At 37.4% G+C, this 71053-nt stretch overlaps 5 protein-coding genes, 2 long non-coding RNA genes and 3 pseudogenes across 15 annotated transcripts; 4 read left to right on the forward strand and 6 right to left on the reverse strand.

Annotated features, from left to right (window-relative positions):
- Positions 1-5974: 5974 nt before the first annotated feature.
- LOC148699124 (secreted RxLR effector protein 161 pseudogene) lies at positions 5975-6604 on the reverse strand (annotated as a pseudogene).
- Positions 6605-8871: 2267 nt separating this feature from the next.
- LOC148699125 (uncharacterized) lies at positions 8872-9804 on the reverse strand (annotated as a pseudogene).
- Positions 9805-12570: 2766 nt separating this feature from the next.
- Positions 12571-18035, forward strand: LOC137720103 (protein SUPPRESSOR OF PHYA-105 1). Its single transcript, XM_068459115.2, has 9 exons — positions 12571-12720; positions 12965-13012; positions 13452-14822; positions 14942-15099; positions 15288-16092; positions 16248-16394; positions 16498-16815; positions 16914-16973; positions 17249-18035. Exons 3-9 carry the CDS (start codon positions 13497-13499, stop codon positions 17438-17440), a joined length of 3006 nt encoding a protein of 1001 aa, XP_068315216.2. The 5' UTR covers positions 12571-12720; positions 12965-13012; positions 13452-13496; the 3' UTR covers positions 17441-18035.
- On the reverse strand, positions 17912-21439 carry LOC137719666 (uncharacterized). Its single transcript, XM_068458706.2, has 3 exons — positions 21022-21439; positions 19014-20942; positions 17912-18815 (listed from the first exon to the last, which is right to left on the reverse strand). The coding sequence occupies exons 2-3, from the start codon at positions 20917-20919 to the stop codon at positions 18664-18666; spliced, it is 2058 nt and encodes a 685-aa protein (XP_068314807.1). The 5' UTR covers positions 20920-20942; positions 21022-21439; the 3' UTR covers positions 17912-18663.
- Positions 21440-28752: 7313 nt separating this feature from the next.
- Positions 28753-33231, forward strand: LOC137720234 (tubulin gamma-1 chain). The gene is made up of 12 exons (XM_068459274.2): positions 28753-29100; positions 29687-29887; positions 29996-30107; positions 30487-30887; positions 31112-31165; positions 31247-31351; positions 31659-31733; positions 31832-31876; positions 32022-32150; positions 32411-32515; positions 32598-32675; positions 32863-33231. The coding sequence occupies exons 1-11, from the start codon at positions 28972-28974 to the stop codon at positions 32664-32666; spliced, it is 1425 nt and encodes a 474-aa protein (XP_068315375.1). The 5' UTR covers positions 28753-28971; the 3' UTR covers positions 32667-32675; positions 32863-33231.
- An 8750-nt stretch (positions 33232-41981) lies between these two features.
- LOC137719401 (arabinogalactan protein 41-like) lies at positions 41982-43032 on the forward strand. Its single transcript, XM_068458441.2, has 2 exons — positions 41982-42393; positions 42774-43032. Exons 1-2 carry the CDS (start codon positions 42210-42212, stop codon positions 42878-42880), a joined length of 291 nt encoding a protein of 96 aa, XP_068314542.2. The 5' UTR covers positions 41982-42209; the 3' UTR covers positions 42881-43032.
- Positions 43033-45278: 2246 nt separating this feature from the next.
- On the forward strand, positions 45279-47676 carry LOC137721055 (putative transcription elongation factor SPT5 homolog 1 pseudogene; annotated as a pseudogene). The gene has a single exon (XR_015964190.1). The product of XR_015964190.1 is annotated as a putative transcription elongation factor SPT5 homolog 1 pseudogene (transcript).
- Positions 47677-48203: 527 nt separating this feature from the next.
- LOC137721237 (mitochondrial carrier protein MTM1-like) lies at positions 48204-52090 on the reverse strand. 4 transcript variants are annotated; one of them, XM_068460337.2, is made up of 10 exons: positions 51440-52090; positions 51033-51107; positions 50736-50861; positions 50231-50290; positions 49938-50108; positions 49539-49638; positions 49290-49381; positions 49026-49175; positions 48792-48850; positions 48204-48675 (listed from the first exon to the last, which is right to left on the reverse strand). In XM_068460337.2, exons 1-10 carry the CDS (start codon positions 51668-51670, stop codon positions 48540-48542), a joined length of 1200 nt encoding a protein of 399 aa, XP_068316438.1. In that variant the 5' UTR covers positions 51671-52090; the 3' UTR covers positions 48204-48539. The 4 variants fall into 4 exon arrangements, with proteins under 4 accessions (XP_068316438.1, XP_088552958.1, XP_088552951.1 ...); XM_088696832.1 differs by having other exon boundaries at positions 50231-50306; positions 51440-52045; XM_088696825.1 differs by having other exon boundaries at positions 48792-48847; positions 51440-51877.
- Positions 52091-54315: 2225 nt separating this feature from the next.
- LOC148699126 (uncharacterized) lies at positions 54316-55801 on the reverse strand. Its single transcript, XR_015964195.1, has 3 exons — positions 55629-55801; positions 55372-55471; positions 54316-55256 (listed from the first exon to the last, which is right to left on the reverse strand). It is a non-coding gene; the product is annotated as an uncharacterized LOC148699126 (long non-coding RNA).
- An 11428-nt stretch (positions 55802-67229) lies between these two features.
- LOC148699127 (uncharacterized) lies at positions 67230-70978 on the reverse strand. Of its 5 annotated transcripts, XR_015964200.1 has the most exons (9): positions 70784-70978; positions 70582-70645; positions 70246-70434; positions 69992-70124; positions 69580-69653; positions 69341-69471; positions 68580-68643; positions 67727-67872; positions 67230-67584 (listed from the first exon to the last, which is right to left on the reverse strand). It is a non-coding gene; the product is annotated as an uncharacterized LOC148699127 (long non-coding RNA). The 5 variants fall into 5 exon arrangements; XR_015964199.1 differs by lacking the exon at positions 67727-67872 and having other exon boundaries at positions 67242-67584; positions 69381-69471; positions 70784-70974; XR_015964197.1 differs by lacking the exon at positions 67727-67872 and having other exon boundaries at positions 67243-67584; positions 70784-70973.
- Positions 70979-71053: the final 75 nt, after the last annotated feature.

Here is a 71053-nt window from a genome sequence, read left to right on the forward strand (position 1 = left end):
CAATTCTGAAGTTTATAAATCCGATCGAATTTTGACTAGATAATACTTTTCTTGTCCTTCCATGTTTCTAACTAGCTCCTAAAGCAGTAGTGTAGAAAATGGAAGTTTACCAAATTCTCGAATTTGATTCCTACCATAAACGTGAGAGAAAGGTATGGCTTTATACCCAGTTCGGCTGGAGCCTACCAAATCCAATTCGGGGTATGTCTTTTTCACAATCCAATTTCAAGTTTGTTTTTTACAACATATGGAAGAATCAAGGCATGCCAAGGTGTGGCATCATGCCCGAAGCATGATCTTTGGTACTTAAGACCTAAAACTTCAAGAATAAGGGATAATATTCCCAAACCTTAACCCTGCAGAATCTACTTCTGTCTCGATGGAATTGGTCATTGGTTATGCATATGTTCGTGCCCCTACCAATGTTGTTGAGGAGTACCATTCTAGTAGTCAATATATGAGACTAATTTTGCTCCACCAAACATCATTGGTAGAGCATAATTTTGACATGGATGGCCTTGTTGGCCGAATCCCCTTAGTAAATCATTTACTTTGTGAACATTTTTCCATGTTCCTGGATTCAAGTTTGGTGTATGTTTTACTTATGGATAATCTTATTGATATTGTCCTCAAATATGAGTTAATGGAATCATGTTTCTTAATACATGTGACCGATTCAATTAAACACATGATTAAGTAGGAATGTGGGAAAGTTAGTTGTCTAGATGAATGAATGCGTACTAGGCATACTAACTTTACACCTAAATCACATCTCTGACAACGACTTCAGGTTTATCCAACCTGGTTAAGAGCATTGGCACGCTCCTCGTTGTATGAATGGTATTGAATCACCATTTAAGGGACCTTAAAATTCTCTCTGTCGTTGAGTTTTTAAGGATATTCGAGATGACAATGATTATAAATGAAACCACTGAAGAAAATAGAGAGAAATATGTTTGCACCACCTCCAAAAATGAGCATGAAACTTTGATTTGGGGCTAATGGGTTGTCTCCTAATTGGAAACACACCACATGTGGCTGGCCTGGAGCTGGGTGATTCGAGTAGTTTACTTGTTTTGGCATGACCTTTTGGGACACTTAGGTCAAACAATGATGCTACGATGCATCTCCTTACCCGAAGTAAAGATCTTGTACCTACAAGTACACTTTGCCAAAACCTGCTCCTTTTGGGAAAATTTGATTTCTAAATCATCAGTAGCAAAGATACGAAACAACTCTTTTTTCATAGTGGATTCAAGGGAATATATGTGGACTAGTCTAACCAAAATGCAGACTATATAAATACTTATGGTTTTGGTTAATGAATCGACAAATTGGTCACATGTTTGTCCACACGCATTACTGCTAAACCTCTTGGCCGATTAAGGGTTCACCACTCTACTTATCCCATAAAGTTCGGAATATTGGATAATGCCAAAGAGTTTATATCGACGGTTTTCGATAAAGTATTGCATGTATTTTGGGTTTATAATTGAACATCGAATTCCCATATTCATCCCAAATAGCCTCGCCTAGTGATCATCAAGCACAATTTAAATGATCGCCTGAATTTTGGTAAACATACCAAGTTTTCGGTTTCTGCCTAGGGCTATGTAATCCTTGACACAGTTAAGTTGGTCCGCCTTGAGGTTCATTGCCATCCAACCTATATGATGTTACAGTTGGTTACTGGGTACGAACCTGACGATTTTCCTATTGTTACACATTTGGGTGTGCATTCCATGTGCCAAGTTACGCCACTGCAACATACAAATATGGGTCCTCACAAAAGGATTTGAATCTTTGTCGATTATGATTTTCCTTCACACTCACTCTCTTAAAGCCCTTGCACGCGATCTTTTTACCACTCATTTGCAGGTTGCCACTTTAATCAGATAGTCTTCTTGCCATTAGGGGGAGATAAGATCGTCAACGTTCCTGGAGAATGGCGTGAATTTGTGTGGACGTTGCCCACTATGTCTCATCTTGATCCCTGTACCGCACGAGTGTGATAAGTAAGTGCGATGAATTCTAGCTTTTAGAATGTTGCTCCAGATGCATTCCTCTGATCTAGCTAAAATGATGAGATCATATACCAGTTGCAAACATGCCTACAAGGATAGACGTACTTAACAAACGTCAAGTCAACATCCCTAGAGGGTGTGCCGCCCTTGTTGGACAATTTGGATGCTCCTCGTTGGATGGTCCAGTAGACCGGCGGATAGCCAATCAATCTGTCTTAGCCTAAGGCACAACATATCACTTGGTTCGTAGGATTCACTTCCTTGGAAGAGGAAGACATGACATAACAATGAATCTAAACTCGATCTCTGTCTCAAATCATTTCCATCTCATGAGATTAATCTGAATTTCTCCTGAGACTTAAAGTTCTTGGTCCAGTATGCTAGTTTGGATGAGCTAAATGGAATTGAAATGAGATTATCATCAATGATGTTTTCACTTATATGGTAGCTACTGACATAAATGAAAAGCGACGATATTGAACTGTGTTCCGTTGAATAAGTGACAACATATACCTGATTGGACAACCGAAATTACAATCCAGGTCAAATTCCTTAGCAAAGTGTGTTTTGGACCTGTCATTCCTACACTGCCCAAGGTAACCTTGTTGTGTTACAAGTGGGAAAGGAAGCGTTATGAGATGAATGAAATAGTGCAATATGATGCACGGTTTACGACATAAGGTTTCTCTCAAACGTCCTGTGATTAACAGCAGCATTATCAAATATGGTTAGTGTTTTCTCCATGGGGATATAGATACGAAGATTTACATGTAAGTTCTCGAAGAATTACATGGACTGCTTCAAATAGTTCCAAAACCATAGAACACCCTCTTAACTCGTTTTGAGGCGTTCACTTATGGATTGAAAAATCCGACGGATGTGGTATACCCATCTACGTGATTATTTGATTAGTTAGGGATATGAATTATGCCTTTGGGTGTTAAACTATGAAGTGTTATTCTGAATTGCTAGAGTTATAGTTTATGTTGTTGACACAAATCTTACTAAGACTCCGGAAGAGCTTAAGAATATTGCCTCGCACCTGAAGATGGAATTTGAGATGAAAGATCTTGGGAAAACTTGTTTATGCCTTGACCTGAAGTTCAAGTGTTGTTTCGATGGTATTTTGGTCTACCAGTCGAACTATACCTCGAATGTGTTACTTTTGAGTATACCTTTGATCGTCCATACGTTATATGCAAATAAGACCCTTGAAGAGGTTATGGAATCAGAAATTTCATATCTAAAGTTCAAATTTGTGCTTCATTGTATTTAGATAGGACATCTCATTCGTTGTTGATCTTGGTAAAGATGCAGCACCGCGCCTATACGCATCCATTGAATTGGTATTAAAGACATACCCTGAAGGTAGTACGAGGGAAAATCCCAACGCATCTTGAGTGGATCCAACCCCCTGATCCTTGAAATGATGCTTGCCTTGTTGTTATGCTGACGTATGTTACTTATCAAACCGACACAAGGCAAAATCCCCAAATCGTTATGTCTTTACCATTAGGGATATCGTAATATCTTGGAGGTCCACGATATGACCTTAGTTGTGAAATCTTCAAATCGTTCCAAGACTCAGCTCACTTCACTATGCCACAAGTGAGACATGGTTAGGAGTTCTTGTTGAGCATATTCGAAGTACTTTCTATTTTCATCTATCGTTGAGTCTCGACGACGATCCATGAAGATTATGCTGCATATATCCACCCGACCAAGCTATGATACATCAACGAAGTCAACACCAAGACATATTACGTCCACATTTACATCAACAAAGCATCAGGAGATTGAAGTCATGCAAACCGATCCTAGACAACCTTGCCGACCTCTACACGACGTCATTGCCGAAGTCAACCTTCTAGAAGCTTGTTCGAGGAATTGGTGTGCCTAACTATCGTATGCAATGTTTGTAGTTCTCATTTGGAAGTTATGTCAAACTCAGGGGAAGTATCCATAAGTATATTCACTTGATCTTAATGTACTTTTTTTCCTTACGATTAGGAGCATTTTTCCCACTGCGTTTTTGCTACCTAACTAGGTTTTAACGAGGCACCCATCCTGGGCTGATCATACCTTTGTGAGCTCTTCTATTTGCATTCAAAAGACGTATAGTTTTGACTTAATGCAACTTCTCACTTTTCTCTTCGGTCTATGGGTTTTTCTCCCACCTTGGGTTTTACCATAGCGAGGTTTTGTGAGTTTTACTTTTTATGCATTCTTCCGTTGCTTTGAGACTCGTATTCGCTCATTGTGTCGATGACTTCATCAAATGTACTTACTTCATCATTGAAGACTTGATGCGTCATTTACTTGAGTTTTTACACACTCAAGGGCGAGTGTTGCAGTCCTATTAGATTAGGAATGTGATTGTGTAAATCCTAGTAGATATAGGGATATCTCGTATATTCCTATTAGGAATTGATTACCTATTAAGAGTTGTAATCCTAAAGGGTAAGGAATTAACTTTCCTTACTACTATAAATAAAGGCACAATAGGGTGGAATAAAACACACCCACAATTACACAACTCTCTCTTTCTCTCTACTATTGCCACACCTTCCTTCTCTCTCTAGCCTCCATAATCATTCAGTAAATTATGCCTACAACAAGACTTAATATATTCATGTAATATTAAAACACCATTGTACTAACCTTGTGAAGACATCTTTCAATGCACAGCTAAGACTGAAGCTGCAGCTAGCTCACCAAAGCACCTAGAACTAGAGATGGATCTTCTGCACACTCACCACGACTGTATTACGTGAATCTATAAGGAGTTCTCTAAGTATGTGTTTCAATGGTGTATTCAGGGACCTTCCCTTGGTATTTATACTATTATAACCCTAGTGCACATTCCCATAATCAGGCACTAGAATTTCTTATTGTACAAGGATACAATCTACCAAATCTTAGTCCTAATAGGATAGCATCAAGAGCCCTTATTTTCCAATTATAACCGGATTATATATCTTACTTGGAGTCCAAGCTATAGCTTATAACTAAACCCTAATCGTATTTACATTCCACATCAATCCTTATTAACTATATTGATCCATTAGCCGTTGGATTAGAGTTTAACATCCAATATTCTCTCATCAAATAGTTAATTCAAGAAAGAATTTTAATGAATCTGTAAGCATGATTCTTTATTGGGCAATGGATTTAGTTAAGCTATAAAGCTTCTTGTATGCTTCTATCAAGCAAGGGCTACTTACTCAGAACTATCAAAGACTATGAACAAGAAAAGTGTCCATGACCTTTTATAATTACTGAGTAAGCTCTTTACTTACACTTTACTTACATGGAGCAATTAATCACAGACTTGATATAGAAGTGCATAACAAACCACGAGTCAAAAGCATTGACTCCATCACTTCCAGGTCCATTTAATCAGTTTTATACCTGACTGTCTAATGCTTCCTATGAAGCTTTCAAGCAGAACAACTTATATATACTTTTGTGAAAACTGAGTTCATATGTCAAGCAACCTTATGACATATCCAATTGCAGCTAATAACCCTTTGCTGATACATTAATGTATAAAAAAAATAAAAAAATAAAAAAACGGTTGCTTATAACATTTTTACAACCTTTTCCTTTCAATGTGAAAATAAAATTAAAACGATATAAAAAACAATGTAATTGATCATTGAAACAACATCTTTTTATTCAACCTTCAATTCAAACAACTGCAGTAACTAATGAAATATAAAATCAATCTCAATATCAACTACTATTGATAACTAAAACACATATTATTATTATTATTATTACTCCCACTAGTTTAACAAATCTAGGGTTGCAGTCACTCCCATATTAATTGCATGCTTATGAAAAACTGCATTAGGCAATACCTTAGTAAGTGGATCAGCAAGCATCACATAAGTGTCAATGTAATCAACCTTGACTTTTCCAGACTACACCTTCTTCCTTGTCAATGCCTATTTAGTGTTCAAGTGCTTAGTTCTAAGAGACCTTTTATTATTTTTAGAATAAAAGACAACAACTTTATTATCACACCAAATTTGAATAGGCTTTGCTATGGAATCCATAATCTCGAGACTGCTGATAAAATTTCTCAACCATATAGCTTGTGATGTAGCTTCATAACAAGCTACAAACTCAGCTTGCAAGGTAGAAGTGGCAACAATATCTTGTTTCACACTCTTCCATGACACTGCCCCATTTGCCAACATGGATATATAACCTGAAGTTGACTTAAGTGAATCAAGAGAGCCTGCAAAATCTGAGTCACTATAACCTCCTAATTCAAGTCTTGAATCCCTTTTGTATACTAGTTGGTACTCTTTAGTTCTTTGCAGGCATCTTAAAACTTTCGTAGCAGTTATCCAATGTACATTACCATGATTAGACTGAAACCTTCCCAGTATGTTAATGGCATATGCAATATCAGATATGGTACATACATATGCATACATGAGACTCTCAACTAGAGAAGCATAAAGCTTGCTAGCCATTTCTTTTCTCTTAAACTCAGTTTTGGGGCACTGATCTTTACTAAGCTTCTCTTCCTTTTTCATTAGAACATCACAACCATTTAAGTCTTCCATATTGAACCTTTTAATACTTTTTCAATAAATGCTATCTGTGATAAACCAAGTAGCCCTTTACTTCGATCCCATGTGATCTAAATCCCAAGAACAAAAGTTGTTTCTCCCATATCTTTCATCTTAAAGTGTTTTGACAGAAATCTCTTGGTGTCATTCAACAATGATGCATTATTGCATGCTAATAATATGTCATCTACGTAAAGAATGAGAAAGATAAAATAGTTTCCATTCCTTTTCATGTAAACACATTAATCACTAGGGCTCTCTTCGAAGCCATGTGATGAAGCAACCTCATCAAACTTCAAATACCACTATCTCGAGGCCTGTTTCAATCCATAAATGGACTTGTTAATTTTACAGACCAAACACACTCTCCCTCTTGAATGAAACCCTCTGGTTGCTTCATCTAGATCTCTTCTTCAAGATTTCCATTCAAGAATGTAGTCTTCACAAACCATTTGATGCAGAAATAAATCGAAGTGAGCTACTAGTGCCATGATCACTTTAAAAAGACTTTTGTAGGGACTGGAGAGAATGTTCGTTATAATCAACTCATTTTTGTTGAGTATAACCCTTTGTTACAAGTCTAGCTTTGTATCTTTCAATATCACCCTTTGAGTCTCTCTTGGTCTTGTAAACCCACTTGCAACCTATTGGTTTACATCATTGTGGAAGCTCAACTAACTGCCAGACTTTATTTTTATCTGTTGAATCCAATTCTGATTGCATAACTTCTTGTCAATGTGCATTATTTGGACTCTCAATTGCTGTCTTAAGTTTAATGGATCTTCTTCTTTACTATTAAACTCAGCTTCTTGTAGATACACAAGGAAGTCATATGAGATTGCAAGCTTTCTTGCATAAGTGGATCTTCTGGTTTCCATTTGCACATGTTCAATGTGCATTTCTTGGATATCTAGTGCATTGTTCAACTGTACAGGTTATTCTACAACCATTTCTTCTTCTTAAGCAACCTATATTGGTTCTTCAATATGTTCATTGGCACAACAACTTCATCTTTCACAACATCACCTAGGTTTTCATCTTGCAGTGCTGTGGTATCTTCATTTCAGTCAAGATTCTCTTCCCATTGATCATCTTTAACTTCTTCAATGAACTTGGCTCTTCCAGTTTCAATGAACCTTAAGGTATGATTGGGGCAATAAAACTGTAACCTTTATTTCTTTCTGGATACCCTACAAAGAAGCATGTAATTGTTCTAGGGTCTAGCTTCTTCTCAATTGGATTGTATGCACTTGCTTCTGCTATGCATCCCCAAATTCTCAAGTGATTTAGCACTGGTTTTCTGTTAGTCCACAATTCGAATGGTGTCTTAGGAACAGACTTGCTAGAGACCTTATTCAGCAAGTAATTTGAATTTTTGATTGCTTCTCCCTAAAGAAAAGTAGGTAGCTTCGAATTACTCATCATGCTTCTTACCATTTCAATCAATGTCTTATTTCTTTTTTCACTAACTCTATTTTGTTCAGGGGTCCCAGGATTGGCGTATTGAGCAACGATTCCATGCTCTTGCAGAAACACTGCAAAGACACCAGGCTGCCTCCCAGACTCACTAAATCTTCCTTAGTACTCTCCACCTCTATCAGACCTTCTACCTTGATTTTGCAGTCTAATTCATTCTCTACTTTTGTTTTATAAATTTTGAAAGCAACAAAGGCACTAGATTTCTCAGTTAACAAGTATACATACCCAAACCTAGAAAAATCATATGTAAATGTGATGAAATACTTTTAGCCATCATGTGTTTGTGTTGGGAAAGGACCGCAAATGTTTGTGTAGATTAGTTCCAACAGCTTTTTACTTCTAGTTGAACATTTCATTTTCTTGTTTATCAATTTTCCCTTAATGTAGTTGGTACAAATTTCGAAATCACTATAATTTAGTGATGGCAGGATTTGTTCTCTAGCCAATCTTTGCATTCTCTCTCTAGAAATATGCCCTAATCTCTTGTGCCACAACTTGGATGAGGTGTCGTTTGTCAATGTTCGTTTGTGCCCTATTGTGTTAACTACACTTATTGGTATATTGTAGTTAAACTTGAACATATCACCAATCAACACTCTGTCACCAATTAGCTTAAAACTTCGAAATATTGAAAAACCAATCTCATTAATATCAAATTTAAACTTTGATTTAACAAGCCTACTAACTGAAACTAAATTCCTTCTCATGGAAGGTACACAAGCAACATCAACCAAATCCAGCAAAAAACCATAAAATAATTCAAGTTTAACTACTCTAATGAACTATACTGCAACTTTAGCTCCATTGCCCACGAACACTGACACCTCATCCTTGTTTGACACCCTCTTACTAATGTACCCCTGCAATGAATTTGTTACATGAATTGTCGCACTAGTATCAAGCCACCAGGTATCATAAGATACCTCAACTAAATTTGATTCAAAACAAATTGAAATTTTCTGTACCATACCTTTGTTTTTCTTGCTTTCTTTATTTTCCTTCCAACGTTTATACCTAATGCATTCCTTATTCTGATGTCCAACCTTTTTATAAAAGAAACACTTTATACCAACAACCCTATTAACTCTTAAATGGTTATGACCCCTATTAACCATTCCAGCACCTCTATTGTTGTTTCTTTGTGGAGGGTTATTTCTCTCACTTGAAGGATGTGCAAGATCAACATGTTGCACTGCATTGACTTGTTTCTTGTTCTTATATTGGCGAATGTTCTGCTCTTCATGCACACAGATGGCAATTAGCTTGTTCAAGTCCCATTTTTCTTTCTAAGCTACGTAAGTACTCTTCAATTGAGAGTACTCAGGGGGTAAGGAATTTAGGGCGAGATGAACTAGAAAGGGATCATCAATCTTAATGTTAAATGCATTATACTTTGCAGCTACATCAACCATTGAGAGAATGTGCTCTCTCATATCACCATCAAGTTACTTAGTGGTTATAAGGGTGTTCATAAGGGTTCCAGTTTTAGCGTTCTTGGATTCCTTGAACTTGGCTTCTATGGAGTCAAGATATGCCTTAACATTATCTGACTCATTGATTACTCCTCAAACTAGGTCAGACATCGATCTTTTGATTACCAGCAGCACCATTCTGTTAGCCTTAACCCATTTTTCATATTCATTCTTCTTGTCTACAGTTGCATCATTAGCAGGCTTAGCTGGTTCACTCTTTCTTAGAGCTAAATTGAAATCCATGAGCCCTAGAGCTATTCAAATATCTTGCCTCCACTTCTTATAGTTGGTTTCATTGAGTATTTCAATTGAATTCAGGGAGCTAATTACTGAAAGATTTTCAAACAAAAATAAGCATTCAAGACTCTATATTCGGTATAACTGAAACAACTCAACCTTTGTTTGGCATTCAAGTTTAATCAATATCAATGCAAAGTATATAAGTTTCATAAGTAATGGTATAACATGAAAGCCATCCACCTTTGTTGGGTAATTAACCTTCACAGCTCATGCATCTTACATTCTTCCACTGAGCTATTAGTAATCAAACCAATATAGATTAGTCACACCTTTATTTAGGAATATAACCTTATTGTTATGGCTACTGACACAAGCTGATCAATCAGACCTTGAAATTTTAGCAAGTCTTGAATGATTGAAATGAATTTGTTGTATTCCATTCATCCAATTACATCTCAAAAAATATTGATCATGTTATAACTTTCAGCATGTTATGAACCTTAAAACTTTCGATCATTAACATGATCAACAATCAAGATTCTGAAGCAAACAATTCTTTAAGTTTTATATAGGCCAAAATTAATCCTTATACCAGTTATGCTAAAATTGATAGTTCTAGGGTTTATGTGAATGCGTGTCTAGTACAAGAAGTCATCATGGTACTTGTTTGCAGTATATGAAGTTAAGCATATATAACTCAGTTCTTAAACCCAGTCGTGATTTTTACAAAGATGCATGAATATGTAATCAGACATCATATGCAATTATTAAATATAGCTGCGGAAAACCAGGATCAAATCTTGAGCAAATTATCAGTTCATTCATATGCCTTTGAACTTGCATGCATGATGTAGGTTTATTCTTTATGGATTTTAATTGCACAAACGTTGGCTCTCATACCAACTATTAGACTTAATACATTTATGTAATATTAAAACACCATTGTACTAATCTTGTGAAGACATCCTTCAATGCACAGCTAGAACTGAAGCTGTAGCTAGCACACCAAAGCACACTAGAACTAGAGAAGGATCTTTTGCACACTCACCACGACTGTATTACGTGAACCTACGGGGAGTTCTCTAAGTATGTGTTTCAGTGGTGTATGCATGGACCTTCCCTTGGTATTTATACTATTACAACTCTAGTGCACATTCCCATAATCATGCACTAGAATTCCTTATTGTACAAGGATACAATCTACCAAATCTTATTCCGAATAGGATAGTATCAAGAGCCCTTATTCTCCAATTATAACCGGATTATATATCTTACTTGGAGTCCAAGTTATAGCTTATAACTAAACCCTAATCATACTTACATTCCACATCAATCCTTATTAACTATATTGACCTATTAACCCTTGGATTAGAGTCTAACATCCAACAAAAACGTGTAACTTTAATACGAAACTCAGATGCTTCGATTAGTTGAATAACTTCAGTTTAATCTAATTAGAAACCGCATAAATGAAACCAAATTAAAATATTAAAGAAAACAACTGAACGAAATTGGTCACTTCTTATTTGGTTTGATCAAGTTACAAGTTTAAAGTCTAAACAACATTGATATGATGTTACAATGGTTTAGTGTGCAATTTGATATCTAAGACGTGGAATCGAATTGGAATTGTGTCTATCCCTTACGCTATATAAACTAACCAGTTGTTATTTTAAAAATAATTTGGCTCACTTTATTAGAGAAGATTGATACTCTAAAGTGTTGTGCTATTAACACTAAACTAATGAAGACAAACTATTTTGACGACTTTCAGTCTACCACGTTTGTAGTTTTGAAAGGTTTCAATTTTGAATCTCATCCCACATTGGTATTACTTAATTTACTTTGCTCTCCTTTCCTATATATTGTTGAATTCTTATCTCATTCTCATTACTTGTGCTACACCTATAGCTCTAAGTGTTGGCATGTCTAAACTAAATGAAGACATACTACTTTGATGACTTACACTTTACCTTGTTCTTAGTGTTGAAAGGTTCCGATTTGAATATCTCATACCACACTGGTGTACTACATTGCCCTCATTTCCTATATGTTGAATTCTTATCTCGTTCATCCCTACTTGTGCTACACCTATATCTTTAAGTATTGTGTTGTCAACACTAAACTAGATAAAGACGGACTATTTTGACGACTTATCTCCTTGTTCTTAGTGTTGAAAGGTTCCAATTCTGAATACCTCATACCACACTGGTGTACTACATTGCTCTTCTTTCCTATATATTGTTGAATTCTTATCTCATTCATCTCTATTGTGCTATATCTATATCTTTAAGTGTTGTGCTATCAACACTAAACTAAATATAGACTACTTTGACGACTTACACTCAATCTCATTCTTTATGTTGAAAGGTTCCATTTTTGAATACCTCATCCTACATTGGTGTACAACATTGCTCTCCTTTCCTATATACTGTTGAATTCTTACCTCGTTCATTCTTACTTGTGCTACGTCTATATCTCCAAGTGTTGTGCTCTCAGCACTAAACTAATAAAGACATATTGCATTGACAACTCACACTTTACATCGTTCTTAGTTTTGAAAGGTTCCAATTCCGAATACATCATCCCACATTGATAAAAACAAATTGTCACATGCTTAAGACGGTTAGACCTAATTTGGGAAAGAAAAAGGAGGTAAAAAACGTTACTTGCATCACTAGCTAATTGCCGCAGTTGCTCATGTAAGCACAAAAACTCTCAACACGTTGCAATCGGTAATAAAACCCAAGTCTATGCCCACTTCCGTGTACACATCTCCGCAGAAAACAACCGACTTAACGAATCGGTCTCGTTCACAAATTTTGCAGAGAGGAAAAAGTATCGTGGTTGTAGCTTTCTTGGCCACAGACTGCAATTTGCAAAAAGCCCCTCTGAAATTCGAAACAAGCAACACAAAAGGTACCAAAAAGCTCCAAATTCAAGTGTAAAATACACAAAAATATAATTTGATATCATGATCATATTAACTAGAAAGTTTTCAAATTATGTTCAACTTGATAAAATTTAATCAAGATCCTCCTGTTACCGCGCAAAAGATTTTAGATTAGAGTTTTATATAAATTTTCCACTTTTTGTAGTTTTTATTTTAAAAAAAATATTATTTGAGAGAAGTTTTTTATGCATCTCTGTTCTGAGCTTGCAGGGGGTTAGCTTGCTGGCATTGTTGAACAGTCTGGAGCTTGATTCAATGGTAATGCCTTTTCTTTTTTGGTTTGAAATCTGATTAAGATTAATGGGTTTTGGTTAATTTTTTGTAATATTGTTTGGAGTTTGATTAACTTGTTTAGATTCTGTGTTGCTACTTTGATGAAGCATGTGTTATTTTATTTTGAACGATGCTAGATATGATGATGTTAACTACAAATTAAATTATGCTGATTAACTTGATTTTATTCATTATTTTTCTGTTGTTTCATGAGATTGTAATTTTGGGTTTTAGGCAATTTATGCTCTCTTTTTGGGTTGCCAAGATGGTATCTTTGTTTTTCCAGAATTAGTTGTTCTATTAATTTTTCCTAATTTAGGTAATTAGAGATGTGTTTTATGTTCTTCCTATTTAAAAGATGAGTTTATGGATTAATTCATGATCCTTGTCATTGATTCATTCATTTTTATTGTGACATGAGTAGGCCACTTCACAACAAATTATTAATCTCCATTGATTGAAGTGAAAGATGGATGGTATTGAGAACTTCGTCGATAACATGGCTGCAAATCGTGTAGCAGTAAGGAATGAAAAGCTCAAGCCAAAGGAGGTTGATCCTTTTCACAATGTAGCACTGGAGGGTCAAAATCTGCCTGAGTCACCGGTGGTGTCCACAATGGAGGGCAAGGATTTGAGTAGATGTGTAACTTCTTCATCTGGATTTGAGCCCCGCTGGTCTGCAAATGGCATGGGGCAGGTGGTGGAAGAATTAAAATTGAAACGTTATAGGAAACCAGACTCAGCTTCTAGTCAAGAATGTTGGCAAGACCCAGATCCGGCAGTAGCACGAGGTTTCAGAAGTAAGAATTTTCGTGGAGATTCTACTTCACTTGGCAATGATCAGAATCTGTTGAGAGTAAGAGGCGAGCTTAGAGAAATGTCTCCTCGCGTAAGGAGTCTGAAGCCATTGTCAAGCAATTACTCTGAGCAGGAGGCGGATAAACTGTCTGCGTATTTAAGGGCTGAGGACAGCAAGATTATGTCAAACAATATGCTTAGTATTGCCAAGAAGCGACTGAAGACCCAATCTACAAATAGCAATTCTCAGTTACTTGTAAAGGAAATGTCAAAGGGAAAAACAATCAGTAAATTTCCAGAACCTTATGGTGGTTTTGGTAGTCAGGTTGTCGGCCAGAATGATTTAAAGCCCCATATTGGTTCTGAGGTAGCTAGTGATGCAGAGTTGAAAGCAAATGCCAACAATGATCGGCTTTCTTCACATGTGAAAAATCAGTCTGGCACAAAATCTATCAGTTATGGGATCAGCTTGAGGGAGTGGCTTAAACCTGGGAGTCACAAAGTCGATGTAGCTGAAAGGCTGCTCATATTTAGGCAGATTGTGGAGTTGGTTGATTTTGCACACTCTCAGGGTGTTCCCTTGCAAGACTTACGACCATCGCGCTTCATTTTGTTGCCATCAAATGAGATTAAATACACAGGTGCATCAGCCATCAGAGAACCAATCAGTATTGTGAACCAAGATTTGATTAACAAAAGGCAATCCGAGCAGGATGTAGATGCAGATGCTGAACGTATTTTAGGTGGAACACAGATAAAAATGAGTGAAGGTAATGAGGACGAATATTTCATATCTGGTCCAAAAAAAATTGAGTTTGGTGAACTCCAGTTCCGAATGAATTTGAGCTACCAAAATAAATTGGTTGCAGTACAGCAAGGGTCAACTTCTGTAATTGCTCAGTTGGAAGAAAAGTGGTATACCAGTCCGGAGGAGTTCAGTGAGAGAGGTTGCACACTTTCTTCAAATGTCTATGCCCTTGGGGTCCTTCTTTTTGAGGTGAGAAGATATTTTCCACTGTTTCGACGAGTTCTTTTTTTGAACTGTTTATTTTTTGCTTTTGACTTCAATTGTTCTGTCTTCCGGGTTATTTGACTTGTTTAGCCTGTTCATGACAGTTGTTGTGTCTCTGTGACTCATGGGAGGTGCATTCCGCATTGATGTGGGATTTGCACGATCGGATTCTGCCACCAAGTTTTCTTTCTCAAAATCCACTCGGAGCTGGCTTTTGCTTATGGCTTCTCCATCCTGAACCTTTGTCTCGTCCAACAACTAGGTATCACCATCTGCAGTTCTCTAATTTACTGCCTTCTGCTATTTTTATTAACTGTCATAAGTATGAAAAATCGGTACTTTGGTAGCATTACAATATTAATCATTTAGTGCATGTTGACCTGAAGGTATATCCCTTATTTATGTTTAATTGGCCAAATTTTGAAGTTCTTATTTTCCGATGTGCTGCAGAGAGATCCTGCAGTCTGAACTGATGGGTGGAAAACAAGAATCGGCTTCTTGTGACGATTTCTCAAAATCTGCTGATGATTTTGATGCAGAATCAGAGGCATTACTTGGTTTTCTCAGCTCATTAAAAGACAAGAAGCAAGGTCATGCCTCTAGGTTAGTTGAAGATATAAGATGCTTAGAAGAAGATATAAACAAGTTTGGAGGGAGGTCCTTATCAGGAATATCCTCAGATGTTTCCTTAGCACACAAGGAATTTCATAGCGACAGAGAACAGGGTTCAGTGTCAAATATGATTGAGACGCAATTGATGAAGAATATCAACCAGTTAGGGGATGCTTATGCTTCCACAAGATCCCAGATGAGGCTAAAGAAAACTGCTCCTGTAGCACGCTCTGATAAGGAGGTGTTAAACAATCGATACAGTTGGCTTCATGTGCGAAATGGTAGTCAGGATTCAAGCACCAACCAGAAATCAGGTGATCGGCTTGGAGCCTTTTTTGATGGTTTAGCCAAGTTTTCTCGCTTTAGCAAGTTTGAAGTATGTGGGACATCAAGAAACAGAGATCTTCTAAACTCTAGCAATGTGATTTGCTGTTTGAGTTTCGACCGTGATGAGGAGTACATTGCTACTGCTGGAGTATCAAAGAAAATCAAGATCTTTGATTTTGATTCGCTTGTAGACAATTCTTTGGATATCCATTATCCTGTAGTTGAAATGCCACACAAATCTAAGCTGAGCTACGTTTGCTGGAACAACTATTTTAAGAACCATCTGGCTTCATCAGATTATGATGGAGTCGTACAGGTGTGTGTTTTTTACCACAAATTTTCTGCCTAATAGCACGTAAAATTATGTAAATTCAGACATAAATCGAATCATGCATGCCTGTGCGATCTTTTAAGTCACCATCCTGTTTTATTTACGAATCAAAAATGCCGTGTTCATTTGCCTTCATTCAGATGTGGGATGCAACTACTGGGCAAGGATTTTCTCAGTATGTAGAACACCAAAGGAGGGCTTGGTGTGTCGAATTCTCTCAAGCTGACCCAAAGAAGTTTGCTAGTGGGAGTGATGACTGTACAGTGAAACTATGGAGCACTAATGATGTATGCTCTCGTATATGTTTCTGAATTTCACCTTACCATGCAAGATATTTTCATCTTCATGACCTCGATTATCTTTCTGAAACTTTTTCATCTGTTTATGCAGAAAAAATCAACAGACACAATCCGGAATGCTGCCAATGTATGTTGTGTTCAGTTCTCTGCTTGCTCTTCTAATCTCGTGGTTTTTGGATCCGCTGATTACAAAATTTATGGCTATGATCTTCGGAATACTAGAATCCCTTGGTGCACTTTACCTGGTCATGGAAAAGCTGTTAGCTATGTAAAGTTTGTAGATGCGGAAACCCTTGTTTCAGCATCTACAGACAACACTCTGAAGCTTTGGGATCTTAACCAATCTACCTCAACCGGATTGTCTCCCAATGCCTGCAGCTTAACATTTAGTGGTCACACTAATGAGAAGGTTGGCTAATTACTCTGGACATACGACTTTCTCAGCATTTTTCATGTTTTGCATAGCATTTATCTGTAGTTCTAACTCGCCACATCTTGTCTTTTCAGAATTTCGTGGGTTTATCTGTTTTGGATGGATACATAGCTTGTGGATCAGAAACTAACGAGGTACGAATTTGTTTATCTTCAAGTTTTGTCCTCCAGATATGAATTAATATTTTTCAATAATGGGTTGGTGTTTGAAGCATCCTCTAGCCATACCCTTTAACGTGTCATGTTGTATTAGAATGAGCATGTGATGGCAAAGGGCCTGCGTAGTGTAGGATTTTTCAAAAAGATATGTTCCTAAGTGAATAATCCCTGACAAATGAGAAACCTTCCAACGCTTGCTCCAATTTTAACTAATTATAATTGTTCCGCTCTCTGTGCTTTTCCCTTTACAGGTTTATAGTTATTACAGAAGTCTACCGATGCCCATCACTTCACACAAATTTGGATCAATTGATCCTGTTTCTGGAAGGGAGGTTGGTGATTACAGCGGGCAGTTTGTCTCCAGTGTCTGTTGGAGAAGAAAGTCTAACATACTTGTTGCTGCCAACTCAAGTGGAACTTTGAAATTATTGCAGATGGTGTGATTGAAAGTAATCGCCCTCGATCATCTAAAGAATCTTTTCTGTCCCCATAATTCTTTTATTTGTACGTCCTGCTAGGATGGCACTGGAAGCAGAACCTGGTCAGGTTGAAGATTACACTGAACAGAAATTCAACAGAGCCAACCATTCGCTCCCTGGATGCGTATAGGACTGTAAAAGATATCAATTAACGGGCTGCTGGTGACAAGGGAACTTCATGAAGAAAACAATCTACCTGTTGATAACTTGACACTGACATTTTTGTACTATTCGTTAATGTCAGAGTGGAATGGAATGCAGACATTCATGTAATCACGGGTACAGCAGCGATGTTTGAGCTGGTCTGCCTCCAAAACTGGAGGTTACTGAAGATCATTGTATATTAACTAAAAGGTTCCTCTGATTTCCCGGAGCGTTACCTGGAGTAGTTAATTATGAAAGTGGACAGAAGTTAGCAAGGGTAGATGAGCGGCGTTATCAAAGAATTTCTCAAGTTATATAGAACCTAATCAACCTGTAAAAGAAATTATTAAATGTACAGATATGAGTCTAAATGCTTGGAACTCTAAATTTTAATAGAAACTGTGCCTCTTCTAAATGCTTTGCAAAGATATATACAATCTCTTTTTTCGCCCCCAGCTGAAATGATTTCTGATTGTCTTTTGTCTTGCTGTTAAGCGGCAATATCTTGTCAGATATCATCACTGTTGAAGTCTCGCCTGCACTGTGCTCGACGGATGCCCTGAATAGATCATTCCTTTACAGAGTGCAAACCTTCAAGCTACCATGATTGGAAGGGTCTGCCACATTTTATATGTAATGTACTAAAGGTAAGCTCTATATGACTCGAACTCGTAAGTTTGTACCCGACTCTTTGTAAAGATATCGCGAAGGATCTCTGAGTTTCTGCCCATTCATGGTGTATGTATATCTTGTTCTGACTGTGAAATGAAATCCCAATGCTCTTGCAAATCTTGCCGTTTACTTTCAGGACTTAAACAATTTCTTCTTCCTCCGTCTCTCTCCTGGTATAGAGTTCTTTCTGTACATTTGAGTTTTCGTCAGCAGAGATATTTGTGTTCTTGAGCACATTTTACTTCTCGGAGCAAGCTAAACTGTTCCTATCTTGAACAGTGCTTCTCTTATGTTCGTCTGAGAAATCCACAGACTGAAAATTAGATGGAAGCTTTGATAAATTGTTGACACAATGTGTGACATATCAAGGTCTAGGAGAGCTCAGAATCTGAGACATGTCCGGATTTAGTTCTCCGTATTCTTGGACTCATTTCCATCAGCTGGCTTTCTGAACCTAATCTCAGACTAACACTGCGGCCACAAGGGGTCATCTGTGGAGGTCTGGACCTTCCTCTTGGTGTTCCTGTGTAACCGAAAGAAAGATCGCATCAGTTCACATGTGCGTATAAGAATTAATCCTGTTTTCTTATTGACCATAGCATGTCTGTATACTACACTATTCTCCTTTTCTTATTTTTTTCATGATTGTGAATAAGTTGTAGGTGTTTAATTTGTGTCTTGAAAATAATCAGGAACAAATGAGTTGTGTGGTTAGGGCAACCTGATAGTCTGTTGGCTTTCACATCTGATGATTTCTTCAAGAATGGAAGTTTCTTTTTCACGCTATCAGGCGAAGAGAAACTCTTCCTTTCAGGTGTTGATGGGAACGAATCATCTGCAGGGACCACAATTTCATCCCCACAGATTGAAGCTCCGTCACTTCCCGATTCTGAAGTATCCTTCAGGCTTGAAGACGTTCTTTCTCTCTCTGCGATCCTATAAACGAACATTTGGAATGGGATTTGTGATATTGGTGATGGTTCAGAAGTACCCCAAGAAGGAATCTTTTTCAGAAGCCCTGACTCAATCTCACAGTAATCTACCATAGGAACCGGTGGGTCTAGCTGGCTGTTGTAATCAGGATTCATTGCAAGGAACCGTTTGATATAGCGAAGAATCCTGCAAATGGATGAGAAGCTTGGCCGTTGGTATGGATCACTATGCCAACATTTCTTTGTGAGGTTGGTCACATATCTAAGAGAGTAGAATGGGAACAGTGGCCTCTCCCCCGCCCTTATGTTTCGGCTCATCTTGTCCCCTTGGAGATGACTGTCCTCAAAGGGCACTTTCCCTGTCAGAAGCTCAAAGCAAACCATCCCAAAGCTATACACATCGGACTTTTCTGAGTACTTTTTCTCAGTACTTTTTCCTTGTTCTTGCTCTTCCAGAACTTCCGGCGCATACCAGATTAAAGGTAGGCTCCCATTCTGATTTGAAGTGTTTTTCTGTGTGGGGCTTTTGACAGAAGTTAAACCGAACCCTGAAACCTTGGCTTGTAAGTAACCTTCTGTGGGGATGCCTCGTGTTTTGACAAGTATATTACTAGGATTTAAATCTCCATGGTAGATTTTCTTCGAGTGGAGATATTCCATTCCTCTTGCAATTTGAAGCATCAGATCAATAGCAACAGGAAGAGAAAATGGAAGACGTTTTCGCGGGCCACAAATCTCTTTGATGTAGCTGCAGAGGTCTTTACTCATGAGTTCCATAATGAGAAAACACTCTTTCTTTTCCTCATCCGTAAACCCACAAAGGAAGTGCACTATGTTCGGGTGGGAAAGCGATGACAACGAAGAAATCTCTGGCAACAAGGTTTCTACTTCTCCAATTACATGTCTTGAGGCAAAGCTTTCACCCAACCATAGGATCTCCTTATACTGACTTCCACCCCCAAGTCGCCGCCTCACCTGGTAGTCCTTAGACCCTACCAGGATTGAACTAGGTAAGAGCTTCCCATTCAAATTCTGTGTCTCTGATCCGTCTATGCTTTTGAAAAGGAGATCTATGAGGCGTTTCCCGTACTTTGTTGAACCCGAAAGTTTCTTTTCGCGGATTTTATGCTGAAGAGTCCATCTATCTTCTTTGCTTGCTGATTCAAACCTATTGCAGAAGTCTTGAGTAATCAAATACTGCCTCCCAAACCTCCACTTGAAAAGTTTCCAATCTCTGTAGTCTTCTTTGTACTTATCCGCAAACACGGTTTTCTTCCTCTGTATCTCATCCTGATCCCACCCTGAAACTTCTCCAGCAATGTCAATCGCTTCAATGACGATTGGCATGCAGGCAAGTAGGTTATGGATGTGAAACTCAACGCAATCGGAGTTCTGATAGAGAGTGATGGCCTTAGCCCACCAATCCTTGGTTTCCAAGCATTGTCGAATGTAAGCTTCTGCTTCTTTGAATATCCTGTGGAGCTCTCTCAGCGGCTGCTCGAGAACCCTCCATTTCATGTGCTTCTCATCAAACCGAAGATTATGTTTCATCTCCTCCGCAATTGATTCGTACGCTGAGCTGAAGATATCGAGCAGCAGAAGGCACTGCCGCTGATTGATTTGGATGTTGTCTTGGAACACCATTAAGGCCTTTAAACTTCCCAAATCCTCCCCGATCTTTCGAAATTGCTCCATTTCAGGATTCGACTGCCAAGATCCTGAAATGGAACCAAACGTATTAAACAAAAAGAAGTAATAAGAAAACAATGATAATGGTCGATGTATTATATGACTAACCAGGGAAAAATGGTTCGATCGAATAGGAAATGTCAACCACCAAACACGCAAAATGTCTTTTCTTGCACCGCAAGGAACCCCGAAAAATTTTGCTTCTTCAAGAAAAACAATGCGAAGAAGGACATCGAAGACGATGAGGGTTTCTGCCAAATCTTGTCGATGAAACAGCAGAGACAAACATACTCATCTAGGTTTTCTCAGCAACCAATCGAATCGAAAGCCGGATTATCCAACTTGAATTATTCTTCCAGCCAAATCCGGCTGATAGTTAAAAGAGAGTACCCAGTACGTGGAATACAGTTAAAATAACTCAAAAAAAGGGGTAAGAAAAATTGTACTCCAGAGCGAAAAGTCGAATCGAGCCTAGCAGATCAGTAAGAAAACAATGAGATTTTCCTGGAAAATTTTGGATTTGGTTAGAACGTGAAGAATTTTGGGAATGTTAAGTGTTGTTTGTGTGCGGTTGTCCTTCCAAGATTTCCCGCCAGCTTCGATGTCTCCGTTTCTCAATTTAGAAAGTGTGTTAACCGTTCTAACTGAATTTCTTTTTAAATATAATAAAATAAATAACGTTAATGTATACTGAATTTAGAGAGTTATTAAGTTCGTTCTAATACAATTATAACTATCAAACCAGACCTTATAAGACGTGATACGTGACCCAAGAAAACTCCAAAACAAAAATACCAAAATAGCATTTCATAATAATAAAGCAATTAAATTCGTAACTAGTTTACTTTTCCAATCGTTTCTAGCCACATGACTGAGTAAATCAGTGGTGAATGACGAAACAAACACAAACTGGAAGGATAATGCATGCACCGTGCGAAAATCATTTCCCAATCTTAAAACCACTTGCTTTGGATTTTTGAAGAGTGAACCTAGTGCTGTCCCTCTTGTTCGGAGGGGATTTGAACCGTGCATGCCATGGTGGTGTTGAGTTTAGGAGTCTAATGGCTTTTGGTTTCATGGTGTAAAATATGATAACCTATTTTAAAGACATCTTTTACTCTATTATCCGTTTGTGTTTTTTCCATCCATAAATTTCTTTTTTTTTTTTACCTAATTGGCTAGTGATGAACTTTTTTTATATTCTTTGCTTTGAATCTCATTAATGATGAGTTAGATACTTCCTCATCTCTAAATGTAAACATATGGTTGTATCTAAAAAGAATATCATACTTATTTGTAGATTGGTTGCTCTCTTCCGTTTTGGTTCGTTAAATAAAAAAAATATAGGGTAAATTACATAAAACTACCTCAACTATTGGGTCAGTCGTAATAAGTTCATACCCCTTCTTTAAAACATTTCAATGTCATACCTCATCTTATGAATTTATTACAATTTCATACATTCCGTCAGTTTGTCTGTCAATTCTTCCATTAAATAGTGACGCGGCTTGAAACGTGACCCATTCTCTATTAAAAAATTAATTAAATATTAAAAACTAAAAAAATTAAAATCTTTTTTTTTTGCATGGGGGACCCACCACTTATCCCCCTCACCCTTTCTTCCCCATCCAACCGTGTCCCCCCAACCTTCCTTTAATGCTAAAACCAGAACCCTTTACCGCCCTCTCTTCCTCCATCTCCACCTCCCTCTTATGGTGCTCCTTCCCCTCCCCCCCTCTTCCTACACACCCATCACCCTCACCAAATTAATCCATGTAACCAATTTTAAACAAAATACCCTAATTCCACCCAAATCCTAACCCTAAATTTTGAATTCGCCTGTTTCGGAGAAAGCTTCAGGCTTTGATCAAGGGTTTATGGGTTTTTGCTTAGGGGATGGGAGACAACTGTTCTTGGGTTCTGGGGTCGAAGGAGAGCGGGTTCGATCGAGTTTTTATGGGTTTTGGTTTGGGGTTTGGAAGAGGAGGCGGGGAGCGACATTGACGTGCCACGAGGACCCGGGGGGGTGGTGGATGACGGCGGAATCAGCGAAATCGATCACCTGCAAAAAAAATTCTGGGTTTTTTTGTTTCAAAGTTTGTTTGTTTCTGGGGAGGGAAGAGAAGAGTGGGGGAGTGGGATGAATTGCCGGGGAGGGTGGGGGGGGGGGGCGATGTTGGCACGGGTGGGATCTGGGTTTTGGGTTGGGGACGGGAGCGGGGAAGAAGGGTGAGGGGGATAAGGGGTGGGTCCCCCATGCAAAAAAAAAAATATTAAATGATTTTTTTTTAGTTTTTAATATTTAATTAATTTTTTAATAGAGAGTAGGCCCCGTCTCAAGCCACGTCACTATTTAACGAAAGAATTGACAAACAAATTGACGGAATGTATGAAATTGTAACAAATTTGTCAGATGATGTATGACATTGAAATGTTTTAAAGATGGGGTATGAAATGTGATTGGCCCAATAATTGAGATAGTTTTATGTAATTTACCCAAAAATCTATTACAATTTTATTTAAATTTGACAAATTGTGGAGCATTAATCTTTCATGCCAATTTAATGATAATTTTTGTCAAAATTAAGCATGTAAAAAACGCACATGAGACCTTTTTAAAGAGTAAATTGGAGAAGTGCTCATATGTCCCTTTTAATAACATGTGTCACATGCTTAATTTTGATGGACATTCTCACAATATTTACGTCAATGACTAAAGCTCCATATTTTATCATATTTTAGATATTAATTTTAGACATAAACTTTAGTTCAGAGACCAAAATTACAATTTGACTATAATTTAACAACCAATTCCCTGTTTGACTCTTATGTTGCTTCACCTACATGCTACAACATATGGCGTGCCTTCTTCATAACACCATATCAGGACCATATTACGTATTCACTTGTTGCAAGACATATATGTGATATGTGACACAATATTTATGATTTCATGTGCGGAAAACCTATATGGGTAATGTGGTTGGTGTTGACTTGTTTAAGGCCAATGGCTGTGTGGTGGTCATCACTTTGATCATGTGGTAGAAAAGGTTGTGTTACTAGCTCCATAATATCAAGATTTGAATATTAATGGGCAGGATAAGCGTTTAATTTAATTTTATGGTTTTTGTTTAATACAATTGATATTGTACGCCAATCTTTACTAAAGAGATGATGACGGTTTAAACCTCATAACGTAGTGAGTTAAAAAGAAAGATCCTGACCATTAAAATAAATTCACCACGTGCTTCACCAAGTTTGTAACACCAATGCAATCCAATCCTACCTCCTAAAACTATCCAATTCCAATGATCAAACATGACCGTAGTGTAAATAGTAATTCGAGAACGGACTGGTACCACCGACATGAATGATGTGAGGGTGAAGGCACCATCTGTGGCCTATATCTCTTGCTTATTCCACTTGTCTATGCTTCATGAATGGAGTTAACTACTTTTGTATACAAATTGTATGTTTGCATTTATGTATTGAATGCTCTCTTACATTCGATCACTCAATCGAAGGGAGAAAGATTTCTATTATACGGATATATTGCTATCATGATATTTTATGTTAAAAAAATAAGAATATCTCGTTGGAGAATAGGATCCCACATCAATCATATGACAAAAATAATCAATTTATGAGAGTTTTTACCTTTAATATCACATAAGTCTTTTATGATAAAACTCAACACCTAATAATACTAATAGGTAATTAAGTTAGGACAATATCAATGACGACGTTGATAGTAAATCTGCATGAGCCTGCAATGTTTATCACATCTACAAATTTTTGTCTACACATCATTAAATAGTTGATACCACACGAGAAATATGTATTTTTATTGTGTAAGTTGTTCATAATTTATTGGCAGATATCTAGCCATACATGTCTCAAACTCCACACACTGATCGAATGTGTGGACATTGGAGTCGGAAAATAACTAATGAAACACATCAATGCTTTGCATTGAATGTGCACAACCCTAGTGGCACTGAATCATTGCAGTTATGGTTAGCATTCACTGCAACCACCACTAGTTTCTAACAATTCCAATGCTCAAATTTCAGATTTTCCTTTATGGTACATATCATTAAATATTTCGAAAATCAATGGTTTAAATCTTGTATAAAATTCGTATCATTAAATGGGACATACATTGTAATCAGACCCCTTAAATATGTTACATGTATAAATAACTTCTCCGAATAATTGCATAATTGCAGATTATAGTAGACCATCGTTCTAATGGAGAACATTTCTGAATAATTGCCGATTCATAATGATGCACTGGAAGGCCCAACTCCACGAGAAATATGGAGAGCACAAGTAGATTGGAAATTATTTTGTTTGTTTGGTAGGAGAATTTATTACACCATAAAAATCATTCCATGATTGAAGTCAATACCAACTACGATCAGTTGTTAGATTGCTTGGATGAAATTTGTAAAATTTAACTAACCACTGAAAAAGTAAAATTCTCACAACCTACTTTCTAAAGGTCACAAAGTTAAGATGAATTTCGGGTATTTGAAGGTTCAAACTTAGAACGTGAGTTGACTTTACAACTTATTATCAGTGAGCTACTTCTCTTATCAAAATTCAAAAGATGTTAAAGTTTGAACCTCTCAAACTTAGGTTAAGTCTTTCATAGTCCAGGCTATTCAGTAGTCCGGCTTTATATCTATTAGATCGAGAAGTAAGGAAAAATAGTATCTCTTTAATTCAATCCTGATTGTTTATTTCTCATACTACTTAGTAGTCTAGACCATTAAAAAAACATTGCTCAAACTTACAACATCAGTTGAGTTTACAACTTGAAGGCAATGTACTTCATAAACTTAATTTGAACCTTTAATTATCATTTTGAAAGTTCTACTTAGACACGGCATGATTTAATCATTGATGAGTGGAAAGGAGGGTGCAGGTAAAGGCAGTTTTTCCACTCTGTGGGCTGTGGAAAACGCAAAGTTACTCAAAACTTAGAATTCTTGGTGGAAAAAATAAACATCCTAGAAAACGTAATGCATTTGGAGTTTTCTTGGAGAATACAAAAGCGATTAAGTGGAAAATAATTTCTTACCCTATCAAATAATGTTCTCCGAATGAAAAATTCCTCGATGTTTCCTTTTTCTTATGGCACTTGTCTATATTTCCTTTTCCTTATGGCACTTGTCTATATCTTATGTCTCTTTCCCAAAATAAACAATTACCAAATACCTTGTGAGGGGTGACACCTCTCCCACTATTCCTTCCCAATCTTGGTTTTAACTGTCCAACATTTGTATTGGAACCTTGTTTTCTCAGTAATATTGTACTATATATTTCACAGCCTCGACAGTGCTTTGCTTCGTACATACACAGCAAACAATATTATTCCTTTCTCTGGTTTTCACATCAGAATCTCTATAAATAGCTACCACCTCCTCAAGTCCCACAACCCTAACTAACCACGAAACGAAACACAGACGCAAGCAAGCTAACCCTAGCCATGAGTGGAGGAGGCCTGGAATCGGTGGCTAGGGCGCGATCAACGACTGGTGGTGCAGCCAACGGACAACACAAGGGAGAGCACTGCGGATACTTTCAGATGCCTCTGCACTATCCGCGGTACACTAAGTCCGACTATGAGACCATGCCGGAGTGGAAGCTTGACTGCTTGCTTCGAGAGTATGGTCTGCCGATCACTGGGGATGTTCAACACAAGAGGCAGTTTTCCATAGGAGCGTTCCTGTGGCCTAACTAGATATATATGTACGTTTTATAGTAACAGTAGTATGGGAAATCAATAATGCTAATTATGCTGTGTTTTATGTGTGTTTAATTTTGTTAATTATGTTGGTCCCTATTGCTTTTAGTTATGTGCTGAATGTAAAGGTGAAGGTGTAGTTGTACTTTAATAATTAATCTAGTTAATCTGCGTGATGTTTATTTGCTTGATTCCTTGGTCTGGGTATTTTTGTTTGAGCTATGATATGTAGATTATCATGTTTAACTGAATCTTCAATTTGCAGCAGTATCAATTTACAGCAGTACTAGAGACTTTTTCAACATTAGGTTTCCAGTTTCTGAAGGTAAACTAAACACTATGTGTTAAAGAAATAAAAAACAAAAGAAAGGTGATTTCTGGCTCTTTTAAATATAAGGGCTTATGGAAAAAAGTGGCTTAAATTAGAGTCATGTTGAAGGAAACCCTACTGTCGAGACCTTTTGGTAACTTGCCAGGTGGTTAAATTGGGATAAGTATCGACATATATAAGTTTGGTTTGTTTGAATTTGGACAATTTGCTTCCAAACAAATGATAAGACTAACCAACACAAGCGTGCCACAGATATCTTTCACGACTCTTTACAAAATTGATCTAAAAAGTTTGTGTTCTTTTGCTCAGAGTGTTGTTAAGTTACTATATCATCCCAAAATTAAGCATTCTGCAGAACCACAGAGGTTAGCAAATTGGTTTATCACAGATGACGAAACTATATAAGACTATCTCCATTATTAAGCGACTAAAATTTCAACAAATATCTCAACTCTTTTAAACCACAAACCTCATAAAGTGTATATTTTAACTCCAGATATTATATATTTGTTTACTGACATATTTAAATTCTAATTAAAGAATAGCCTTTACCTCTATGAGATATGCATGTTTTGATAGGTTGTGTCACGTGTGATTTGGGGGTGATCTTAACATGATTATCACGTGATGAATGTTATAGAAAGAAAGATAAAGATATATATACACACACACACACACACATATATATATATATCATCGGTTGTATGTAAGAATTTCTCATGATTTGGAGATAAGGTTTTTCTAAGCATTGTTAGCATCAAATACTTACTTGTTTAGTTGTCAAACAATGATGTAGCAACACCTCGTACTTGTCAATCTACGAAATGAATTAAAAGCATATAGGATTAGTGAATTAGTGGGATCGAAATAATGGTTCTATCCGTTGGAATTGGATCCTCTCCGAGGCAATGCCTCGGGATCCTACTGACCAGACAATATAGGTCGTTGGATTTTGATCCAACAACTACAATATAACTTTTAGAGGGACCCCCTTATTTGTAGCCATTGGATCAAAATCCAACAGCCTATGTTGTCCGGTCAATAGGATCCTGAGGCATTGCCTCGGAGAGGATCCAATTCCCTATCCCTTAACCTTAAGCAAATGAAATGCAAAAAGTCAAAACTTGTTGAGTGGTATTAAGCAGAAAAAGTAGGACGAACACTTAAGCTTGAACGCACAGGAACCTACTATATCTTTTGACACAAAGCCCAAAATAAGTGGGCTCATTGCTGATCAGTATCACTGAATTTGATTAGAATTTATGCCATGCGCATTGTGAATTGCGCGCGTCGCTACATACAACCTATGAATAGTGTGCATATTGGGCTTTGATAAAAATTTTGTTAGGGATTTCAACCCGGTCGAAGAGAAAAAGAGTGTCCCACACAACAATGTAACCTATCCTCAGCTAAACAATAAAGAAATTACATTCATTCCTTAACTGAAACATCTTGGAGTAAATTCGAAGGCTCCTCAAACCACATAAACTCTTGAGAACTCCCAATACCCATACGAGCAAGGCGGTGAGCTGTAGAATTACCCTCCCGCTGCACATGGGTAAACCTCAAGTAAGCCATCCCTCTGAGGAAGAAACTAACATCGTTTATTACAAGACCCAAGGATGAGCAATCTTCCCCTTGATCCTTCATTGCCGTGAGCACCAAACTAGAGTCTCTTTCAAAAATAACCTTCCAGCCGAGAAGACAATTATTTTTAACCAATAATATAAGTTAGAAGTCATAAAGTTCAAATTTCGTCAATTACGATTTTTGAATATATAAATAAAAGTAAATAAAAACTTTGGGCTGTTGTACAGGTTATTTTGGGAATTTCAGTTGACCAAAAATATTGCTACCTGCAACAAAATAAAATTAAAAATGAATTAGCAACAAAAGGCGCGTTGGACCTTGAAGTAGCGATCAGTTGATAACACTCACTTGAGAAACCCTAGTTTTTCCGAGAAAGTGAGGGAAAATGCCTCGAGAGATCATCACGTTGCAGGTGGGACAATGCGGGAACCAGATCGGAATGGAGTTCTGGAAGCAGCTCTGCCTCGAGCACGGAATCAGCAAGGAAGGCATTCTCGAGGACTTTGCCACTCAGGTCCCTCCTCCCACTCCCAGTCACTTTCTGACTCTCTACTCTCTTTTCCTCTCTGCGTCTTAACTGCTTGTTTGGTTTCCGAGAAAATACTGCCCTGGCACAGAAAGAAATGGAATTTTGAGTTGAGAATTTGTTTAATTTCGCCTTAATTGTGTGGGTTTGAATGTGTGCAAGCTCTCAAGGAATTGCTGAGAAAATTATGGTGGAGGGAAAAAAAAATCAAATTTCTAATTGTTTAGGACAATTGAAACTCAATTAGGGCGTAAATAATGTTTTCAGAGGTACCGTAAAATGAATGAAGAATTACTATGAAGAATTTCAGTTTAATAGAGATTATATGGTGACGGTATATTGTCCTGACTAAGTCATTGATTTCGATCACTTCGATAATGTAGATTAAGAATTGGTGGGAAATTAATGGTCTTCTTGTCAATTTGGGTAGCAATGAGGAATTATGCATTGGCTATGTGAATTGTGATGGTATAGGCAGTAGGCACTATAGCAACCTTATCAACTGCTAGTCAGAAAAGTCTTGCTCTTGATAAAGATGTCTGTGATTATATTTTGAAAATTTGAAATGCAACAGGGAGGCGACCGGAAAGATGTGTTTTTCTACCAAGCTGATGATCAGCATTATATACCACGAGCTTTGTTGATCGATCTGGAGCCCAGAGTGATTAATGGGATTCAAAACAGCGAATATCGAAATCTCTACAATCATGAAAACATCTTTGTTTCAGATCATGGTGGCGGTGCAGGAAATAATTGGGCCAGTGGATACGATCAGGTTTGTGTGGAAGTTACTTTTGAGTTCCTGTAATGTAATTTCATGGTAACGAAGCTTTATGCTTCAATTGCATATAAATGCACTGAAATTGTTGTGAATACTGATCAGGGGAAGGGTGTTGAAGAGGCTATAATGGACATGATTGATAGAGAAGCGGATGGGAGTGATAGTCTTGAAGGATTTGTTCTATGCCATTCAATTGCTGGAGGAACAGGCTCAGGTTTCTTTGCATTTTTTTTATATCGTACCCGATGTTTTTTTTCGTTTCATGGTTTAATTAACACTTTTTCCCAAATTGGTTCCTACTTAGAGCATTGCTGGGTCAATTATATTAATTATAACATTTGATTGTCCTGCCTTTTTCAAACAAGATATAAAATTTAGGCTGGCGATACATAGCATCCCCTTCACTTAGGAGTGTGAAGAACTATTAATGTAATTAGTTGCTACCCTCAGTATCTCCATGTCCATTGGGGTAACATCTTGCTTCAATGACTCTGGTGTACTTTGCAGTATAATGCTATGGTTTTCTTATTCGCGACTGCTTAAGTACTTTACTTCTTGGGCAATTCTTTATTCCACTAAAATATACGATGCAGGTATGGGTTCCTATCTGTTGGAGACATTGAATGATAGATACAGCAAAAAACTGGTGCAGACATACAGTGTCTTTCCTAACCAGATGGAAACAAGTGATGTGGTGGTCCAGCCGTATAACTCACTTTTGACGCTTAAGCGACTAACGCTTAATGCAGACTGTGTTGTGGTCCTTGACAACACTGCATTGAACAGAATTGCTGTTGAGCGCCTTCATCTGACAAATCCCACCTTTGCCCAAACAAATTCTTTGGTTTCTACTGTAATGTCTGCCAGTACAACCACTCTGAGATATCCAGGGTACATGAACAATGACTTGGTTGGTCTGCTTGCATCGTTAATTCCAACACCAAGATGCCATTTTCTAATGACAGGATATACACCGCTCACAGTTGAGCGCCAGGTAATCAATCGCACCAGCTAGTTTTTCCTACATATATGTCTTTGTGTGTATTTATAGATACATCCAAGAACTTATGTATGTTGGGGCACATGCTTGGGCAAGTTTCTAAATAGAGGGGGAATTGATAGAGAGAAACGTGGGAGATGATCTGGCATCTCATGCTGTCACGAACTTTAAATTTTCATTTTATGCTTCTAAACTAGAAGGATATCTCCTCTTCACAGGCTAATGTGATTCGCAAAACCACCGTACTTGATGTTATGAGAAGACTTCTGCAGGTTAGAATGTTGTCTTACCTTTGTTTTTCTTTTCCAAAAAAGCAGAAGTAACAATTCTCTGACATTGGTCTCATTTTGCAGACGAAAAATATCATGGTTTCCTCGTATGCTCGAACAAAAGAAGCCAGTCAAGCAAAATACATTTCAATATTAAACATCATCCAAGGAGAAGTGGACCCTACTCAGGTTGTTAAATACCTATATTAATAGAGCAACATGAAGGGCAATCTTACAGTTCTATATTGATGAAAATAAGCAATACTTATATCATTATCATATTTTACATTCAGAAAGTTGAAATGGAATTGTTGTAAAATGATTATCCTATATATCTGCTTAGTTTTGGCCTATTCTCTTAATACTGTAGTGTTGTCTTGGATTCTTTTGGAAATGAATTCTTTCTGAGTATTGGATGTTCAACACATTGGTCCCTCCTCTAATGTTTTCTTTTGTTTTCAAAGTGGTTTATTTGTGCCTTTTTCTCTGTAATCAGGTTCATGAAAGTTTGCAGAGGATACGTGAAAGAAAGCTTGTTAACTTTATTGAATGGGGACCCGCAAGCATTCAGGTGTTTTTATGCAGTAAAATAAAGTAAATATGAGATGAATCCAATTATTTCAGAACTGTCTGGATATTTAATCTTTCACTTTCTTCTTTTCTGTGTAGGTTGCTTTGTCTAGAAAATCTCCATATGTGCAGACTGCCCATAGGGTGGGGATCTAATTCTTATCATAGCTTCTCTCCATTGTCTGATTTTTATGTTGATCTGATCGACAATTTTGGATTTGGACTCATGTTTTTATTTAAAGTATGACCTAATTTTGATAATGGTTCTTTGTATGTTTCTTCTTTTTAGGTCAGTGGTCTTATGCTGGCGAGCCATACTAGTATTCGCCACCTCTTCAGTAAGTGTTTGAGCCAGTACTCATTGTTACGGAAGAAGCAAGCCTTTCTTGACAACTATCGGAAGTTCCCAATGTTTGCTGTAAGTTGCCAGCCCAGCAACTGTCATTATTACTTCAGATACGGTTTGCATATTGATCTGCTTCAGCAATATTGTCATGTGCATACTCCATGTAGTTAACTAATTAGCAAAGAAGCATGCCTTTCGTGTTTTTGCCTTCATTTTTTTTTTTTAATTTGTTGGCATCATCGGTGATGAATGGAAAACCTTTTCTGGTGTTCCCACTTTATAGATGTCCGTAATTTTTTGTCTGATATAACTATGACATGAAACATGGACAGGAGAATGACCTTTCGGAGTTTGACGAATCAAGAGAAATATTGGAGAGTTTGGTTGATGAATATAAGGCCTGTGAGTCCCCGGATTACATCAAATGGGGAATGGAGGTAATTATCAGGATTTACAAACTTTACCTCGCATTTGCTTTTTATTTTTTAATTTAACCCCCAAATGATTTTCTTTTTCCAGGATCCAGACCAAGTTCTTACAGGAGAAGGCAATGCATCAGGAACAGTCGACCCAAAATTGGCAGTATGAACAAATCAGGTAAGCTACAACTAATATCTCCTGCGACTAAATTCATCTGATGATTTGGGAACACTATCACGTGTGATCTTTCCGATTATTGAGTTTCGAGTCTCTCATTTATTCACCACATATCTGTCTTTTACTTTCCTTTCAAATGAACTGAAAGCTGCCTTTAATGTTCGCTTTTCTTCGTCTGATTACCCAGGATTGAAACTGAATGTCGCAAGTTAAGCTACATTTGGAGGGGAGCATTGTAGAATATGAATTACGTTTTGTGTTCGGAGTGAATTGGTTTATAAGATTATAATGTATTATGTTTTGTGGGTGTTTCATTTTGCTTGGCGTACCCGGAAATGTTGGAAATCCAGGTCACCAATTTGAAGCTGTATCACTAGATTCATCTCCCCCATGATTTTCTACCGTTATCAAGCCGAAAGCACTGTTTGGTGAGTGCAGCTCCATTTACCATTGTATGTAGCCTTCCAAGTGGAGAAAATTTGTCATATTACTGATCGTACATGATAACTAGTTTGTCGGTCTTATCTGGTGATTGAGTGATTGAGTTACGTGATAAGAGAGATATACCATAGTTGTATACGCTTCAGTTGTGAGTCTTGGGCTAATTAAGATTTGGAATTTTTATCACAAATAGTCATTTATGATTTGAAAATGACAAATGTTAAAAAAGTCAAAAAGCCCACATCAGCCGTAGCATTAAAAAAGACGGGTGTCTGAAGAATGCAAGCAAACTGACAGTTTTCTTACGAAGTTGGATGTCAAGGACGCATTGATGAGTAGAATAATTGATACAAGTTTGCATTGATGAGTTTTGAAACGTAAAAATCAAACTCATGAGTTTGAAACATAAATGACCATACTAATGAGTTGACAAAACATAAAGGACAACTTATGATAAAAACCCTTACAATTAAAGAAAAATTAATGAAAAGGGTTTGAAAACTTTAAGTTTTAATGATGAAGACAAAATAAAGGGTAAAGTGAATAGTACCAGGATTGACTTTTTAGTGTAAAAATGTAGTTTTTCGTTAAAGTGAACAGTACCATGGGTTTTTCGTTAAAACTCTCTACAATTAACTAGTTTTCTAGAAGGTTAAACTTTGTGAGATGATGATGTTTATGTGGTTTTTTTTTTTTTTTTCTTTATAAACTTTTGATGTATTTTATTAGGTCAGATTGTAAGGATTATTACTTAAATCAACATAAAGATAACACATATTGTGCCGTTGACGTACTAAAAAACAAGAAAATAAATTATTATTACCAATACCAACTAACATAAGCAATACTAGGAAACTCAGCATTAGCCCTAGAAAGGCAAGACTCCTAGAAGATCGACAGTAAAATCATTATTAAAACTCTAGGTTTCGCCCCAGAAGACAAACATCCTAGAAGAACAAACATAAAAAGTTTTTCACACGATGCTACAACCATTAGGGTTATCATCATCGAAGATAGAACTAAAATGTTGTCGTTGTTGTAGGATTTGAGGGTGATCAAATCTATCATCTATCTAGGGATGGACAATGGTTATGGTGGGCGGGTAACTGTGGTTATTTATCCATAACCTTTTATGTTCATACCCGCATAACCGTTTACTCGTTGGGTAATTGCATAAACGGTTATACACATACTTATAACTGTTTATAAACGGTTAATCATCTCCATAACCGTGTACCCATTTAACTATAACCGTTTACCCATAACCATAACCGTTTACCCGTTTTTGAACCCGTTTATCTTTTTTTACCCTTTTACCCATTTTTTCACCCGTCTACATTTTTTTTTTTTAACAATTTGAAAATTACAAAAGAAAAATTTGTCATAATTTTCGTATTTTGACAATTAAACACAGTTATAGGTACATTTTAACATGCATTTCCCTATTTTAATAATTTAAGTTCTCATACAATTCCAATAATTGAAATAATAGTTTACGAGCGATATTTTTCTGCTACAACCAAGCAAGTCTTTAATTATAATAGTGAAGAAGGAGATATGTCCCTGTTTCTAAACATAGTTTTATGCAATAAGTAATTGATCCTAATCCCCCAAAATATATATATATATATATATATGTATGTATGTATGTATGTATGTATGTATGCAGAACCCTAGCTATTTTGTATCTTCAACAGATGCAAACATAAGAAAAGAAGAAAAACATATAAGAACTAAAGCCAGCACAAAAGAAACATACCTGAAGTCATAATTATCTTTTCCCCTGAGACAGATTGAAGGTTGGGCGGCCGGTAATCACTTTGGAGGAGCTAATTATAGCAAGAATATTTACATACACAACTTCTCGCATGTCAATGTTTGTAAAGGATTAATTACGGAAATTTGTTAATTTAATAGATGAGCGACGGAGATGAGAGAGAGGGCAGCGAAGAAGGAGAGATGAGAGGGGGACGGGGTGTTTGAGACGCGGAGAGATTGAAAATTTAGGATTTTTAATTTTACATATATTAAATTAAATGGGTAGATGGCTACCCGTTATAACCGCGGGTAATACCTATAACCATCTATTTAAATTTCACGGATAAACAGTTATACCCATAACCATTTGTTCATCTAAACGGTTACCCATAACCGTAACCGTGAACTTTAAATAGATGGGTAACCACGGTTACCTAAACTCATGGGTATTTTGCCCATCGCTACATCTATTGGATGACCATAGATCATTTGACCCATTGGATGACCACCCATTTGACCCACCAAGTGACCATTTGTAATACCCTGAAAATTTAAATATATGAATATGTGAAGAAAATCGAAAATAAATAGATTTATGGTTATGAAAAATTTAATTGAGGAATTTTAAAATTTTGTTACCGGATGTTATTATAATTTACATATTGGTATTATTGAGATTTTATATTATTTTTTTGAAAATTTATATTAATTTATTTGAATTGAGTTTTAAATTAAACAAGTTACGAAGTTTGAAGTTTGGAAATTAATACTCTAAAATCCATAGACACTTCGTGACACACCCTGACCGAAATCAGGGCGTGCTGGCCGTCACACGGAGGTGACGTAACCATGTGCACGTGCGGAAGCTAATAGAATAGTAATATAAAAAGTACGAATAATTTAAAACTAGCATACAAAGTACTAAAAACATGTGCTAGCGTAAGTGAGACGCTGAGTTCAGAGCAATAAGTCTACAGCAGTCCAAAGAAAAATGATACGACAATAGTACACCCGAGGGTGACCCTACGCTGGTGAGCGTCTGTCAGAAATGCCGGAAAAGCCCTTTGGGAAACCACCGAAACAGCTAAGCAACTAGAACCTGGAGGGGCGCAAAACAAAAGCGTGAGTGGGCAAAAACAAAGCTTTTCTAAAACCATTTAGTAAAATACGTTCTAACCCCTCGCCGTAAAACCTGTATACTTCCCAGAAAATAAACATATATACGTATGTATAGATATGCCAACCATGCTCAAGAATATGCCATGTCAAAATCTCATAATGAAATGCAAGTGCTCAGGTATAAATCATAATCATAACATATAATCTGGCAGCCGGAGTCACCTAACGTGACCTGTACGACTGCATATAGAGCTCAAATCTCAAATTCAATAACTGAACCTGCCCACGAGTCGGAACCACCTAAAGTGGTCTGTACGACAGGCCTGGGTGTAATACATATATACGCTCTAGTGCTACGATCACGTGAAGGCTGTGCGAATAATCGCGGGTCACCTACGAGTCGGAACCACCTAAAGTGGTTTGTACGACAGGACTGTGCACCTAACTTGGATCCAAGCTGAGCGTGTGGTGCGGGAGGTGAACATCACGTGAAGGACTGTGCCCTACTCTGGGCGGGAGCACTAACACCGGGGGTGCAGGTTATGAGCTCTCTAAGCATCTCAAACCACTACTGAAATATAAACATGAATAACACTTACATGGCACTTACCTGTGCGTCCACAGCACCCAATATGCATATGTATATATATAACTGCTAATGCAACCAACGATGCATGACAACGATAATGTAATGCATGGCATATAACTGATAACCATTTAATCAATTTCTGGGAAAAATATAGTATATAGGTATATACGGAAAACCAAAAGCCCACTCACTGGTATGTGGAAGGGTCGTAGCCCCCTGCCTCGAGTGACCACGCTCGTCCTCGGGATACGTATCACCTATATGCGAAACAACTATAAAAACGTTAATTTTAAAGCACATAACCAACTTCTCGTAATAACTTCTCATACATTGCTCAAATTGGACAAATGAATATACCAACGTGCTCTACACAACCTTAGGATCACACCCAAATTTTTAGAAAAATTTTCCACCGCCGCACGCGCCCCCACGCGCCGGCCACGGGCAGGCACGTGCCTGGCACGCTGACGGCGTCAACTGACGTCGTAAGGAATATTCTGTCAGTTTTGACAGATTCCGTTAACGGCGTCAGGAATATTCCGTCAGACTTGACGGAATTTTCCGTCTCCTTCTCCGGCGAACCTCCGGTGCCGTCGCCGGCGCCAGAAAACTGGAAAAACTTCTAACTTCGATTTCTCTCTCATTTTTCAACCATTTTTCGTGATTTTTGTACCAAAATGACGCCTAGAACTAGGAGAACACGACCAAACAACTTTTAAGAGTTAAAACCTACGAAATCTCACCTGTCACCAAACTCCAAATTCGGCCAACTTCGAACAGGGCGATCCCGACGTCCAAATTCTTCAAACGAAGTACTCCGAGACTCCTTGGGACCTCACCAAGCTACCTACGAGCTTCAAAATTCCAAAAACGTGCTAAATTATTTTTGCATGAATAGTACTCAAAACTGACATCGTCGAATCGACGTGAAAACGACGAAGTTCTCACCTGAAAATGGTACGACTGGACTCCCACGAGCTTCACGATCTCGACTGTGACCTTGGTTTCCTCGATCTGTAGAGGTTTGAGGGGTTTTGGGTTTGTCCGTACGTTCGAAGGAAGAGGAAGGAATGGGAGCACGGGAGAGAGACAGGGAAAGGGACAGGGAATCTGGGAGAGTGACAGTGTGTGTGTGTGTGTGTGGCCCAACACATGCCACACCACACAAAACAACCAATAATGTAACGAAAACGAACTAGGGGTAAAAGTGTCATTTCACATGTACGTTTTGGTATTTTCGGGACGGGATGTCACACTTCGAGGTCACAATTTATATGTTTGAATAGAACTCGATCTCACGAAAGTGTAGGCCCAAACCGTTCGTGAAACAAAATTATAACGAAGAAGTTATTAATGTTGAAAGTCAGGGATATTTTTGTAATGGATGTGCCACTTGTGTGGCTGTGATGGAGAGGAAATGAGAGAAAATGAGGGGGAGGACCAATCAGAAAGGGGAGAAAAGGGAGGGACCAATCAAAAGGGGAGAAAATGAGAGGGACCAATTAGAGGGGGAGAAAAGGAGAGGGACCAATCATAGGGAGAGAAAAGGGGGAAAGGAAAGAAAGAGAAAATGAAGGGGGAACTGGGTCTCTTGACTCGTGCGACTTGACCAGCAGAGGCCATGGATTCCGGCGGTTTCCCGGTCAATCTCTGGTGATTTGAAGCCTCTCACCACTTGGAAAACATTTCCTATTCTTCCCTCTACTGATTTCATCCAAAAATTGATGGAATTTGACTTGGGTACATGAAAACCATAGTGATGGGTGGGATGGTTCCATGAAGGCGATCCGTCATTTCTGAAAGTAGTACATCCAACCACCACCACCAATAGGCTCCCCCTAACCTTAGGAACAAAGTCCAAACAAGTTTGGGGGCGGCGGAGCACCGGAGGTGACGGATCGAAGTTGCCAATTTCTAGGGTTTTTGGCGGGTTATAGGGAAATTGGAGCTTTTCCAAGCCAAATTGGCCTTAGTCATATGTATAAAACTTGCTCCACTCATTGAGATCTACATTTTTGTAAAATTTGGTGATTTTTGGAGATAGTTGAATTTTTTGGCGAGTTGAGACAGCCGACCGCCACCTGTGGCAGCGTGTGGCTAGTGAGCCGATGTCATATTTTTAAGCTAATTTCGATATTATGAATCCATATTTGATATGCATTTGGTGCGATTCCTTTGTTTGAACCTAGTTAGTGATTGTTAGTCACTTGAATGTTTTCGGAAATGAGTTATAAAGTGGAAAGATGAACTACGAAAGGCTTGATCCCACTCAAGGGTATGTAGGCAGTCTAACAATGTTAGATGTAGCCTTAAATGGTCGAGATAAGCTTTTGTTGAGAAATTGAAAAAGGAAAGAAATTTGGTGACTAATTTGAGGTTTCACCTTATTTTTGGTAAATGAATGTTGTTTAAAGTTTTTGTGAGGGATTAAGAAATCGAAGTAAAGAATGGTGATTAATGGTAGTTTAAATAAACAAGAGTTTAGTTTGGGCCTATCACCGATATTATTTTCCTAAATAAATATTTCGGGGTGGGGCGTTACAAATGGTTTCAGGGCAAATGATCATACCCTACAATGTGAGAAATTATTGAATTTGTGGATGTGAATTATGAATTTCCTTGATATTGCATTATTTCATAAGTTCTATGAATAATGAGGAATTTATATGGAAAGTATATAATGTGAATTACAATGAATTGAATTGAATGATAGTAGGAAAATGTTAAAATATCGTATTCATATTATAGCTTTGAAGATGAGCACTTGATTAAGTCTCGGATTAATCTTGAATTGAGGTTATATTATGATATGCATTATGGAAATGTTGAATGTTAAAATGATTGTGAAAAGTAGGTGGAAAATCTACCTCCAAGGGGTTGAGCCATATTACTGGCTTGGCGGCGGACATGGGTAAAAAGAAGCTACAGTGCTCACATGCAATAAAGATTCAGCGTCTTCCAAAAAATGCCCTACAGAAAACAATATTTATGTGGGCTCGAGTAACGATGATGTAATTTGGAGTAAACCATTCTCAAGATAAAAATTTGAAGACCTCCTGCTGACCTCAACGCCAAGCCTTGTTTGATCGCTCAAAGGATCATTATAATTTATACACATTCTTCTCAGTTTTGACCATCGGATCGAGTTAATTGAAGAAAATAAAATGACAGATAAAAAGGGCATGGAAAGTAAAAATGGGTGTGTAGATAGTACCACCCTAAAATAAATTATAAATTTAAGTCTCGCTATATAAGAATTCAAAAAGAAAAATACGGTGTTGTTAAAATATTAGGGGGGCGTTATTGAAACTTTGTAAAAAGTTATTTTGCACTTTTTTATAGTCATATGTATTTAGAGTGCATAATGACTTTATAGAATGCCAATGATAACTCCAAAAAAGAAAAGAAAAAAATTAGGCTGACATTATTGACACACCAAAAAAATTCATTTTGCACTCCACTTAAGTGTTTTTTCTTCTTATATTTGTATATATTTTGAGCATTGTTCTAAAAGGTGGTCACTTGCTAGGCAACTGGCAACCATCATGATTAATTCTTAGTCCTTTAAAATATCGGGTAGAACGTCTAAGCATGCCTAGGAGGGGTTAAGCGGGACTAGGCGGGCTAAGTGACTGTTTAGGTTTTTATTCAATGACTCAAGGTCATGACTCACTCTCTCAGACATAAAAAGGAAACTCAAATTCTCTCTACGACTATGTGTGTTCCACTCTACCAATGTCCATTCAAGATATCCATGTTTTCAACAAATTGTAATACTTTATAATTTTTATGTTTCATAATATAAGTATTTTTTTTTAAAGGTATCAGTAGACACTTATTTATATGTTATATAAATTTAATAACAAAAACTAAAAAATACACAGGTCCCGCCTAGGCGCTAGGCTCTTACCTGGCCCCCAACTACTGCTTAACCTAAAAATCCCTGCATAGGCGCTAGGCGGCTGGCGACCGTCTTAATTAATGCCTAGGCGTTTGAAAATTAAGAAAGAGTGCATAAACCTGTTGAGGTGCCTGCCTAAACCGCCTAGGCACCCACCTAGGCATTCACTTAGGTTGCGACTCACTTAGACAGAAAATAGATAACTTTCATTTTGAATTTTATTTTTTTAATAGATTGTAAGAGACTTGTTGAATACTTAAATGAACAACACACCTTGTAAGCTTGTTCCCAATGTTTTCATTATGTTCCAGTACTTCATAATATATATGTCATTCTATTTTGTAGTTTATCATCAGTATATATATATATATATATATATATATATATATATATGTTAAGTATAAACAAACACTTATTTATATAAAATATAATAGATTTACTTAAATTCACCTAGACGTCCACCTAGGCCCCACCTAGACGCTAGGCTCCAGTTCATGGTCTGACTAACGTCTACTGTCTTTTAGAACCTTGACAACTCTTAAATAGTAACATGATCTTAGCTGGTCTCACCTCTCTCTTTCTCTCGAAATTAACCAGAGAAATTATTTGAATTTTGAATTTGAATACCATCCAATTGCATAGAGACGATAGATAAAACAATATAATTCGTCAATAACGTAATGAAAACAAAGCTAAAAGCTGTTCTACTACCAACCATTGGTCCGTTGTTGACAGAAACACTAATCACCAGCTTAAAAGGAAAAATAATCATTAACAAAAAAATTATTTAATAATTTGCACACTTGATTTATTTAATACCAAATCAACTGTCACATAGAATAACGGATCCTTTTCCTGGGGACCATGAAGATTTCGTAATCGTGATCGTTCATCGTATATCATACGATTAGTTTTCGTTAGGTATTATTTATATTTAATTTAAAATTTAAAATGATTTATGACCATACGATATAAGATGAACGATCACAATCATAAGATCTTCAGAAAAAAAATCCGACAAGGATCCTTTTCCGAATAATATAATGTAAACTTCTTTTCATTGACAATTGTCAATACCAGATTCTCAAGGTAATATAATTTTCATTGTCGTAAGATGATCTATTCAGTTCTTCATTCTCCAGAAGAGAGAATGCATGAACAAAGATGTCCTTCCATACAGATCTTCGAAGCGTAAATTCAATATTATTTGCCTCGATTCCACCATGTTTAAAATATAAATAAAATAATAATATCATTAGACAGTGTAACGAACACACACGAAAGATGACTCCAATCTCACATGGTCCTCACCTCTCACACAATTATAGCCGTTTATCCCGTTGTAGGCCCCGCCCGAATTGTAGAATCCGAGACTTGTTTGAATAATATTAATTTCCACCCAAAAACACATGGCCACGTCACCAAATTGACAGTAAAAAGGACAAAAGCAAAAAATATAATAAAAAATAAATGAAAAAGGCCATTACGATACAGGGAGGCCTGCCTTATTCTTCTCTCGCTGGCCTTTCCTCACCGGTCACCACTCTCAACCCAACCCTTTATATAACAACCCTAAACTCTCTCCTTCTCTCTCTCTCCTCCCTCACATTCTCTCTCTTTCTCTCTCTAAGTTTTGAGTTTTGCTCATTTTTGTCTGTTTTTTTTTCATTCAAATTCTTTGCTTTAAGATTTATTTTTTGTTTAGAGTTTTAATAGGGAAGGAAAAATGGCTCTTTGCTTTGGATTTTCTAAAGCATTTTTTAGAGTTGTTCTAGTCTCTGCAATTGTCTTGTTCGCCCTTCTATCCCCATCTGCTGCTGCCACGCCCAAGCCCTCCGCTGCTGCTGCCACTCCTTCCTCCGCCCCTTCTCCCACCGCCGCCGCCCCTGCCCCTGGCCCTTCCAGCGATGGTATTTTCCAATTTTTGTTTTCTTAATTCTCATTGTATATTTCTTTGTTTATAATTAGATCTGAATGCCTTTTGTTGATTTTTGTTTTCGAAAATTTTCTCTCTTTTTTTTGGCACTTCGGTTTTGTTTTCCTTTTTTTGGTTGAGCAACGAGCACTGGGCTTTTTATTTGGGGTAAATTGCACTAATGGTGTCTCGGAACACATTTTCGTACTTGTAGTTTCATTCGGTTGATACCATTAAATCCAATTCGTAAAAAATGGATGGAAAATTCAATTTAATTGACGATTGGACTAAAGTGAAAACAGAACGAAACTATAAGGATTAAGTTTTTTTAAAAATAATGTGATTTTTTTGTAATTTTGGTTGTAAATTTGGCAGGAACTTCAATAGACCAAGGGATTGCATATGTGCTGATGCTTGTGGCTCTGGTGCTGACATATCTCATTCATCCTCTGGACGCATCGTCATCCTACAATTTCTTTTGAGTTGGATTCTTTTTAGGTGAATTAGTTAAAAAAAAATATGAGAAAAAAATGGTGGTGATTTTTTCCTTTTGCCCTCTATGATTTATTTGACTCTGTGATTGTTTGTGCATATTTAGAGAAATTGATGAGTGGTAATATTTGAGGTTGATTTAGCTTCTGTTGTATAATTGTTGTCAAATTATTGTTCCTTTCTTCGTTTCTGCTCCATTCCTTTCTTTTACCACGTTCCCATGGACACAAACACGTTATGTGACCCGACACACCTGAAATGTGTTACAAACTCATCTTCTCGTTTACTTGCTCGCATACCTTTATGTTTTTCATGCGCGACTAAGATTAAAAGTCGAGAAAATACAAGGAGAGGATCTAGATCCCAACAAGAAACATGTAGTTGTGATACGCTTGAGCCTTGTCAATATCTGATAAACTTGAGTCTTGGATGTACAGAAAGAGAAACAAATACATCAGATGGGGACATTGTCTAGTATATATGCTCTGGGTACTAGCTGACGAGCGTCCATTCCGACCGTCCCTTTTTCAAAATCTTATAGCTCTAATCACATGAATAGGATACCAATTTCCGGTATGCAATAATAACAAGGCTATAAAAACAGGAAGAATAATATGATGTACAAAGAAATAAACCAAACTAGGTTATAGGTGGTTAAGTTGAGACAATATCGGTGATGTTAATGGTGGTCCATGCTTGACCTATAAAATTTATCAGAGCAAGAGTGAAAAAGAAGCCGGTGGCAGTGACGAGCCCCTTCCAGCCTCCAACTCCGAGAGCACAGTTATTGCAGGCAGTCCTTACCGCTGCAATTCTGTGATCAGGTTCATCCTCTTCTTCTTCTTCTTTATCTGAAAAAGATAGAAGAAATAACAGAAAATTTAGAAATGAGAAGGGATCGACCTGGAAGTGTTTGAATGTACCATAACTTACCAATGGCGACAACATGATATAGTCGAATTCATTGCAGTATAAAACAACAAGCATGCCCTCTATAAAACAGAAAGTGAACTTCAAGGCTTTGACACAACGGGTCGCTCGATCGTACTCGTTAAATAGTAATATTAATGTTTATTTCATTTATTTTTAATGTTCATTAAGTCGCGTCAAACATAAGCTCGAGCTCATTTAAAAGATACTTGTGATACCATAGTATTTGGCTTGTCTCATTGAGCCACACAAAAACAAAAAAAAATTAAATAAATAAAAAGAATCACTTGGCCAAAACAAAATTTTAATTGAAAATAAATAAGAAACAAAAATAATAATAAATTGCTGGACACAAAAAAGAAAAAGAATAAAGTATTTTTTTCGAATCTTATAAAATAAAGGACGAGGATCCTCTCCGCATCTTCTTTGTGGGGATTCAGAAATCAATCAATCGTGTCATTTTATTGTAAATCGTGCAATCAATTTTCGTTAAGTATTATTTATATTCAATTTTAAATTCAAAATTCAAAATAATTTCTAACCGCATGATATACGATGAACGAACTCGATTGATTGATCATCCAGATCCCCACAAAGAGGATCCTATTCCTAAAATGAAATCACCAAAAAGCAATACAAACGCATTTCGAAAAACAATCAAATCGTACACTTATGAACTGCTAGGAGAACAAAATATTCCTTGCAGACAAGAGATTTTTCAGTGTAATTGGCATACGAGGTGGTACATCACGTGTCACTATATAAATGGTGGGACATGTATGTTAAAAAGTTAATAACTTAAAAAATAAAAGTTCCCACCACTTACATAAAAACATATGGTGTACCACTCATGTTCCCGTCCAATAAAAAATTTCTCCTTGGAGACGCTACTTCAAGATACTTTAGGTCTAGTTCTAACTGAATTAGATACGGGGGACATGAAGGCATCATTTTTATCCCTCATTGTGGTCCAACGATCAACACTTACATTAGGGTAGTTCTATACACCCGCCAATTTTTATTTTCCATATACCTCTTTCAGTTTTTCGATCATTGGATCAAGTTAAATAGAAAAGATTAAAGATAAAAAATTAATAAGGATGTATGAATATCACTATCCTTCTATTATCCTATGATATTTTAATAAAACAATATTCCAACAAAAACAACTTAACAATTTTTCTTATTAGAATCCAATAAAAAGTAAAAAAAAAAAAAAAAGATGCCAAATAAGAATAAAGAATCACTTTATTTTTGCCAAAAAAACATAAAAGTCCTTACTATATTAACCGCCTAATGAGAATAAAGAGGAAAAAAAAAAAAAAAATTTATTGGGCTCTAATTAAATAAAGGGCCTGTTTAGCATATTCTTATAACCGTTTGGGGCCCACAAACAAAAACATAAAATTCGCACGTACAAGTAAGCTTAATTAGGGAAACCCTAACTCATTCGGTATCACATTCACGCAGACTCTCCCGCACCCTGCTGAAATCGATGGCGCGTAGAACAGAGGCGGCGACGACGGCGATGAGAAGCAAACAATGGAAGAGGAAGAGGAAGAGGAAGAGGGAGCGGATGTCTACGATAAGGTACCCTGTACCCTCGCGCCTCTATATATACGACGCATAAGGCGTGGGGTTTCTTGAGGAATAGCCAAATCACACAAACCCTAGACGAAGGCAATGAAGCGCCGCGGAAGAGAAAACTCGTTATACGAACAGGAAGAATATCCAGAAGAGGCCCTTTTTTACGACGAAGAGGGAGAAGAGAAGGAGGAGGAACGACAAGGAGGAGGCTCTGATCGTAAAAGGAGGAGATCGGATCGCAGAGAAGATTTCGCATCGAAGTTTTTGGATATTGAAGCCGAGGTCGATAGCGAAGAGGAAGACTATGAATCTGAGCCCGAGGACGAGGGCTTCATAGCCCAACCTGGCGACGATCCAAACCCGAGTGATGGAGAAGACGATGACGACGTTAGAAGGGCGAAACACGGTCGGCCGTTGTTCCCGGAGGAATTGGAGTCGGAAGAAGATATTGAAGAATTAGAGAGAAGAGTTCAGGGGCATTTTGATTCTCACCAAATTCAGTTTGATGATGGTGATGATGATGATGAAATTGGGCAGCAAGCTCGGTTACCTTGCGTAAGTGACCCGAAATTGTGGATGGTCAAATGCGCGATCGGGCACGAGAGAGAGGTTGCTCTCTGCTTGGCGCAGAAGTGCATCAATCAAAAATCAAATCCATCTTATATGATCAGGTCTGCAATTGCTTCTGATAATCTGAAAAACTACATATATGTTGAGGCAGAAAAAGAAGCCCATGTGAGAGAAGCTTGCAAAGGCATGCGCTATGTGTTTGCTGCCCAGAAAATTGTTCTTGTTCCTATTAAGGAGATGGTAGGTGTCGTTTCTGTGGAGAGAAAACCCTCCGTTGATGTTTCAGTGGATAGTTGGGTGAGGATGAAGAGGGTAAAGACGTATGAAGGGGACCTTGGCAGGGTTGTGGATGTGGATGATGTGAGGAGGAGGGTTACTGTGAAATTGATTCCAAGGATTGATTTTCCAGAACTTGCGAGTAAATTGGAGGGACTAGGCCTACAAAAGAAGAGATTTGTTCCTCCTCCTGCGCGGTTGATGAACGTTGATGAAGCTGAAAGAGTACTGGGGATTCAGGTAAAGGAGACAAGAGATCGGGCGACGGGTGAATACTTTGATAAGATTGGTGACATGAAGTTTAAAGATGGGTTCTTGTATAAGACCGTGGCAATGAGTTCGATCAGCTGGCATAATGTAAATCCTACTTTGGATGAACTTGAAAAATTTAGAAACCCTGCAGGGAATGAGAATGCCGATCGTGGCGATGATATGTTTTCGAACCGAAATAAAGGAGAGTTTATGAAGGGTGATGCAGTTGTGGTGGTGAAGGGAGATCTGATAAATTTGGCTGGGAGGGTTGAGAAGGTTGAGGAAGGGAATGTTCATATGCGACCCGACATGAAAGGCCTTCCAGAAACTCTTGTGATAAACAAGAACAATCTTTGCAAGTACTTTAAAATTGGGAATCATGTGAAGGTTACATCCGGTAGTCAGAAAGGTGCTGCTGGCATGGTTGTGAAGGTTGATCAGCAGCATGGGCTGGTCACCATTATAACTGATAAAACCAAGAAACATGTTTGCGTGTTCGCTGACGATGTTGTGGAGAGTTCTGGTGCTACTGATGATGATGCTAATGGTGTTTCTAGTTTCTCAAGATTTGGCCATTACAAAACTCCGAGCAAGTTTTCTGGAGGTGGAAGAAGAGGGCCTGATGCTAATGGTTTGGATGCAGGGACTAGGGTGAAAATTCGGCAGGGTGTTTATAAGGGCTACCGCGGTCGTGTTGTAGAGGTCAAAGGACAAAATCTGCTGGTTGAATTAGAGTCCCAAATGAAGATTGTAACAGTTGATCGTCGAAGTTGTGTTTCTCATTCTGATAACTTTGCCGCGGTTGGAACACTGTATCGCTATGGCAGTGGCATGAGAGGGGCTGAGACTCCGATGAGAGATTTCAGAGCAACTCCGCTCCATTTGTTCATGACTACTCCGATGAGAGATCCTAATGCAACTCCGCTTCATTCGTATATGACGTCTCCGATGAGAGACCCCAGAGCAACTCCCATCCATGATGGCATGAAGACTCCAATGCTCTACTGATTTTCAGCTTTTAAGATTTCTAGTTACGTTTGAGTATTAGTTTTTATGTTTTTTGTTAAGCCCCTTGAGACTTTGAGTATTAGTTTGGCATTTTGCTAATGTCAAAACTTTAATATTTGTATTAAGGGAATAAATTTTAAATATCATCCAACTTTATTATAAATTGGAGGGTCCCAGTGACTATTTTGATTCGAGTCGTTTTCATTTGAGTTGAGTCGTTTTCATTTCAAAACATAGAGAAGTGAGTGCAGGTCGTTATCCTTTTCCGAACAGAAAACCCTCATATCATCGTATACCAAATCAATCCTTTTATGTATTTTTTAGAAACCCCAATTTATTTTTGTCGAAGGCAACTTATTAGGAGAAGTGAGGTGTTGAAATGACTGAAATAATTCTGAACACAAGTCATGTACAACTTATTCTAGGTTAATTTTGGAAAATTAGTATATAACAAAAATCACTTAAAATTTTAATTCATATAAAAATTTTAAAATGATTTATAAGTTTATATAACATTTTAAAAAAATTCCAAAAAAATTCATTGAGTAAATAAAGACTGCTGTTTGCGACAAGTATTTGGAATTATATGTTTGCCTGCCTCCATTGCCATCGAGGTTGAATAAATAAAAAAAATATAGATTTCGAACTTTCAACCCAAACTTAAAAGTATGAAAAGAACATCGGTAGGTATTTGCTAATTTTTTTTTCAACGAAGAAAATATGAGCACAGTTATGCTGCAATCAAATACAGAGTTTCAAATTTCTTGTGAAAAAAAAAAAAAATCAAGAGGAACAATGAAGAGAGGATCTCTTATTCCCCAAAAATTGCTGCTATCTTCTGTCGCTTTTGACCTTTCCCACCACCATGACAATAACATTACACAGATGAAATCACATAATCAAGTGATTTCGCTCCTTCAAGGCAGCTCCGCCTATGATTAAACGGCAGGTAAGCTTTGTACAAGTATACCAGAATCCCGAAACCAACGAACGCGCAAGTACAATCCATGAATGTGTCAGTTTTGATCATTGAGGTGTCAGATGTCTGTAATATAAAAAATACTTGACGACTTCATATGAGGAGATGACTATGCCAACAGAAGGGCCGGCACGGCCAACACGGGGAACAACTCCCATGAACAACCCCTTCATCCTTCCGTCCCTATTAAACACAAAAAAGCACGAGGCCACGGTTGGTTAAAAGAAAATTGAACATTAATTTAGGGAACTGAAATCATGTGATTGATGGCTTATATTGCGGTTAGAAGTCTCATATACCTCCAAATTTCAAGCAACGTTTTTCTTGTTGTCATCATCAATGCTCTTGCAGGATCCTTCTGCAAAAAGACAACTGTTAAAATTCAAACAGTTCATCTTTTTAATTTTGGGTGCGTTTGAATCTTGTGAATAAGTTCGATAGCACATTTGGGATTGCTTCACTGTTTCTTTCAGTACAATGACAAGAAAGGAAAGGAAACAAAATCACGGTGAAGCTTATTTTAGAAAAATAACCTCTATTTGTCGTCGAGTTTTGGCCACATCAAGTGGACATGTAGCAGCAGCTGCGAGGCTTCCTGCAACAAATCCTGCAGAGAAATTTGCCCCAAGGACACTGGCTGCGCTGGGTTCATCACCCACCAGACCAAGAATTCTTCGCCTGATCTGCACAGAAGGGGCAAATGAATAAGTTGAATCAAGTTGTATACACCTGCTGGTGCAAGGCGTAAAAGAAAATCAGAAGGTAGGTTTTGAATGTTCTTGAAATAAGTGACTCACTGGTTCAAGGGTTGACCAACAGATTGCAGAAAAAGGAACATCACGGGTAAGTTGAGCCCCAAGGCCAGTCCACAAGAGGCGATAGTTTTGAACTGTTACAGAAAGAAAAAATGAAGGCCATCAATAATCTATTTTAACTAAAAGGTGACCTTATAACTATTCTCAGCGAAATCAGCTGCAAATCCAATTACTTATGACAGATGGAACGGTAGAGAATAAATCAAAACTAGAAGTAGGGAGTTCACATACAGTTTTGAAGGGGGGTTTTGTTCTTGACAGGGTCAATGACCCTATTCAGCGTCCCCCAAACTCCTGGAGGCTTCACACCGGCTTGAGTTTCCCTGAATGCCTACATTTAAAGAAGGGAGAATGAGAAATTTCAATTTTGGGAGAAAAGAAAAGACAAACTTTATCATCCACATAGACTAGTTCTCCTTACATAATCATCAAGATAATTAGTCAATACATGAATGACAGTTTATCAAGGATTTGGAAAACATGATCTGGTATTTAAGCAAAATATATAGTTAGTCATCTTCTTGTCTGATGCTAATTGTATTTTTATGCCGCAGATTCTCAATAACAATTGTTATAATTTGAGGCCTGCATAAAAGATAAACTAGGGCATCAAATCTACATAAAAGATACCTGCATGCGCGTCCTTGCCAGTTCAACAGGGTAACAAGAAACGCAAGCTAAGGATCGTGCTATTGACCCTGCAACTAATGGCACATATGGTGTCAAACTTGGAGCATTCGTAGTTGTGAAATCTTCCATCCAATTGCGGAAAATGTCATAACAAGGCATGTAGATCCCCACCTGATTGACAAATAGAAAAAGTAAGTACTAGCAACATTACTTCCAGAACAAAGTGCATGGGATCTAACGCTGCAAGGAACCATTTAGATAAAAGAGGTAATCATTGGAAAGAGGAGACTTACAGTTGGCATGGCCAATGCTAAGCTTGCAGTAGTACCTCTCCAGAGTCTCCAAAATCCTTCCTGCACCAATTTATTCCTGTGAAACCCCTCTAATATTATTAAAAAGTTTGCCTACAAACTCAAAGACGATGACCTAAATAAACAGATAGTCCCTTAATGGCCATACATTAGGCACATGGACAAGGCAACGAAAAGTGTCTTAACATGAAATTACCCAGATATTCTCTATCTATGACTGTATACAATACTTCCAATCTGTTCGCAATTAATGAGAGAGAAAGTGAGTAGCTTTTATTATAAGGTTAATTAAAAAAACATATGCCTGGTTTAACCTATGAAACAAATATTTAAGGTCGACACTTTACATCACAATATGACAGGAGCACTCTATTTGACTGCAAAGGTTATTTAAGGATAGATTGAACTATAAACACAAAGGAAGATAAGTCACCCCTTTTTGGGAGATGAATATACTACATAAACATAAATGTATGCACCCACTAACCTGGCGTATGACTTTGTACAGCACATCCAGTGTTCCTTTATACTGGTTACACTCTGGAGGGCAGACAGTCTTGGATCCAAGTATTGAGCTTGTGCGTGGCATGGAAGATCTCAAATCTGAAAGCATCTACAGATGATCCCAAAGCCAAAATGTAAGGTGCTTCAGTACAAGGAAATATCCGTACATGAAACCAGCTAGATATGATTCAAGCTTAATGAAAGCAATTAAGAATTGAAGATGAACTCAATAAAAGAGGCACTACTAAACTAAGTAATCGAAAACCAGTTGTGTACATACCGCGTTTGATTCTGTGCAAGCCACATCACATAGCCCCTGATAAGGAACTCCAGCAGCCTGTGCTTGCAACCTTGTCTGAAGGCAATGCAACAAACAATGCATAACACCAATCAATTGCCATAACACAAACCTCAAGGTTAGAGAGCTTTCTAAACATGAACCTTCACAAATGACTAAAATTTTCAGGCAAACACCAATCGGTTCAAAAGGGTAATTTCTAAACCAATAAAGTTACCCTTTTACTAATTCACAACAGCAAAAATATATGATTTTTTTCATGAGGGTTCTAAGAAGAATACAGAATCTCAATCACAGCATATGGAAAATGGGACAAATTGTCCAAAAGATGAAGAAATGGACAAATTTAAATACAATGAATCCAAAATAAGGAAGAGAAACAGCAGAACCTTGGCAACGTCAAGAGGGTTAACGAGAATCGCAGAGACGAAGGCGGCGCCCGCGGCGGATAAAGCCCGCTCGCCAAAACCCAAATTGGCGTCGGAAACACGCATGGAATGGAACAGTTTCTGCTGCTCTTTGGCTTCTCTGAACATGGTATCCACGTTTCCTTCGAAATCAACTCTGCTGGCGGCCACCGTGGTCATCCACGAGGGCAGGCCGTGCCTTGAACCCACCATTTCCTCCTCCCCCTGGTCTTTGCCGGTCTGTCCTGCAGAAAGTCTGGAGATTTATTTAATATATGGAAGAGAAAGACTGAAATTTTCATGGGGAGGACGCGAGAGAGTGCGTCATTGCATATGTGTTCGATACTACGATGTATAATTCGTGGCGTGGAGCAGAGGGCGCCAAACAAATTGGGACTGCTGTGCTGTGCCTGTGGATGTGGATTCCAATGGGAGAAATTTGAGTGGGCTTTTAGGACTCATTGTATTTGGGTTAAAACCGAGGACATTTTCACTCTTTCGTCTTCAAGTATTGAATAATTGATGTCACTCGTGCTCAAATTTTAATGTAATTGATTAACTATTTAATAGTCAAGTATGATATTATCCATTTTTTATTTTATATTTGACCGTTAGATGATAAATGTTCGTAACGTAATTGTGCTTCTTTAGTTCCATTATTATTGGAAACCCTCTCTCTAAAGTATTTCCATTTTCTCTAAGGATAATGTTTACTCAATTCATGCTATCTACAGTCAACTTAGTTATTTTTTGGGCATTGATTCGTATCTTTGACCACTTTTTTATGCACAAATTCATCTCCAACCAAAAAAAATAAAGCATCTCCAATAAGAATAGATAAATGTCCAAAAATGAAAAAAATAGCTACAACTGTCTAATAACCCATCTCCAATCAACAGACCATGTTTTGGACAAAAGTGCATCAGACTGATAGTACCTAAACTATCCTTTTGAAGAACCCAGCTAATTTCTAATAACCCATCTCCAATCAACATGCCATGTTTTGGACAAAAGTGCATCGGACTGATAGTACCTAAACTATCCTTATTAAGAACCCAGCTAATTAACCAAACATGTCCTTAATTATCAAAAATCAAAACCCTAACAAGTCCATCTTCTCCATTTGTCTCTGTGTGTAAACCTCTTTCTATCTTCCCCATCCACTTTTCCCTAGTCATCCTAACTTCTGGTATGTATATTTACTTTACAAGTCTTTTATGCTTCCTGTTATGAATCTTTCTAAAGAGTTAGAGTCTTGAAAATGGAATAAAGAAAATTAGGGAGTTTAAGTACTTCTTTCGGACCCTAAACACCATTGACATTGGCGTATTTGCATTTGTACCGGAGAAACTCTCCTATTAGAGCATATTCAATGGAGATGTCAAAAGATAAATGTTAAATGTTAATTTGATGGCTGACGTGACGATGTCAGATTTTCTCTTTTTCCAACCGATATGTTTTTTTGTTATAAATGATATTTGTAAGACCCATTTTAAAAATAAATCAATTTAAATAAATTTTCAAAATCTATAATTAGTGCATAAATGGGACCCACATAATAAAATAATTGAAAATTATTTGGCATCACCTTTTCTTATATGTTAAATTTGACATATGAAAACTCATATTTCGATCAACATAGGATTAACTTATTGGTTGGAGCTTGCTCATACTTTTAAATTTATTTTAATTGATTTCTTTTTAAAATGAGTCCTACAAATATCATTTATAACAAAAAAAAAAAACATATCAGTTGGAAAAAGAGAAAATATGACATTACCACGCCAGCCATCAAATTAACATTTGACATTTATCTTTTGATATCCCATTTAGAGATGCTTTTAAATGTTAGAACATAGTATTCTGGAATTCATCCCCATTTTGGTAGTCTTTGTTTGTTTGTTTGTTTATTATTATTTTTAATAATCAAGAAGAGAACTTCCATTATATTAAAAACTAGTATAAGGGCTCAAAAAGAGCCAGGTAAACATCAACATAAAGTACAAGGCCTAAGCAAAATGAGAGCCGCAACCAAGATACAACGCGAGACCCACATAAGCTTAGGCCTTGAGGCTGAAAAAACAAACAACAAAAAACCCTAATCTCAAGCAGCATAAACAGATCACCACCACAACCACATCCTCAGAGAAGCCAAACTCTAAACTGAGAATGTAGACACCATATTCAAGTCCCTTCACGAATCCCTGCAAATATATACAAACAAAGTATCTTATGGGTAAAAACTGAGGCTAAGTGTCACATCTCGGTTTGAGGGGAACCACTTCCCGGGCCCGCTCCACCACTATAGCACGATATTGTCTGCTTTGGGTCCCCAGCACACCCTCACGGTTTTGTTTCTAGGAACTCACACGAGAACTTCCCGATGGGTCACCCATCCTGAGAATGCTCTCGCGCATTACTCACTTAACTTCGGAGTTCCAATGGAACCCGAAGCCAGTGAGCTTCCAAAAGGCATCGTGCTAGGTAGAGATGAGAATATACATATAAGGATCACACCCCTGGGCGATGTGGGATGTCACAATCCACCCCCCCTTAAGGGCCCGACGTCCTCGTCGGCACACACGCGGCCAGGGTTAGGCTCTGATACCAAATTGTCACATCCCGGCCTGGGGGAGACCACTTCCCGGGCCCACTTCACCACCATATCACGATATTATCCGCTTTGGGCCCCTAACACACCCTCACGATTTTGTTTCTGGGAACTCATACGAGAACTTCCCGATGGGTCACCTATCCTGGAAATGCTCTCGCGCGCTACTCGCTTAACTTCGGAGTTCCCATGAAATCCGAAGCCAGTGAGCTCCCAAAAGGCCTCGTGCTAGGTAGAGATGAGAATATACATATAAGGATCACATCCCACATCGCCTAGAGGTGTGGTACAAGGCCTAAGCATCAATATAAAGTACAAGGACTAAGCAAAATGAGAGCCGCAACCAAGATACAATGCGAGACACACATAAGCTTAGGCCCTAAGGCTGAAAAAACAAACAACATAAAACCCTAATCTAAAGCAGCATAAACAGATCACTGTCACAACCACATCCTCAGAGAAGCCAAACTCTAAACTGAGAAAGTAGACATTCAAGTCCCTTCACGAATCCCTGCAAATATATACAAACAAAGTATCTTATGGGTAAAAAATAAGGTTAAGGGGTATGTAAAATACCCTTACTATGGCGAAGGCCACAAAACAATTGGCCTTGATGGGGATACGGCATGCCGGTTGGGGAGGGGGAAGAGGAGTGAGGGAGGAAAGTGGATCTTATATTCAATTTTTTGTCGGATCGGCTAAGGAAGAGGGAGGAATGAAAATTAAAAGACAGAAAGCAATAGGTGAAAAACGTCGAATAAGAGGCATAAGGTCCGGGATAGTTGAGACTTGTCTCAAGGAAAACTGAGATTAATCTCAGGGGAGAACGGAAATTGAAAAGGAAGGAAGAAAAGGATCCTTCCGCAAAAAGAAAACTGTTAAATTCAAACAGATCATCGTTTTAATTTTGGGTGCGCTAGAATCTCGTGAATAAATTCTGCAGCATATTTAGGATTGCATCACTGTTTCTTTCAGTACAATGACAAGAAAGGAAAGGAAACAAAATCATGGTGAAGCTTATCTTAGAGAAATAACGTCTATAGACTATTTGTCGTTGAGTTTTTGCCACATCTAATGGACACGTAGCAGCAGCTGCAAGGCTTCCTGCAACAAATCAGAGAAATTTGCCCCGAGGACACTGGCTGCGCTGGGTTCATCACCCACCAGACCAAGAATTCTTCGCCTGATCTGCACAGAAGGGGCAAATGAATAAGTTGAATCAAGTTGTCTACAACAGCTGGTGCAAGGCATAAAAGAAAATCAGAAGCTAGGTTTTGAATTTTCTTGAAATAATGTGACTCACTGGCTCAATGGCTCAAGGGTTAACCAACAGATTGCAGAAAAAGGAACATCGCAGGTAAGTTGCGTTCCAAGGGCAGTCCACAAGAGGCGATAGTTTTGTACTATTACAAAAAGAAAAAAGGAATGCCATCAATAATCTATTTTAACTAAAAGGCGACCTTAGAACTATTCTCAGCGAAATCAGCTGCAAATCCAATTACTCATGGCAGGTGGAACGGTAGAGAAATAAATCAAAACAAGAAGTAGGAGTTCACATACAGTTTTGAAGGGGGGGGGGGGGGGGGGGGTTTGTTCTTGACAGGGTCAATGACCCTATTCAGCGTCCCCCAAACTCCTGGAGGCTTCACACCGGCTTGGGTTTCCCGGAATGCCTACATTTACAGAAGGGAGAATGAGAAATTTAAAGTTTGGGAGAAAAGAAAAGACAAACGTTATCATCCATATAGAGTAGTTCTCCTTACATAATCATCAAGATAAGTAGTCAATACATGAAGGACAGTTTATCAGAGATTTGGAAAACGTAGTGTCGTTTTTAGGCAAAATATAGTTAAAAAATTAATTAGTAAACATTGGTCAATAGTCATCTTCTTGTCTGATGCTACTTGTATTTTTATGCCGCATATCCTCAATAACAATTGTTTTAATTTGGGACAAGGATTGTCTATCCTTTCATTTTCGGTAAAACTTCTGTGCACTTCTATTTGTGTAGTCACGGTTAAGTTACGTCAATATTTTATATTACTATTCATTTTTATTTTATTATCTCTATAAAAAATAATATAAAATATTAACGTGACTATACAAAACAGAAAAGCACATGACAGCACTGGAAGGGGAAGTGCTCCTTGTTCTTTAATTTGGGGTAGAGTTACTGACATGACACTCATGGGATTGGTCAAGAGGTGCTGCATAAAAGACAAATTAGGGCATCAAATCTGCTTAGAAGATATCTTATAGGTAAAAAGTCTAGAATTTGCAAGAGCTTTTTATAAAAATTGTTTCTATTATGTTATGAATAAACAGCTGTAAAATAAAGTTGTTAAGTGTTTGGTAAAATTTTATAATAAAATTGATGTGAATATGTTAAATGACTCAAAAGAATATAATATTTAATGCGATGTAATAATTGCTAAAGAGAATAATGTATGGTCAAAGATTGTCATTTTGATGTTCTAGCTTTTCCGATAAGTTGTTTTTTTTCCAAAGTACCATAGCACTAAACCAGCCTTGAACCAAATCAAGATTTGTGGTGGTGATAGTGTCAGGAAGGGTAGGCAGACGTACATCTACTGCTTTTAACCTTTCTTTCTCACTAATTTTTTAGAATAGTTGTCTATGTGTTTTTAGGGATATTTTGGATTCGGTTTCTAGTTATTAAATTTTTTTTACCAAAATTATAATAGTATTCAAATTTGATCAAAGTTTTTTGACTTTGTACACATCATTATATTACTAATAATATAAGTCTCTTGACTTTGTACACGTCATTATATTACTAATAATATGAATACTTCTATATATTTGATATTAATTGTTTGACATTTTATTAGATTTATATATGACATATAAACCTCAATAAGGAATAGCTGTAGTATCGTGGGTCTTTGTGAATCATATTTATGTATATATATTAGAATTAAGGTTAGGGTTTACAAATTCCATCCTATAAATTGTCTAGTTATCTTCCAAGCAAACCGTGAAGAATTAGGGTTAGGGTGTTTGTATTCAGGTTATTTGTGAGATAAATAATGAAGAAGAGAGTTCGGCCGACCTATCGACATGATCAATTTGTTCAGTTGAAGAAGGCGTATGTCTGCAACTTGGGAAGGAGAAGATGTTGGCCACACAAGCCATGAAGAAAAGAAACAACTCGGGAAAGAAATTGCGGGAAAATATTATTAAGGGTGATTGTTGCAGCTCGGTGGACCGAATCAGTGAGTTGCTACATGATATTGTTGTTAGTATACTGTCACTCGTGTCACTAAAGGAAGCAGCAGCTATTAGTATCCTTTCTAGGCGATGGCGCTATGTGTGGGCGTCCACTATGACTCTCGTCTTTGATTCTAATGAATTTGATGCGAACCCTCATCGCTTCGACAACCAGGACAGTCGTGCATACGTCGATTGGGTAAATCCACCACACAGGGGCACAACCATAAGACGATTCAGGACTTAAGTCACTCTCGATCACTTTCACTCAAAATTACGCCCTTCTCGTCCGAGCAATTTGGATGAAATTTTTTCGAATCTTTTTGTTTTTTCCAGTCTGATTCCAATCCTCGAAACTGTTTCACATGCCTCTCACATTACACAACTTAACAAAAATTTGGATGAAATAGAAGGGAGGTAATTGACGCTCTTGTACTAGTTAAGGGAATGCAAAAGCAAGTGGACAATCTATACTTAGTATAAATGCTAATAAATCCTAAAAAATCACTTAAAGTGCTTCCTGAAAGAAGCACCTAACTGATGTTTTTTTGTAAAAACGCTTAAAGTGCTTTTAAAATCTAAAAATATTTTTTCTATAAACGTTTTCAGTTATTTAAAAAACATATCCAAATGGACGAGCCCTTAATCACACGGGGGATAATTCATCAACTATGTGCAAAAGTGTTTGGCAGATGCCACGCGTTAAAACTTGGGAATGAAGGAAGTAATTGGTTCCTGCTCCTAGAAGTAAGTACTTGGTTTCTACCCCTAGAAGGAAGTACTTGGTTCCTAGAAGGAAACAGTGACAGCTGCTGCAAACCTTCAAATGGACCCTACTAGTACTCGTGTTTTTTGTCTACAATAATTTACGAGAAACGATAAAGAGATTATCAGAAAAATGAAATTTGAATTCTCTACTACCTCATGTTTTTAGTATAATTCTCGTGCCGACATCATAAAACATTGTATCAAAAACATGAGGTGATAGAAAATCCATAAAAAATCTCACTCTAATAGAATCTCCTTAGCGTTTCTCATATTTTATTTCTTTTTCTTTTTATGTATTCGCTTTGTTTTCTTTCCCCTTCAAATGAGCTAAATCATTTATCCTAGCTTAGATTGGGAGACTGGTGATTAGTGTGGTGCCAAAAATAATTTCTAAAATCATAGAGGCGACACATGAATTTTTGGACAAGAAAGACGAGATTACCCTCGTTAGACAAACGAGGCTCACCTAAATTTTCACGCGCATGAAACGGACAGCTCAAAATCCCCTTCATCAATGGAAGAGTCAAAGGTGATCATTAAAGAATTTATTCAAATGTCACTCATCAATCCCTCGTTGATTTCATTAAATAAAGTAACTTCCAGAATCTCCTATTTAATTTGGAATAATTACCATAATAAATTCAAAATGTTATTTTACATAATATCTTGAATTATTTCACCCATTTCTGTCATATATGGTCGGCCACTCCCAACCCTAAAGGCCGGCCACCCTTCTATAAATACTCAACTTATCCTACTAAAATGCTAAGTCATTTTGCTACCACAAACTTCTAAAAATACATTCATTTCATAATTCTAACTTTGGCATCAGAGGCTCTTCAGCCAAAACCTCCCACCCCAATTCATCGTGGGTGTGTGAGGCTTTTGGCCTTAATCGAATGTGGTATTATTTTGCAGGTGCATTTTCTTCAAAAGAAGAGACGACGGAAATTTGCATCCACACTTAGCACTTAAATAGGAGGCCCCTTCCCAAGAGGGATCCCCATTTTTCAAAAAAAAAAAAATGAGGATACCCTCTTGACCGTTAGATTTGGCTTTAATGAAATTTGGTGGTTGAGATTAAATCACAGGCCGCAGAATCTCAACCATAAAATTTCACTAAAGCCAAATTTAACGGTCAAGAGGGGATCCCCATTTTTTTTGAAAAAATGGGAATCCCTCTTGGGAAGGGATTCCCTTAAATAGAGGGAAACGTAGACTCAAAACGCTAGTTATATATCTCATGGGTGCAATTTTTGAACCATTTCGCTTTTGGGGTAAAAAGAAAAAAATAAATTAATAAAGTTGTATACTCTTCGACTAGGTAAAACTTGTGTGCAGCAACAAAACGGATTTAGGGCTTTGCCTCGACATAGATGGATTAGGCAAACCAAATAAGCAAGATAATATTATATTATTTTCTTCCATCTATTACATCTACTTCTATCATTTAATTTTGTCATCCTCCTTCACATAAGAAAACAATGATCGAAACAAAAGCTCAGCGGCTCACCCCTATTATGAATTCTAAAGAGAGTTATGTTGAAGATTTGTATAAAACGATTGTTAAAAATAAGCAAGAAGCTTATGATCTCTATAATGGGTATGTTGCGCGAATTGGCTTAAGCATTCGGGGAAACAAAGAAGATATGGCAAAAATGGTGATCGAAGAACACTTAATTTTGCATGTTCAAAAGAAGAACCTTTTGCAATGACAAAATGCTGAAATATGCACCCTAAATAAATGTATATTATTCGTGAAAAGTGTGAAATGACACAAGTGCTCTTGTGGAGGGTTATGCTTTATAATCATGGACCATTGAATTGAAGTTGAATTTCTCGTGTTTTCTAATTTTATTCAAATAGAATTCATTCTCACAAGTGCACAAGGGAAAAGAGATTAAAAACCAAATTTAAAATTGACTACATTACGACTAAGTTACGTTTATTAGCTCGTGAGGGCAAAATTGTAAACCTATATATATAGGGGAAATTCTATGTGGGTTTTAATCCTTCTCACTCAGCTCTCACTTCTGTATTTCTCATTTTGAACTGTACATCTCTAACTCGCTTTCTCTGGAGTTCTATCTTCTTCACGGCAGATGAATATTCACCTTGTCACGCTCCGATCCCGACATATGTCCAGGATCAACTTCAAAGTTGTCACGTGTCGATCCTGGACGTATGTCGGGATCAGGGCGTGTCACACCTCATATTTTTAGCAATATATTTTGGGTAAATTACACTTTACCATCTCATATTTGAGGTCTATTGCAACCTCATACAACATCTTCAAAAAATTTCACTTTCATACTTCACGTACTATTTTATTTCAATATAATACATCCATTACATTTTCCATCCATTGGTTCGTTAAGAGCTGACATGGCTGTCAAAAAAAAAAAAAAAAAAAACTAAACCCAAAAACCCATTCCTCCCAACCCACCTCCCTCTCTTCCACTCTCTTCACCTCCCCTCACATCCAAAAACCCACCCCCAACTCCCTCACAACCCCCCCATCCCACCCCACCTCCCCGAAGACCTAACCCTAGACCGCTCACTCCCTGAATCCCTCGAATTCGACCACATTGGCGACTTGACGTCCCTTAACCCTTTCCCTCCTCTTTTCTCCTTGAACTCCTTCCCTTCCTTCTGCCACGACAACGCTCTGCTCCTGCTGCCTTCACAGCTGGACCTATCCCACTCTGATTGAAACCCTTTCGGAAACTCCGCCGGTAACCTCCTCGACGCGGATAAGCTCATCTCTGTTGTATCGATCGATCTCATTCCTCCTATCGAAACCGTTGAACTCGTGCTCCGTCCTCTTCTAGACAGTTCTGGACCCACCGCCAGAGCCAGCTAGTTCCCGATCGTCGTATGAGCCAGCCGGCCCTTTAGAAGAAGCCGAGGTGAGGGTGGGGTGGGGGATGCGGGAGAGGTGTGGATGGGGTGGGGTGGGATGAGGTGGGTGTTTTAGATGAGAAGGAAAGTGAAAAGAGTGGAGGAAAGGTAGAAATGTGGGAACCACGTGGCCCAAATGTGGCAGCTACATCAGCTCTTAACGGACCAATGGATAGAAAATGTAACAAATGTATTATATTGAAATAAAATAGTAAATGAGGAATGAAAGTGAATTTTTTTTAATATTTTGTATGAGGTTGCAATAGATCTCAAACATGAGACGGGAAAGTGTAATTTACTTTATATTTTATAAAATAGGCATAAAAATTGACGTTAAAATATAAAGTGACAGATTGTTTCACATTATCTTGAGACGAAGCAAAGCCCCCTACATTTTTACCCTTTCCAAGATTTTTAGTACTATAGACTAGTATTTAATATATATTTGATCAACAAAAAAGAAAGACTAGTATTAAATATATAAAATAATTAAATAATGTCTACTCTCTAGATTTTTGAGCAAGAACATCGATCACACTTCACACAATTGATTTTTAGGTGCCCTTTTTGAGGCACTTTGGAAAGCAAGGATATAAGAACATGATTTTTTTTCCGTTGCTTACTTCATCCTAAATGAAATTAGGTCATCTCCAACCGACCTGGTCAAATGGCCATAGGGCTAAAAATAGCTCGAAATGACACAAAAATCGTCTCCAACCGAGGGCTAGGCCAAAGGGCTTGTGGGCCCCACCGGGCCAAAAAAATTGAAATGAGGCCAGCAAGCTGGCCTATTCCAGCCATCTCCCGGCCTAAATTTCAAATGCAACAGCTACCTAGCATCAATATGACACCAACTAGCAATGACTAGCTGACGTCAGATTACCGTTGGAATTTGAATTTTTTTTTTTTGGATGAATTTTTTTTTCCTATAAATACCTAAGCCATTCCTACACCATTTCTTACATACTTTTCATCATTCCATATTATTTTACCTCATTATGTTTCGATTCTTCACATTATATTCTCTTACCTCTTCCAATAATCTTTCCTTCAATTTTTTCAATAATTTTCAAATGGCCACATCTGTAATGAAAGGAAGGACTTGGACTTGAAAAGATGATGAAGCTCTTTGCAGGGCTTATAGATGGATCTTGGAAGATAGTGTCAAGGGGAGTTTTCAAACAAGTGAAGGTATTTGGACTTGTGCATCCAAAAATTACTATGAATTCTCTGAAGGCACCACTCCACCGAATCCTCGAAACCATGAGAGTTGTTCTTCAAGATGAAAAAAACATCTTTAACCAAGTTTGAATAAATGGCATCAATCAGTGGTAAAGGCCGAAAGTATACATGAAAGCGGAGCTAATTACTACGACGAAGTAAGTGATTTTTAAATATTTAATTATATTACATTTAATTTCATAAATTAATTTCCTTTAATTTTTGTAATTACATTTTCTACGTACGCCAAGCGGAGGAATTGAATATGGAGGACATGAAAAAACCCATAAGTCATCACAGTTGTTGGGAAATTTGTAAAGTGTGGGTGTTATTTCAAGATCCACCTCAAGAAAGATTTAGTCCTATGCCAGTGTTCAGAAAAGTTTCCTCAAATGGAGTTGGGGATGAATAAGGATCTCTTATCATTCAAGAAATAAGGGTAGAAAATTCATCTCCGGGTGAATCTTCCATACCTAGGGTTACAGAATGAAATAAGGGCAAGGCAAAGGATGATTTAGCATTTCGAGAGGAAATAGCGTCCTCATTGGGATTATGGCGGAGCAAAATGCCCTTACTGCGGAAGAAATGAAGCATAGGCACGAAGAACAAGCAAAACAAATACCACTACTACAAAAGAGGCTATCACTGATGGTGTAAAAACCGACAAGAAACCCCAATTACTGTCAGATTTTTGGTAAAAATCCGACATCAAATCATGCAATGTCGGATAGAAAAACGGACACCATTACTAGCGTCACAAAAAGGGTATTGACGTCTGTTAGACCCCTTAATCCGCCACCAAGAAGCAAAGTAATATAAAATAAAAAAGAACAACAGCATCGCTTAAAAGTGACATCAAACCTTACGTCGGTTAGAAGCGACATTAAATTTTGACATGATGGCGGTCCTAACCGACATCAAGTAAACCTACTGTCGGCCTTAACCGACACCACCTAACTATTTAATAAATAAAACAAACAACTATACTGTCACCCATAACCGACACCATAAACCATTGATAAATAAATAAATAAAAGTCTGTCTTAATTCCTCCGTCGACGACCTCCACTACTGTTCCTAGCCACCATTTAGTTCCTCCTCCTCTATTTCATGCTGCCTGCCGATCAACATGTCTTTTGTTTGGATTCCGGAATAACACTGAGCGAGTGAAAGATCACCGTTTCTTGCTGGAATAGAAAAGATCCTCGTACGAATGCTTAGGGGCATCAAGCCGCGAAACTATCTCCACAACCTTGTAAGACACTTCAAGATTCAGTAATGCCTTTGCAGCCACTTCTGCAACCAAGTCTCAAGAGATGCTACCTTCAGAAAAAGTGTCCTATCAAGAGGGATCATAGACAACATTAAGTTAAAGCAACTCGGGTTTTCGTACTTAACAAGATTAAATGGGGAGAGTTCTCAAAGTGTGATGAAAATCATGGTACCTCTGGCTCCATTACAAGATTTCCAGTTGGAAGGTCATTTCTTAACCCACCGGGCCTTATAATCATGTAGTTTATACCAGACTTCCTAATATAATTCTTTGCTTGAAGCTTTGTTATTAAGGTGAGCCCAAAAACATTGAGGAAGATGTAAGCTGGGTTAAGAATCTACCCCATTGTTGCTCCATTGACCAATTTTGGGAAAGATGAAGAGAGAAGAAGGGGAGAAAAAACAGGAGAATGAAAGGGGCAAGGAATGCAATGGGAAGGAAAAGAAAATGGGGAAGCGAACCATAGGTGGACGACCTCGGCAAAGAGAGTGTAGCACCATTATTGCATTCGTTCCCACTACAAACCTGTTCGTTTTAGTTGAAGCGCCTCAGTTTCCGGAGCGACACGGTGAAGGGATGGTCGCCGTCGTTGTTGTGAGGTTGAGGAGGAGAGCGCAAGGAGTTACGTTGGGGTTGATTTGTTGGGTTGCTAATGCTATTGCGGGAGGATAGTGGGAGTTTTTTTAGTGGGCAACATCATTAGGGGAAGAAATTGGTGGTGGTGGTGAGGTGATGAGTAATGGATGGAGAGAGGCGATGAGTGGAGAGAAGTTAGAAAATTGAGAGAAAAGTTTGTGAGAGAGAGGTGAAGTAATAGGAAATGAAGGATTTGGCATAAATTTTGAGAATTGCGAGAGTACAGTGAAATTTCAAAGATTTGAAATTTTGGAAAAATTTTCAATCCTGCCTCTTTTTTGTCTAAAAAAATGGTAGGAAATATCCTGCCCAAAATTTTGTCACACGAGATACGTATTTAAAAAAATAAAATAAAAACACCAACCTGTCGGCTACAATTGATAGGAAGTTTTAAAATATTTAAAAATAATTATTAGTGTCGGGTAGAAGCAACACGATTCTCTTTTTAATCGATACTAACTTTATGTCGGTTGAAAGCGACACAGTTTTCTTTTTATACGACACCACCATTTTAAAAGATTAAAAGCTATGTCGCTTATACCTAACAGTAATTCCAACACCATGTAAAGAGGGTGTTGGAAATGTCTTATCCGCCAATATTTTATAGAAAACCGACACCAACTAGTGACACAATAAGCCACTTTTGTAGTAGTGTACAAGAAGAGATGGATGATAGGAACATGCGAAGGAACACTTCGGAGTACACTCTAATGAGTAAGGCATATTTTGATAGGAAAAATAGGGAAATTATGGTCCGACGGGAGTTGTTTACATCCGACTATACTCCTACAATGACAAATGAAGATGATGATTATAGTCTTTAAATTGAAGTTGTTGTAGCCTTTCATATTTAAGTTGTAGTTTTTAAATTTAAATTGTTGTAGTCTTTAAATTGAAGTTGTAGTCTTTAAATTTAAGTTGTAGTTTTTAAATTTAAGTTGTTGAATCTTTAAATTGAAGTCGTTGAATCTTTAAATTGAAGTTGTTGTAGTTTTTAATAGTTAAGTTGTTGTACTCTTTAATATTTACGTAGTTGAGTCTTTCAATTGAAGTTAAACAACATTTAACAATATGAAACTTAAACAACATGAATATTACATAACATTAAACTTAAACCACATTAAACAACACAATCTCCACCATAGTACTACTTAGGAGAGTTATTCAAACTTAAACAACATTAAACAAAACATTTAATAACATAAAACTTAAACGCCTACTCGATGGTTCTTTTGGGCCAAAGATGTGCAACAAGATCCTATTGTAGGTACTTGTTGTGGCACGTGAAAGTATCATCTTATGACGTCTCATGTGCTTATTTAAAGAGATATTACCAGTTCTTGGATCCAAAGGCAAATTAGGACCATTATATATTTTCGTACGAGCCTCCTTGACCTATTTGGATCATCTTGATCGTCATCAGACTCTCCATCAATATAGGCATCTCGCTCAACCTCCGCAATCATGTTGTGTAATATAGTGCACGACAACATGATGGAGTTCAATTTATCTTGACTCCACCCTTTTGTCGATTCCTTAATGATCTTCTATCGTGCTTGTAGAATACCGAAAACTCTCTAAACATCTTTCTGGTACGCCTCTTAGTGTAAGGTAAACCATATTTGGGCGTCATCCACAGGGGTTTGCAATTGCTTGGACAAGTGTCGCCCACTTTGGGTAGATGTCATCTGCTAGGTAATACCTCATATTGTACTGACGCCCGTTGATGTAGTAGTTAAGTTGAAGTGATTTACCCTCTGTCAGGTTATTAAAGAAGGGTGAACGCCCGAAAATTGTAATGTCATTTTGGGATCCTGGGACTCGAAGGAAAGTATGGCAGATCCATGTGTTAAACGAGGCAACCACCTTTAACACAATAATTGGCTTTCTTAATCTTCCGCTAAATCCTCCTTGCCATCTGGTATGATAGTTCTTCCATTGCCAATGCATGCAATCTAATGACCCTATCATTTTGGTCAGGTGAGAAACCAAGGCGGCATGCTTTATCCATCTTCTATCAAAAGTATGGATTAACGTGTTGGACATCATGAAGCAAACACTCAAAGACATGATGCCTCATCTGGAAGCAACGTCTGAAATCCTCTTTTGTGTACACCGAGTTGGAGTTTAAGTAGTTGTTCACCAGAATCTCATGTGCGATCTCTCTATTTTGTGGTTTGTAAGAACGACCAGCAACAAAGCCATTGTATTGAGGTCGTTCTTCATCTTCTTCACACGTTATGACCGCAACTATTGCTACGATATGTGTTATGTTGCGCCATGTTTCATCTTCTTCATCGGACTCCTCATTTTCCAGTCTCATCTATGCCCATTTATCTTCCAATTCAAAATTGATGAGGGCCCCTAGTTGGAATGCGAAGAAGATCCAAAGTTGGAATTCATTGCAAACTTAAATTGAAAGAGAAATTGGAGAGGTAAAGATGAAGGTATTCAATTCTACCCCAATATCCAGCCAATTTATTAATATTTGAAGTTGAAGATAAAAAGTGTCACGTAGATAAAAATCATACATCTAAAATTTGCACAACCAATTACATCTTGACACATGGCATTCGAGATCATATCCAAAAAATTATTAAGATTACATAAAGATAAGAAATCTAGAAAGTTACTCACTTTAGCGACATGTGTCACTCGAAATCCTATCTGAAAAATTATTGAGATTACATAAAGATAAGAAATTTGGAGAGTTACTAACATTAGCGACACGTGTCACTCAAAATCCTATCTGAAAAATTATTGAGATTATAAAAAGATAAGAAATCTGAGGGCTTATTCATTTAGCGACAAGTGACACTCAAAATATGTCCGAAAACCTTATTTTAATATGGTAGTTTAATTTAATTAATCATATTAATTCAATTAAAATAATAAAATATATATTAATTATGTTTGGCCTATGGCCCTTTGGCCCCCTCGGTTGGAGATGGTTTTTTGTCAAAAGGCTATGTTTGGCTTATGGCACTTTGGTCCCCTCGGTTGGAGATGATATAAAATATGGTCTGTCACTATTCATTAAAATATAATTTCTTGCAGGGCTATAGGGCTAAACATGGCCTTTTTGGCCCTCCTTCAGTTGGAGATGGCCCTACTTTTGCAAATTACAACTATCTCACTCTCTTTCTCTCTCATCTCACTTAACCATTGGTATTAGACCTTCATCTTGAACCAAAGTACAACCTCTCCCTCTTTTTCTCTCTCCTCCCTTTCTACCATCTTTAGACAAAGACTAGCTAGGAATGCCCGCGCGTTGCTGCGGGATTACAAATTCCAAGAATAACAAATTTGTAAGTGGAAGTACCTCATTGAAAGCCTTCTGGAAGCAGTACAACACCTTTTGGAACCTTTGGCTCATTCTGGTCCGGAGTGCATAATGTGCAAGCAGTTTAAGCATTTCCCAGCACCACAGAGCCTCATATTTCCTAGGATTAATCAACAATGGCTCCTCCAGCTTTGAAATAGCAGCTGGGCAAACAAACACAAATCCACATTTACAAATTTTCACTTCACTCCCAAATAAATAATTAATAAAAATAACATGGAGAATTTCTACGTCTAAATAATTAATAAAAAAAAAAGATATTTCAGGGAAATTCAAAGTTAGCACCTTGAGTTAGCTTTTTTTATTCCAGTACATTCCAAAACTGAGACATATTGCTCTCTATTTTCTCTCATAATACAGAAGTGCAGTTTCTATTTTTTGATCAACCAAAGCATAGTCGACATCTTTTACAGTCACTTAGATTGCATCTCCTTACATGATTGAAAAAACAATTGAATCACAATTAACATTAACAGAATTTTTAAATCATATATCCAATCCCACAGAGAGATCACAATCAAATAGTTGTTATCTGGCGATGAAACTTAAAAACCAAAAATGCACCTTAATGTCCTAGAGAGAACAAAATTGCAAGCAAAAGTAGAATATTGAAACAATATCATGATAATCACGAAATAAGTTTATGCGTTTGCTAATATTGATTTATTAGGTTCCAACTTTGTCTCAATTTATCATTTTCTGTTAAACTGAAAGTGTAAACATTTAGGCACTTACCAAGAAAAAAGCAATTAATTATTTGATGCTACTTACAAAACCAATTGGCATATATAGGCTTTGGTTAAAGGGTTAAGTATTTACCAAAAGATTCCAGCTGCAAAAATGCATGGAATATCTACAAAGTGTTTGCTAAATCCAGAAATAGTCATGCTTCCAAACAACTGAACACAATTGATACAAAATTGCAACAATTTCTTTGAATTAGTCAAACTAATCTATTGATGCACAAATAGAAAATTGTTGTATATATTCAGTTTCACCTTTTGCAAGGAGTAGTTAATGATATCCAAGAACGATGTGAAGACATATCATGGGTTAAACTATCTATGAGTTGAAAAAACTAAAACGCATTGTACAGAGCAATGAAATAGCTAAAAAGCAAATGAAATAACTAAGTTACCATTCTTTGTCTTAAGCAGCAAAACTCTCATTCCATCAGGTACATTTCCACTTCTTCATATCCTCTGCAACAAAATAAACTATATCAACATCGAAGTGGTACTCACCAATTGAAGTCCACATGATACAAAGCCTTGGCAAAAAAAAAGGACAAAAAAAGTAGATAATAAGAAACAATTTCATCAAGGAAAGATACAAAGTGAACTATAGGATTTTATGAGAAAACTCATATATTAATCCTTTTTAACCCAGCAAGAGATTGGCCAATGCATCATTGAGTTGAGTTCTTATACATATTTGATTGCATAAACCAAAAGCTCAAAGTGGGATTCAAAAAGTCAACACGTTCAAATGCTATATTTTTATAGGGATGTAACACTTGGTAATTTCTCGAGTAGTAAGTTCCCATTCTTTATCTATCTAATTTCACACGCCTACAACAAATAAAATAGTTGAACAATTTCAGTTTTTGAAAAAGGAAACACAGATGGAAGAAAAAAAATCAACAATTTGATCTTGTAACTCATAACCACAGAGAGTCAAAAGCACTTCAATTATGTAAGGATGGAAAAGGGGTGCAAATAACTTATGCCCAATCGAAATCACTGCCTAATTGTCAACTTTTATAGACAAAGATTAGAAAAGTTTAGAACCAAGCACAATAGTTAAAGTTACTTTAGATTTTCCAATGTTCATAATCATTTTGCTGCTATATAAACTGATGTATTGGCAATGGCATAGAATGCCTATAAAGCTACTTACAGCGCAACAAATTTCAATGCATATATACTGATGTTCTTGCCTTTGCAAGCAGCCAGCTTCTATTGACCCATTAAAGTTTCAATAAATATTATCTATTCCAATAATTGAATCGAAGCCTCCTTCCAAAAATCCTAATCACAAAACCAAGAATCACAATCAAAACAAATGATACAAATACATACACAAAGATATACACTTATATCTACTTAGCTACTGTACAAACCACTTTTTTTCTTAACCTTGGCTTCAAAGTAAACCTTCGTACTACACTTCAACCGCCTCGTTATTTCTTCCTGCAAGTGTTCGAACGAATCTGTAAAATAAAGTGAAAGAGTAAAATAATAGATTATCATAGCAAGAACTAAAGAAATTCATCCATATTGCCTTATTCAATCACATAATTCCCTTTTTCCCTACTAAATAAAAAAGAGGTCAGTGATTCAATACAAATATATTCACAAAAATAAAAAATTCTTATATTTTCCTGAAGGGATATCCCAGAATTTAAATTCACCCATTCCCTAATTGTCTTAATTGGAGCGAACCCAGAAACAAAGTAACGAAAAAAAAAAAAATGAAAAACTTATTCTCAACATCTAAACAATTCAAAGCCCAGAACCAATTAAAAAAAAAAAAAAACACAAAGAATACCTTTGCGGGTTTGGGCCTCTTTTCTCCTAAGTGTTACAGTATTGGTGCTGCGCCTTAATCCGTCGTGTTTCCGTCGGTAATAATCAAAGGTGGGGCTACAGGTTTGGATGAAGAAGAAGAGGAGGATCTGAGCCTACAAACAAAATCACAAAAAGCAAACTTAAACACAAAACCCATCTGCAAATCCTAAACCACCAAAAAAAAAAAAAAAAAAAAATTAAAACACCCACGCTAAGAAAGGCGGAAAAACTCACCAGTAACCGCTAACTTTTATGGGTAAAAAATCGAATCGATTCGAATGAAAAATCAAAAAAAGTTCTAGCTACAGAGTGATGCTGCACACGCGAGGACACGTTCACAAAGCCTTTCAAAGGCTGAGATTCAACTTTCAAATATGAAGACTTTAACCCACAATTGTTCTTTCTTAGCTTTAGCTACTTCAGCTACATAACCGCGAAAATAATAATAATAATAATTAGAGTTAATTAATCTAGGTTAAGATTAATGAAAAAAGCTTGGAAATTTCAGATCTAACATCACACCACAGGCTGCAAGTAGAATCAAAACCATGGAATTTCAAAACAACTCACCTTAAACACAGAGGTCTTCGCAATCTTCAAATGTAATTTCAGCAGAACCAAAAAACCTGAAAATCTAATAAAAATGAAGAACAAATATTACAAATCAGATAACCAAAATTACTAAAAACAAAAAAATCAACTTGCATCAAACGGAAAACTAATCTATAAAAGCGAGGAAATCCATTTGCAAATATGCTTTTTGGTTTCGAACCTGGAAAGTTTGGTATTTTGACCAGCACACCAAGGAATCGAAATAGAGACCTAATGAATGATGATTTCTATGGTTTAACCGCTGCGGAGCTAGCCGGAATCCACCAGGCACCAAAAACTGAGAGCGAGAAAGGGCGAGTTCGAAAGGAAGATAAGAGAAATCTGTGAGAAAGCAGCAAATACGAAGAGAAAAATCGAGAAAACGGACGAAAGAGAGCAGGTAAATGACTGACAAACGGACGGAATGGACAAAACAGTCAATGGACTGCAC

The sequence above is a fragment of the Pyrus communis genome, chromosome 1, assembly GCF_041283825.1.
Source record: "Pyrus communis isolate YQ-2024b chromosome 1, ASM4128382v1, whole genome shotgun sequence".
Lineage (NCBI taxonomy): Eukaryota > Viridiplantae > Streptophyta > Magnoliopsida > Rosales > Rosaceae > Pyrus > Pyrus communis.

Bases quoted from the DNA above. Each gene is read 5' to 3' on its own strand.
- LOC137720103 (XM_068459115.2), top strand. From the start codon at position 13,497: ATGGATGGTATTGAGAACTTCGTCGATAACATGGCTGCAAATCGTGTA. The intron at 14,823-14,941 runs GTGAGAAGATAT...TGTTCATGACAG, and splicing joins TTGGGGTCCTTCTTTTTGAG to TTGTTGTGTCTCTGTGACTC. The intron at 16,395-16,497 runs GTATGCTCTCGT...CTGTTTATGCAG, and splicing joins AACTATGGAGCACTAATGAT to AAAAAATCAACAGACACAAT.
- LOC137719666 (XM_068458706.2), bottom strand. From the start codon at position 20,919: ATGGAGCAATTTCGAAAGATCGGGGAGGATTTGGGAAGTTTAAAGGCC. The intron at 18,816-19,013 runs GTTGCCCTAACC...TCGGTTACACAG, and splicing joins GAAAGCCAACAGACTATCAG to GAACACCAAGAGGAAGGTCC.
- LOC137720234 (XM_068459274.2), top strand. From the start codon at position 28,972: ATGCCTCGAGAGATCATCACGTTGCAGGTGGGACAATGCGGGAACCAG. The intron at 30,108-30,486 runs GTTTCTTTGCAT...TATACGATGCAG, and splicing joins TGCTGGAGGAACAGGCTCAG to GTATGGGTTCCTATCTGTTG. The intron at 31,877-32,021 runs GTGGGGATCTAA...TCTTCTTTTTAG, and splicing joins ATGTGCAGACTGCCCATAGG to GTCAGTGGTCTTATGCTGGC.
- LOC137719401 (XM_068458441.2), top strand. From the start codon at position 42,210: ATGGCTCTTTGCTTTGGATTTTCTAAAGCATTTTTTAGAGTTGTTCTA. The intron at 42,394-42,773 runs GTATTTTCCAAT...TAAATTTGGCAG, and splicing joins CCCTGGCCCTTCCAGCGATG to GAACTTCAATAGACCAAGGG.
- LOC137721237 (XM_088696843.1), bottom strand. From the start codon at position 51,670: ATGGTGGGTTCAAGGCACGGCCTGCCCTCGTGGATGACCACGGTGGCC. The intron at 51,108-51,439 runs GTTCTGCTGTTT...CATTGCCTTCAG, and splicing joins ACCCTCTTGACGTTGCCAAG to ACAAGGTTGCAAGCACAGGC. The intron at 49,176-49,289 runs GTGAGTCACTTA...CCTTCTGTGCAG, and splicing joins GTTGGTCAACCCTTGAACCA to ATCAGGCGAAGAATTCTTGG.